We start from the raw sequence: 72,089 nt of genomic DNA, 5'->3' as shown, positions 1-72,089 counted from the left end.
GCCATCTTGAAGGTCTCCTCCATGTGCCTGCTTTTTCAAGTACTGAAGGGAAACCCGTGGAGCTGAAGTTCCAGGCAACAAAGCAGAGAGCAGCAAAAAGGGGGGTATGGGAGTATTCAAAGTCCGAGTGCTCACAGCCTTCTGGGGGAAGGCGATTTTATTCTGAGCCTAGATTCCTTTTTTGCAGCATCTTTCTCAGGTATGCCTCCCTCACCAGACCATGGGATCTATAGCACATGTGCCCCATCTGATTCCTCTTTGAGTCTCTAGTAATGAGTGAGCCTGTGGCCCGGTGCATAGTAGGCACTTAGTAAGTAATGCACAGGATTGAACCGTTCATCTGCAGTTCATTGTTTAGCACATGGTTGGGACCCTGTACTTCTGTCCTGAGTTGAATTAATCTTTGCTCCACTTCCTCTTTTCATTGGCAGAGGCAGCAAGGGAATAAAACCAAGTCCTCCCCTACTCCAGGGCACTCTTCTACCCAGAAAGATTAGAGCTGCAAGTGGTGACCGAGGAGAGGCACAGAAGCCACAGGAGACAGAAAGCATCAGGGAAGGGCACACGTGTGTGTATCCACACACACACACACACACACACACACACAGTTATGTATACACATGCAGAGAAATGTGGACAGACAGATCCACACACACACACAGATGAATCTAAATGTCAACAGACAGATCGAGAGGGGTTGGACCCACTAGAAAGGTGAAAACAGACTAACAGGCATAAATGGAGGGAAGGACAAATAGACAAAGAGAAGAATAGAAGGAGGAGGAGGAAGGGAGAAAATAAGATCAAATAATGTGCTAATTGGGAAAGTAGTGAATAAAAGCCCCTGGAGGGAGGTTTCCCACCTCTCAGGGCAGCAGGAATGGAGGCTGGGGCTGCAGCCACCGGCTCTTCATCTCCGTCACTGTTGCTGGTCCTCAGGCGGAGGTGCGTGCAGGGTTGTTGCTGTGGGGGGAGGACGAGAGGCTGCTGCGGGCCATCTGGAGCCACACGTCCCGGCACACGTCTGCTGCCATGGTCTGGTGGTGCCTCCTTTGGTGGCGAGTGGTGTGTGCTGTCTGCTGGACGTTCTTTGCGCCTTCTTTTAGGGGCTCTAATCCACAAGGAACAGCAGAGGGAGTCGGCGGCTGCCACGTGTCTGCCCTTGGCCTTGTGCTGTTGGATTTGCGGTGGCTCATGAAGGAATAATCACCCACATCAATTTTTAAAGCTGCCTAATGCTCCGCTCAGCCCAGCTGTCTAGAAGTTTGCAAAACAGGCAGCAAGGCTCCCTGGGAGAGGGCCACAGATACAACCGACTATCAGGCCTGCAGATGTCACTGTCAGTGCCCTGGACGGTTCCTGGGTGTTGTCATGGTGCTGGGGAGGGCAGAGAAGTGGTCCCACCCTTCGTCTGGGTCAGAGGGCAGGAGCTGAGAGAGCAGAACCTCCTAGTACTGAAGGTCCCACATCCTAGCAACCAGCCTGGTTCCAGGCCAGTCAGGTAGCTCACTTAGTTACCGCCTTAACAATTTTATATCAAGATAACAAGTCTTTATAATAAAATTTCTCTGTTAAAATACGGGTGTGATCTCTGTCTCCTGATGGGAACTTGGCGCATGCTCACATGGAATTCTCAGGAATTAAATCAGAGAGCATCTATTACTTGTGGGGAAAATCCAAAGTGTTCCACTAAGGAGTATTACCTTGTTTTATTGCTGCTATTTTGATCACTAAGGCTATAGCAGCAGCTGCTGCTCGGGTGATAACAATACCTCATATTCATACAGCATCTCGTGTTTCACAAAACACTGCCGGCCCCCTTTCCTCGCTTGTTTTCCACAAGAGCTCTGTTGGCTAAGTACTGTTATCTCCAGTGACTTCACGGAAGGAGAGTGACTTGCCCACAGTCATAGCTCGTCACAGATGACTGGGTTCCAAACTAATTAAAAAAAAAAATTCCAGTTCCTCTTTTTACCTTGCAGCTTTTCTTGAGTTGAATTAATTCATTTGCAGGCAAGCAGTAGTTACCTTCCTTTCCTTTTTGGCTTCCCACCCGGCCTCCCCAGCTCTCCACCCCCTAAGCTTTTGAATGTTATCTAGCGTTCCTGGATGAAATGGACCATAGGGATGCATGGACCAGGGGAACTAGGCTGTTTGGACCCTACCCATTCTTCTGGACATCTCCTTAATGCTGGCATGGCTCACATTTCCAGTCGGTTTGCATTTAAATGAAAAGCTTTCTAGAACCTTGGACTTAGACCTGGTGCACTTAAAAGGCACTTCCCAGAACACTCAATTTTATTAATACCATAAAACAATCTGCATTAAATAGCTGGATCATTTCACATTCAGAAGACATCTCCTATTTGAACTGCTTTATTTGGATGGTACTGAAGTATTCCTGTAAATGATGTTGCAGGTGGCACTGGGGAGGCTTGCCTGAAAGATGGAGGCCTTCCTTTCCTCCCTCCCTCCCTTCCTTCCTTCCTTCCTTCCTCTCTCTCTCTTTCACTCTCTGTCTCTCTCCCTCCCTCTTTCTTTCTGCTCTATTGTGGTATAATTGATTTTAAAAGACTGCACATATTTAGAGTATAAAAGTTGATAGGTTTGCACATATCATACACCTGTGATACCATTACTGCCACAATCAAAGTAACAAATATATTTAAAACGTTAGTTTTCTTGTGTTTCCTTGTGCCCCTTTGCATTTTTGTTGTTGTTTTGAGAACACTTAACATGAAATCTGCCCTCTTAACAAATTTTTAAGTCCATAGCACAGTATGTTAACTATCGCATGATGTTGACCAGCACATCTCTGGAACATATTCACCTTTATAACTGTAACTTTATATGCACTGAACAACAAATCCCCATTTCCCCCTTTTCCCATCCCCTGGCAACCACCATTCGATTTAACCACTTATATTCTTACGATTTTGTGGGTTGGCTGAGCTCTGCTGGGAGGTTCTTCTGCTCTACATAGTGTTGGCTGGGGTCACCCATGTGTCTACATTCAGCTGGGAGTTTAGTTGGGCCAGAAAGTCCAAGATGGACTCATTGATGTGTCTGGTGCCTAGGTGTCTAGAATGGCTGGCATCTGGTGAGACTTCAGTCTCTAGGTGGTCACTCAACATTTTTTCACACAGCTGCTGGGTCCTAAGAGAGTGAAAATGGAAACTGTCAGGTCTCTTCAGGCCTAGACTCCAGAGTTTGTATAACATTATCCTCGCACTCGATGTGGAAAGCAAGGTTCAGTTCAACCGTGTAGCATCTGAGGTCACTCAAGAAAACGGAAAGGGCCCCGTAGAGGGTTTGAAGGATCTACCAGCTCTCAGGGCCTTTGTTCCCACTGAAAGCCATGACATTTTTGCCAGAGAATCTGTCAGTCCCAGCTTGAGGAAGAGCAAGTAAAAGCTGCTTGCTTGGTTCTAGAGAACACATTTTATCTCTGAGAAGTAAGCTAGAAATGCAATGCCATCAGGATTTGAAAACATGTCTTTAAATTTTAGGCACTTAAATCCAAAGGCAGGTAATGAATTTTGCTGCATCACTAAAGCTTCAACCTCTTTGATGAGCATATGCAACAAAAACAGAAAACTAAATGCACAAAATTACCATGGTGATGGCTAATTGTGGTGAATCTGCATCAGTTCACAGAAACGCAAATAACACTCCAGTAAGCTAAAGTGCTAAGACACAGAAAGTATTGTTCTGTTTAAAATGTTGTGAAAATCACAGTCTGCTCTGATTAAAATAACATTAAAAATGTTAGCAAATTAAATGTTGTTTAATAATGAAGAGGAAAAGAAAATCATTTTTTCCCCAAAGCTATTTAAGAATCTGGTTTAGAATGATGGTGTGAGGGGCTGGAACGTGGTTGATTTATACTCTGCACTGGAGAGAAATTTGAAAAAGAGTATGGATCCTTGGGGTCCTCCTGTCTGCCTCTCAGCAGCTCTTTTTATGATGGCATCCTCTTTCCCAGATGCCCAGACATCTCCTCAGTAACTGACACCGTCGTGGGAACTACAGGGAAGACAAAGAGATGGACCCTGCCTGTTAGGAGAAATACCAGCCTGAACTTTACCTACTGTCGTGCCCAGGAGGCCTAGACACCTGCCACCTTTGGGCAAACATTTTCCCTCTGTGAAACTGATAAAATCTGTAACACAAATAACTCTTACTGGTAGTTACAGAAAGTATTGTTCTGTTGAAAATGTGAAAAATCACAGTCGGCTCCGTTAGACTTAATCTCCTCATTTGTAAAATGGGGAGACTATGTACCTTGAATGAGATAATGGATATCAAGCATCCAGAATGTGACAGTTGTTTAACGTCAACGATATTAGAAAAGGCCAGTGCACTTGAAGTAATGGCAGAGTCAGGGAGACCCTATAGTGATGTGCCAAACTGTGGTTTGGACTCCAAGTTCTGGAAAAATTTAGAAAAGGAGGTCAGCTTCCTGAATAAGGAGAGCCTTTAGCTGGGCTTGGCGGGGGCGGAGAGGCTGTTCTCAGAAGGTATCTTAGGAGGGAAGGTGTGGAGGCAGAACAGGGTGGGTTGGTGGACAATGGGGAGACTTAAATGATTTCCATGAACTAAATGGAGACTAGTGTTGGGATCTGGGACCATGAAACCCAGACACAGGAGTCTACTTAGCAAGAAGACTTAACTCTGAGTGCCCTTAGGAAACTGCATCTATTCCCAACTCTTTAAAATTTGTGTGATGTACCCCCCCCCCCCAAATCCATTTCAGTTTCCCTTTTTCTCTCTTTTTTCCAAATCACACTCTGATCTTCACTCTGTAGTGTGCTGTTTACTTCCAAGTGCAATTAAAGGACTGGGCCAAAAAACAAATGGAGCACATCTTGCCAACTCTACCTGCAAAACGCATTACATTTGTTTAACTGTGACTCAGATTTGGAACGACTGGAAAAGGAAAGGGCAATAGTGTTTGGATGATGACAGCACCATCCATTACCTTGCTGGGAGCCAGTGGAACTATGTGCGGAAGGATGAACTATGAAGCAAACAGTGATTCAAGATGAATACTAATTCCTCATGCCTGTATTGTGATTTACAAGTGTTTCAAATGCTCTCATAGCCAGTAACTCATAATTTTTAGGACAACCCTATGAGGTTGTTAAAGTAAATGCTGTCCTTATTTTACACATGAGGGAGCTGAAATGCATAAGGAAAAGAGGGCTTGCCCCCAGTTACACAGCAGGCAGACGGTGAAGGGAAATGGAGATTCAGGATGTTTGTTATGTCACCGATCACATGTTTGTTTGGTGTTTACTTCTGCCCCCATCCCTGTCCCGGTGGTGGACTGTTGTTTGCAGACTTTTTGATGATGGCTATTCTGACTGGTGTGAGGTGGTACCTCATTGTAGTTTTGATTTGCATCTCTCTAATAATTAGCGATGTTGAGCATCTCCTCATTATTCACGTTTTGCCTACCTCTGCAGCTTCCTCTTGCTCTATTCTCTTTGTTCTTCCCACTCTTTCTCACATCAAGGTGTCTGTACACTTTCCCCCTTTGCGTAGAATTCTGCCCTATCTCCTCACTTATTTAACTCTTCCTTGTCTTTGCACACACAGCTCGGAGGTTGCTTCACAGAGGCGCTTCCCTAAGCTACCATATGTGGCCTCCCATTCATATGCCTTCATAGCTCTGGCTTTGTTCCTCATGGGGTCCTTTGCACAGTTTGCAATTGTATATTTACGTGAATATTAGATTAATAATCGTCATCCATGGTTGACTGTGTGCTCCATGAGAGGAAGGGCTGATGACCATTTTTACTTAAGGACCTAGAGGAGTGTTTGATGTGTAATATACACTCCATAAATGTTTTTTGAGTATGAAATAGATACAGCTGATGTTGGTCATCTTCACATGAGTGAATATCTTGAAGCCATGCCTCAAACTGAACTCATTCTTTCTCCCTTAACCTTTGCCCTTCCCCTCTTACCTTGGACTCCCCTCTAAGTGAATGGCCTGGCCATCCACCAGTCACTCCACTAGAAATCTCTGTGTCATCCTTGATTCTCCATTTCCCGCCACGTGTACTCACTAGAGTCCTATAGAGTCCATCTCTTTAATATCTCTTGGATGTGTGCCCTTCTCCTGAACCCCACCTTGCCTGTCTTAGTCAAGAGATGCTTTTGTTTGAAGTATTACAGGTTTCTTATTTGAGTTCCTGACTCCACCCTTGTCTCCCTTTCACTTTCTAAAATACTAATACACATATTGTTTCCTTTTCAGAGTTTCAGTGGTCTTCTCTTTGGGTGAAAGGTCAAATCTAAACCCCTTAGCATTCCTCTCATGCTGATTGTTGCTAACAAGTCCAGTCTCCTCTTCCTCTTTTCCCTTCCTCTCCTCCATTCCTTTGTTCCTGACACAGTGACGCTCTTCCTGTGGTCTTCAAATGTTGCCAGGCTTGCTTGCACCAGTGTGTTTTTGTTCATGCTCTTCATTCTTCCTGGGATGACCTTGCACACCCCGCAAATGTTTCCCTATCCTTCTAGCTCAGCTGCCTCACATCACCTCCTTCTCCTGGGAAGCCTTTCTTGCCCCGCCCCCACCTTAGGTTCCCCTAAACACTTCTTATACACCTGTTCTAAAATAAGTACTTATTTCTGAGTTTGGATTCCCAGTAGAAGGGTACCTGCAATGCTTAGCACAGTCATGCCTGGCTGGCACTGAATCAGTGATTTTTCAAAATATGGATATGTTTTCCTCAGATGAGGCCACTGGTTGCCAGCCACAGGAACCCACCCACTTAAGGCTAATTTGTGTAAACAGGATTTGTGGAAAGGTTCCCGGGAAATCTCATGAAACCCAGTTGTAGGCAGTTCAGCTGGGCTTTACCAGCAGTATTAGAAGTTGTCAGGCAGCTGCTCTCTTTATTTCTCTTTCTCTGGGGCTTCATTCTTTGTTGTCTGCTTTTATCTGCACATCTTCTCTCGTCTCTGCAGAGCTTGCAGTCTCTGAAGCTCTGTCTTGGGTCACCCAGCTTGGATCACGAGTCTGCCCTTGACACATGCTGCAGTGCCAACATCTGACCTTCAGCAGTCCCTGTGTCTCAGTTCAAATTATCTAGAAAAGTTATTGGTTCCTGGCCAGCCAATGGGATGGCTGGCTTTGCATCAGTTCTATTCACTGTTGCTAGAGGGAAAAGTCACTTGGCCTGAAGCTATTGGTTGGAGTGGAGTCTCTGAGAAAGGATGTGGGAGGGGCAGGAAAACTGATTGATGTGCTAAAGCAGGAACAAAATCATAGTTTTGTGATTTGCTTATCAGGACCACTGCAGCTGGGAGGGATGTGAATAGCTGAAATCACGGACAGTTCTCCAAGCCTTCAGAGTCCCAGAGTCTGATGTTGACCTTGGCCCTATGCCAACCAGCTCCCTCATCCTATCTCTAGCCTTAGTGTCTTTTAACCCAGCAAAGCAGTCTTACACATAAGACATCCGATAGAAACCAACTGTTAAGTCAGCAAGGGTATGGCTGGGCTTTCAGGTGTTTGTTTGGACTGGGTTTACTCGTCCAAAAGTGATTCTGGGCAGACAGCGTGCTTTGTCCTGAACTCTCATTTCTGGAGGGAGTAGCTCTAACTACAGGTACAGGAGTGGGCTTTAGGCTCTGGCTGGGCCTTGCATTCTCCAACTCTTCCACAAGTAATTACTTTCCTGGATTTGAAAGTATCAAGAAGTGGCATGGAGTACAAAGGCCACAGTTGTGGAGTCTGTTTCATTTTTATCTACAATCTTTGCGTGCTTCTATTTTTCCTTCTCTGATTATGCAGAGTAATTTCCTAGGGAGCACATTTATAGAGCTGGGTTTTCTAGGCCCATTTTGGGCTTATGATGCAAAGAAGTCCTGGGATACCTCATCTATTGCCTCCAACCAGTAAGCAAGTATGTCTTTTAACTCAAGGCATCCTGATTCTCTAGGCCATCTGATAAAAAAAAAAAAAAAAAAAAAGGTTTGTGCTTGAGGTTCAGATGTGGTGAAATTGATGTTGCCAAGTCCTATTATCTTTTAACTCAATGCATCCTGAGTCTCTCGGCCATCAGATTAAAAAAAAAAAAAAAAGTTTGTACTTGAGGTTCAGATGTGGTGGAATTGATGTTGCCAAGTCCTATTGTCTTTTAACTCAAGGCATCCTGAGTCTCTAGGCCATCAGATTAAAAAAAAAAAAAAGGTTTGTGCTTGAGGTTCAGATGTGGTGGAATTGACGTTGCCAAGTCCTATTTGGACATTTGGCTGTAGGGCTTTAAGTCCAGTTTAAGAACTGGCTTTTTGGATATTATTTGGGCATCTAGGGGCAGGAGAATCAGGCTGAAAAGAAAACATTTCAGGGAAAATTATTGAACCTCCCAGGCTCTCAGTTTCTTTCTTTATGAATTGTGGACCATAAGGAATATAATGTATTGAACATGGTAGTTGTAATAAACAGTCAGTTGAAGAAGATGAAGGTTGCTGCTGTTCCTCCAGCTGTCTCTGGTAATAAATATGGTGCAAGCTGTGCTAATTCCCAGGACACCAGAGGGTCGGTGAACACACTGAAGGAGAAGCTTGAAATTTGGTGGTCTCCAAACTGTAGGCAAAAACTAAGCCTATTTGGGTGCTACACCTACACTCACAATGCTCTGTGGCCGTATAGGTAGACTAAACTCTGCCTAAAAAGAAGTTAAGCAGGTTTTCTTTGTAATTAAAAAAATTTACTGCAACACTGCTCAGAATTTTTAATATGCTTAATAATATATATTAAATCTGGAGGTGCATATAATATCTAGTACATCAAGCTTATTTTGTGTTACAGCCTTTTCCCCTCTTCTTTTTTAGTAGAACATCTTGTAAGGCTGTCATTATATGAAACACAGATATAACCATGTAACAACTCAGTTCAATAAATACTGTTGAGCATTGCTTATGGACACAGGGCTGTGTTAAGTATTGCAGGAGACAGACAGCATTGGTGTACCAGGCAGGACTCCTTCAGCTGTAAGAGATTGAGACCCAGTTTTAGCTAGCCTAGGTAAAAAATGGAATCTATTGACTCATGGAATTTGGAAGACCAAGGAGGGTACTAAGGAGGGTAGCATGATCAGATCAAGGTGTTCAGAGAACATAGTTGGATTTCTCTATTTCTTGTCTCTTCTTGGTATCATTATGAGACAGGCTCAATTCATGCACCAACTATCTTAAGTTGGGTTCCCAGGAAGCAGACTCTTGAATGGAGAGTTGCATAAAGATTTACTGGGCGGAGCTCTTGGGAATTATACCTAGGAAGAAGTGAGAAAGCCATGATTGGGCAGAGGAAGACGCTGACCCCTGGATTGGTTGCAGCTGCAGCCTCAGCTAATCCTACGGGAAGCTTTAGAAGCCTTCAGAGTTGTCTCCACATTGAAACAGAGTCTCTGCCATTGTATCTCTCTATTAGCAGGGCATTGGTTATAAGCCACTCTCCGGGAGGGAGCATAACTTTGATGAAGTGTTTTTTCGTGGCAGATTCCTGGTGAGAGACGCACCTCTGAGCCATCAGTAGCCAACACTTTGGCAGTTGGGGAAATGAGTGGCTTGGCTTGAAAAGGGTAGTTGGACAGAGCATCAGGGTCCACTAAACTCAACCAACATGGCCCTTCCAGCTCAAGCCTTAGCCTTCTTACTATTTCAGAGGGAGAGAGACTTTCTTTTCAGGTGATGTTTGTGAAAAGGGAATTTCATTATCCAGCCTGGGTTCTTACTGCCCCTGTGATGGAGGAGGTGAAGTTATGTGGTTGATGCACCGTATGAGGGAGGGGCAATCCCTAAAAGGAACACACACGGCATAGACAGAAAAGGGAATCAGTTATAGCCTTCAGCATCTTATTGTACCAGAGAATGAGAAAGCATATCCACAAGTGATGAGTAATAGCACAAAAGATTTTATGGCAGATACTTCTAAAAACTATGACCTGGGGTCACTTAGTCTTCATGTTTTGTTGGTTAAGATGGAGAAGGGAAATTTGTTTCTAATTTACATCTGCACTTACCACTAAGTCTTTATTATATGTTTTAATTTTGAAGATAACTCTACATATACCATAGTGTGGGCTGGTCTGCTTTGATTAAAAATGTTTTTCGAAAAGACAAGATAAAAATTATATAATTTAGAATAATTTCCAAGCTAAGGTACATAGAAGTACTCTTCTGTGAATATTGCTAACTCCATTAATTATTTATCTAAAAATTTCTATGGCTTCATTACTAATGATATACTTTCTCATAGTTTTTGAATACTTATTATTTGCCAGAAACTCAAATAAGCAATTGATAATCATCCTCAATCAATCTTTACGACAACTCTCACATAAGCACCAATAGTGTCTCCATTTTACAGATGGGGAACTGAGGTTAAATGAAGTAATTTTTCCAATGTCTTATAAGTAATAAATGGGATATGACTCTAAAAGCTGGTGCTTAAACCCCCTGCTATGTTGCCTTATTACTCAAGTTGACATTTTTGAATAGATCTTTTCAAAACTAGTTCTTACTCTAGTTGAACACTTAATTCACAGATTCTTGTATGGTAAATTAAAGAATTGAAATGGGAAGATGTAACAAAATTGTACTCTTTAACTTATTTCAAGAGTTGTTTTTATCTGTATAGCAATTGTATCTTCAATGTTTTAACATTAAAATGGGTTTTACACATAATATCAGAAGAACATGAAAAATAACAAGGCTGGAAAGTTAACGCTTGATACTACCACCCTTCAGCCATTTTTCTCTTTGTGTTTCCTCATAGGTCTAGTCCAAAGGAAGATATTTTTATCTACCTGTATCCATGGCAGAGCTATTAGGTTGAACCATGTGGAATTTTCAATATTTTACCATTTTTTCCCTACAAAAATAATAATTTCATATGGTTCAACCTAATATTTTTCAGTGTTAAATTTAACACTTTGTATTAACATTTTCCACGTTGTTATGTAGACTTCATAGTTGTCATTTCAATGACTGTCCAATATTCCATCAAGTAAAAGCTCACTTTAACTATTCCTTGTCTGTTGTCTTTAGCTTTTTAGTATTGTAAATGAATATCTTCATACAAAGACATTTATCTCTCCTTTGGGTTTTTTCCTTAGGATAAATTCTTACTGATGGAATTACTAGGTCCAAGAAAATTAATATTTTATGGCTTTTGATATGTATAGTTAAATTACTTCACAAACAGAATCTATTTAAATTGCAATCAACAGTGTATAAATGTACTAACTTCATCAGAACCTGATTAGCCTTGAGTATTATCATTATTTTCGATAATATAATAGGTGTAAAATGGTACTTAGTGAATATTTTGTTTTTCTTTGATCACAGCAAGGTGGAGCATTTATGCATGTTTGTTTACTAATTTCAATTCCTCCTGCATAGATGATCAGATCATATTTTTTGTTCTTTCATCTATTGAGCATCTTATTTGTGTATAATTGTGCATTTAATGTAATTTAGATATTTACCCTTTATCTTTCTTTAAAAAGAATTTTAATCCCTTATTTTTCTCTTAGTTTTCATTATGTTATTTTAGAAGTCACAAAATAAATATTTTATACCATTAAATCTGAATTTTTCCCATCAATTAAAGCTTAGAAAATTTTAATTCCTGTATATATTTAAACATATTTAATTTTTCTTTGCCACATCTTATATAAGATTTAAAAATATTCACTCTTTTAGTGATCTAAAATTTATTTTGATTTATGGTATAAGCTGAGGATATAAAGTAATTTTATTTTAAATTTGCTGATCAGATATCCCAAACTATTTCTTATACCAATCTCTTTTTCCCCATTGTTTAGTGATGTTTCCTACAAGAATGTAAAAATGTTTAATGTGATAGAGTCTATTTCTGAAGCATTTATGTGGTTCCACATTTTTTTTATAGTGCCAGATGTATTTTAATACCTAACAGGATGGTCTCCTCTAATGATTTTCACATCAAGAATATTTAAAATATCCCCCCCCCCCCAATTTATTTGGTCCCTATTTTTTTCTTCTTAGGGTAATTTTATAATACGTCACTATTTCATAATTTGGTCAGGTTTAAAACTAGTATATTGGTTTCCTTTTGCTGCTGTTAGAAAATAATACCACAAACTTTACGGCTTAAAACAACACAGATTGATTACCTTATGGTTCTGCAGATTAGAAGTTTTGCTTGGTTAAAATCAAGGTGTTGGTAGGACTGCATTCCTTTCTGGAGGCTCTAGGGGAGAATTAGTTTTCTTGCTCTTTCTAGCTTCTAGAGGCCACCCACATTCCTTGATTCATGGGCCCCTTCTTCTACCCTCAAAGGCAACAATGCTGCATTTCTCTGACTGTTTTTCATTCTGAGCAGAGCCAGAAAATATTCTTCAATTTAAAGGATCTATGCGATTAGGTTGGGATCTGGATAATCCAGGATAATTTCCCTCCATTGCAAAGTCTTCACCCTTAATCACATTTGTAAAGTCTACCCTGTAAGGTAACATATTCAAAGGTACTGGGATTAGGATATAGACATATTGGGGAGGGCCATAAGTTTGCCTACAACAAGTAGCGTCAGAATTTTGCTTGGGATTCTGTTAAATATATGTTAAATGACCTTGGAAGAATTGGCATTTGTGCAATATTTCATGTGCATATCCATCAGTAAGGTATAGTTCAGTCTTCATGGTGATCATCTGGTGACATTTTGAGGATTTCTTTAGTAGTTTTATAGACCTTATCTCCTTAATCATACTCCTTAAACTTCCCTTTTGTGTGTTGCTGTTGTAAACAGAACTTCCCTTTGCTCAGATTCCTCCCTAGTACATTTTTCTAACAAGTTACTGTATGATGTCCTTAATTCTTTATGAAAATTTATTCCCTAATGTAATCTTAATTTGGCATCCACTCTACAAGGAGAAACATATGCTGGCAATATGTGGTGCCATGTGAATGCAGCTCCCAGGGAATCAGCCCAGCTATGCCATATTGAGAAGTCTCCACTTTCATTATTTATTTGAAAAGATGCAAAAATGCTGAGCATTGAGATGACCTTCAGCGCTTATGAAAGGTTGCTGAATACCACGTTTGACCTAGTTTGCTCAATGTCCTGAGCAGAAGGGCACCCAGCAGTCCAGGAGCTGCCCTGGCAAAGGGAAGTGGCATATGGGCCTGGGGTAGAGAGGCAAAGCTTTGCTTAGGGACCCTGCACAGCCCCTCTTTCCAAATGATTAATTTCTACTTCAGCAGGTTGCAGTTTGTGATCCACTTCCTTCTAAGTTTGATATTCGTGTTGAAAGCATTCTCGTGATGCAAAGGAAGGAGCTTGGGATTGGGGAACAGGAGGCCTGCTTCCAGCCTCACCTGAGAAATTGGTTGAGCCCATATGGTCCTGAGGAGGTAATGTGATTCCTTAGGGAATCAGTTCTCTTATTTGTAGCAATGGGGGTTGGATCCATGAGTCTGTATATTGATGGAGATTTTGAAGATGGCAAAATGCATTTGAAGAAGGAACAAAGCACCAGTCATTTTAGTTCCCACTCTTTTTTCTCTTTACATTGATTCTAGGGTGACAGTCAGGAAGCAGAGCTCTTTTTGACCCATTTACTCTAGAAATATCTCTGACCTTGTGAGCTAATTCTCATCTCAGCCTATGAGCCCTTGCGAAGTCTCAGAATTCTCTGCTCTAAGTAGTAATGACATCCTTCCTAAATGATGGGCATGTGGGATTAAAAGCACATTGGTCTTCTGACATTGGAGCCTCCAGCCTCTGTTCCACAGAAAGCTTTTGCTGCAGAGGCCAAGAGGAGAAACCTCGTAGGCTTGTCTTCAGAACCCATGGATGGATTTGGCCTTTCCGAGGCAATCCTTCATATGGATCTTGTTGAAATTCTCCCCTCCCACTCTGTGTGAGCATTGAAATGTCTTGATATTGTGTTTCTTCATCAGCTACTGTTCCCATTCCCTGCAGATCAGGGGCCCTGATGTCTGACGAGCAGGGATTGGCCAATGGGATCCAGAGAGTAGCTTGGAGACGGGAGGAAGAGGGAAGCCCTCAGAGCTGTGCTTCAGTGGAGGAAATCCCCAGAGAGTCTTGTGGAGAAGAAAAGGGAAAAATCGGTGCTGTTCTACAACCATGGCTTTTGAAAAGACACTACAGCATAGCACGCTGGAGCAGGAAGAGCCCTCAGCCTGAGGACCGGAGGGTCAGAGGGAGGGGCCAGGGCCCCAGCTGCCAGGCCAGATTGGACTTCGAGGCACCAGATATAGCAGATGGCCATGCAGCGGGCTGCCTGCCTTCCCCCAAGCTGTGAGCACGGGTGGGATCAAGCTTTATGCTTCCTTATGTAGCTGCATTAAACTGAATGTAGGCATAGGGGTATTAGCAAAGGACTCCCTTAACAGCATTTTTAAAGAGAAGATGATATGGTGGAAATGAGGTTGGAAAGATCAGCGTGTGAAACGCAACTTTATCGAGGTGCAAGTGAGAGGTAGAGATGGCCTCTGAAGAGGGAGTTGGGAGCAGGAAACTTTCATCTTAAATTCACTTTGACATTTGTACCAATCCCCTGACATTTTGCAGATGACATTGTCTTTTCTTGGAGATTGCCTTGTTTGTTCTTCCTCTGTTTTGGAATAACCCTCCCAAGTTAGAAGGAGCTTGTCCTGGAGTTTATTCACAACCTGTCACAAACCTTGCCTGTGACCAGGAGCACAGTTTATAATCTGTTCCTGGACTTGTTGAGAATCTTCAGGCAGACTTTTCAGTAGATTTCTGTCTTAGCTCGGGCTGCTGTAACACGATACCATAGACTGGGTGGTTTAAACAGCAGAAATGTATTTCTCACAGTTCTAGAGGCTGGGAAATCTGAGATTAGGGTGCCAGCATGGACGGGTCCTGGTAAGGGCTCACTTCCTGGCTTGTAGATGGCTGCCTTCTTGCCATGTCCTCACATGGCCAAGAGAGATGGAGCTCTAGTCTCTTTCTCATCATGGGGACTCCACTCTTGTGACTTCTTCTGCGCCTGATTACCTCCCGAAGGCCTCATCTCCTAATACTATTCCATTGGGGATTAAGATTTCAATGTGAATTTTGGGGGGACACATGCATGCAGTACATAACAGCATCCAAGCCTTGGTTTAGCAGGTAGTGACACAGGCTCAGACTAATGACCACTGTGTTCACAACCTGGAATTGAGGAACTGACCCAGACCATGGGGCCACAGAACACATACTCTGCCACTCACTGCCTGAGTATTCACTGGGCATATTATTTATCCTTTCTGAGCCTCAGTTTTCCTAGCTGGACATGCTGGGATGAGATTTCCTATACTCTACAGGGTTATTGGGAGGAGTTGCTGGGGTAAATTATCCAAAGCAATTCATTTATAGTAAGTGATCAATAAATATTAATTATTCTTATTATCCATGTTCCAAATACAACATAATTTCCACCTACATTTGTATTCCTTTGCAAACAGACCAAGAAACTGTCAGAAAAGATAATTGACTTTCACAGATAGAAAACATTTGAATAACCTCTAGTTGGTTGGGTAAAATTTTCTGCTCATCTTTATTTGCAAGGTCATCATCCAAGCTGCCTGACTAGCCATCAGAGAGACATCTTGAAGTAAACATTTTCAAGGGCAGGTGGAGATAATGATACCTTGTGGAGCTGGACTGATAAAAAGCAAAAGAGATGGAGGAGGAGGGATTTATTGACGAGACACTCCCAAGAGAGAGCCGCCCGTAAAGATGAAGCCACACTGTCCATGACAGGCCCTGGCTACATACATTAAATGAGCAAAGGAAGGCCTCAGTGATCCTACAGCAAAGCACCCCAGGGAGCGGTGAGTTTGTGCATGTGTGTGTGTATGAAGCCTATGTTAATAGCGCGCCTTGTTTGGGCTGTGAAATAAACTATGGGAGAGCAGAGCAGACTTGCCATTCCGTTAGTCTGCATTTTCTCTGATGCCCAATTGGCATCGTTATGACCTGGGAGGAAGTGAGGTTCACTTCCTCTATCCAGCAAGAGAGCTCCCAGGGCAGGCTTTGAGGATAATAGCGGTGACTAAGCAGCCACCATTTACTTACTGACCAGGAGCTACTTGTCAGTTATGTACTAGTACCTTATACTCATTGTCTCCAACCCTGACAGCAGTCCTGTGAAGCACCCCCATCTATGACATCAGTCTTTGCCTGGAGACTTAGGAAACTGAGGTCCAGGGAGGTTAGATGATTTGCTCAAGCTCACAAAGCTTATAAGTGGCTGAGTTATAGGTCAGACACTTGTAGTCTGAATCCAAAATCTGTGGTCTGTCCCCCATGCTTTCTGCCCACCTCCCCGCAAAATGCTCCAAACAACAAACTGAGTGTAGAATCCGGCTGCTAGCATCTGTCTGGCTCTGCCCTGAATCCACATCGTCACTAGAGTGTGGTGGTCGGCAGCGGGATGAACCATTCTGGGAAGGGCCGTAGTGACCCTGTAGACTTGGACAGAGCCTCGCAGTGGCCCGGGCTACAGGGGAACTGGTAGCGTCCGTGGGGTTGAGAGGCTACTATTGCCAGCAGAATAGCAGCAGGCTAAAGGGTGGAGGGCACATGGCCCTGCTGGTGATTCTTTAACTCCATCGCTCTTTGCCTAGAGACCCAGAAGTGGGATTCAGATGTCTGCTGCCAGCTGTCTTCCAGACCTAACTCCTTAGTCTAAGTCTGCAAAGATAGTTGTTCTCAAAGCTTTTGGTTTGAGACAACCAAACCCCTGCAAAAATAGGATTTTTATCTTTTAGAATGTATCAGTCAGTCCTATGTGATTAATTTGTGTATTTAGGTTTTTCATATCTTACTTATATTCTTTTTCACGTTAAGTCATGGGTTGAGAGAAGTGGATTAAAGTCTCCTGTTAATGTGCTTCTGTTTATTTTTCCTTTTTTTAAAAAAATATTTGTTTATTTATTGGCTGTGTCGGGTCTTAGTTGCAGCACGTGGGCTTCTCTCTAGTTGTGGTGCAGGGGCTCATTACTTGTGGCACGTGGGCTTCAGAACGTGTGGGCTCTGTAGTTGCAGCATGCAGGCTCTGTAGTTGCGGCATGTGGGCTCTTTAGTTGCAGTGCATGGGCTTAGTTGCCCTGTGGCATGTGGGATCTTAGTTCCCTGACCAGGGATCGAACTGGCATCCCCTGCATTGCAAGACCGATTCTTAACCACTGGACCACCAGGGAAGTCCCATATTTTTCCTTGTTTTTGATGATTTATCCTATGGTCTGTTTAGTGCTTTTTGCCCTGAATTCCACCCTAAGAGTGAGATTCAGAGCTTCTATTTTCTTTCGATTCGCATTTGCTTTTTGCAAACCTTTGTGCAGCCTCTTATTTTCAACCTTTCTGAGTTAGGCTGTCTTAGATATGTCTCTTGTATACATATAGTTGGTTTTTTCTTCATGACCCAATATAAGAATTTGGTCTCTTACTCGATGTTTACATACTTTACATTTATTATTAAAACAAATGAGTTGGATGTTAGTTCTGTCATCATATTTGATGTTATATCTTCTATTTTTTCCTTTTTATAATCTATCATTATATGATGAGCTTCCTTTGTGTGTGTGGAGGTGGGGTGGTATGTGTGTGTACTTTCTGGTGATTTGAAAAGTTTGTGCTCTGTTTTAATTTCTTCTGGTGTTTACGTTGGTAATTTCACTCTTCTCTTCATTTAAACTCTATTGACTTTGCTGTAGTCAGTTTTGCTTCTACCTCTTCTCTCTCCATCTTTCCCCTGGCTGTACCCAATCTTTGTCAGTTCTTTTTTTGGGGCCTCAAATTTCTAGGGTTCACACTTATTCCTTTCAATATATTTATCTTACTCCATTGCTTTATCAGATTTAAATGATGTATTTTGACTTCAGCCTAGAAAAAAATGACAGTCAGAATCCTTATACCACCTTCCACCTTTGTCTTCCCCATCTCCTCCCAATTGTTGTTAGTAATAGCATTTCTACATTATTGTTGTGTATAACATGTATATGCTATTTATTATTTTTAGTGGTGATAAAATACATATAACACAAAATTTCCCGTTTTAATCATTTTAAAGTGCACAGTTCAGTAGTATTAAGTACATTCATGTTATTGTGCAACCAATCTTCAGAACTCTTTTTATCTTGCAAAACTGAATCTCTGTATTCACTTAACTCCCCATCCTTCCTTCCCCACAGCCTCTGGCAACCACCCTTCTTTTTTCTGTCTCTGAATTTGACTACTCTAGGTACCTCATATAAGTGGAATCATACAGTATTTTGTCCTTTTGTGACTGGGCTTATTTCACTTAGCATAATGTCCTCAAGGGTCATCCATATTGTAGTATATGTGAATCTCCTTCCTTTTTAAGGATGAATAATATTCTATTGATTGTATCTACCACATTTTGTTTATCCATTCATCAACCTTTGGTGGACACTGGGTTGCTTCTATCTTTTGGCTCTTGTGATTAATTCTGCTATGAACACGAGTGTATAAATATCTCTTTGAGACCCTGTTTTCATTTCTTTTGAGTATATACCCAGCATTGGAATTGCTGGATCATATGGTAATTCTATTTTTAATTTTTTGAGGAACCATCATCTTGTTTCCACAGCTACTTCACAATTTTACATCCTATCAGCAGTGCAGAGTGTTCTAATTTTTCCACATCTTTGCCAACCCTTGTTTTCTGTTTGTTTTTTGATAGCAGCTATCCTAATGGGTGCAAAATACTATCTCATTGTGGTTTTGAGTTGCTTTTACCTTATGACTAGTGATGTTGAGCATCTTTCATGTGCTTATTGGCCGTTTGTATATCTTCTTTGGAGAAATGTCTGTTCAAGTCCTTTACCCATTTTTAAAATTTTTGGTTGGGGTTTTTTTTTTTTTTTTTTTGATTGTTGTTGTTGAGTTGTAGAAGCTCTTTATATGTTCTGGATGTTAACACATTATCAGATATATGATTTGCAAATATTTTCTCTTATTCCATGGGTTGTCTTTTGACTGTTGTGTTCTTTGATGCACAGAAGTTTTAAATTTTGAGGTAGTCCCAACTTATGTACTTTTCCTTTGTTGCCTATGCTTTTGGTGTCATATTCAAGAAATCCTTGCCAAATCCAAAGTCATGAAGATTTCGCCTTTTGTTTTCTTCTATTTTAAGTTTAAAAAATATCTTTTAAATGCTTAGTGATATTAGTCATTTTTTTTCCTGTCCTTTGTCAACAATTTTTGTATTGTCTTCTGGTCAGTGTTCTCATTTCCTGTTTGTTTCTCTATCTCTGTCTTTCATTTTCATATGGTCTTTTTATACAAACTTGCATTGATTCTTTTTTATTAGATCATCTTTGAATGAAACACATTCTTCATGCATTCTTTTCCTTTTTCCTTTAGGTTTTTCCATTAGGTTTGGGTGAGGAAGAGCCTTAAGATACAGGGTTGGATGCACCTGGGAGTGAATGAATCATTTTAGCTTTTGGTTGTCCCCTGACAAAAGGACCAATGCATGGTTGTTTGCAATTGAGAATCTATCTCCTATTTACATCAGTCACAGTCAGCTTCCTGCAAAGTCTGTGTGATTCCTCATTGAGCTCCTTTCCCCTGCGACACTTTGTGCTAAATAGGATCGTAGAAAACCTCCTCTGACAGCTCGCTGATGCCCTCTTGTTGCTCCAAATGAGAGATTATTTCTCTCCCTAGTATGTACCATCTTGCTTGGACAACTGTGATCTGACAGTTTGCCTGAGATCTGTACCTGCTGGATTTCACTGGATTTCATAGCCCTTGTCTTTTAGCACAGTTCAGAGTTCCAACAGTCTATTTTAGTTTGTTGAAGGTGGACTTTGGGTTTCTGTTTCCCATTCTCTTTGCTGTTGGGGTGACTTCCTAGAGAAAAAGGAAGCAGGACCTTGCAGTGGGAATCCAAGTGGCTATATTCACTTCAGTTCTCTATCCCTTTTTCTTTTTTTTTTTTAATTTTCTTTTTTATTTATTTATTTATGGCTGTGTTGGGTTTTCGTTTCTGTGCGAGGGCTTTCTCTAGTTGTGGCAAGCAGGGGCCACTCTTCATCACGGTGCGCGGGCCTCTCACGATCGCGGCCTCTCTTGTTGCGGAGCACAGGCTCCAGATGCACAGGCTCAGTAGTTGTGGCTCACGGGCCCAGTTGCTCCTCAGCATGTGGGATCCTCCCAGACCAGGGCTCGAACCCATGTCCCCTGCATTGGCAGGCAGACTCTCAACCACTGCGCCACCAGGGAAGCGCCCCTTTTTCTTTTTGACCAGTTTGACAGCCTCCCAGTTTCCTAAGATACAGATTGGAGCACTGAGAGTCCAACTACACAGAAGTTATAGAACAGGATGGTTATAGACTGGACTTCTGACTCCATCACTTGCTAGCCATGTGACCCTGGGCAAAGAACTCTTCTGCGCCTTGGTTTTCTTCACAGTAGTAATAGCCAAGATTTTACTGGGCGCCCACTCTACTAGAGGCACTGTTCAAAGATTATTGATGTCTTTGTTACCCAATACAAGTCTGTGTGCCCGATGCAGAGTGAGCCCAAACAATACTGAAATGTCGGAGTTTGGAGCAGAGAAAGGTTTATTGCAGGGCTCTGCAAGGAGACGGATGGCTCATGCCTTAAAAAGCCCGAATTCTCAATTCTCGAAGGCTTTCAGCAAAGCTCTCTTATAGGAGAGGGGAGGGAGGGGCACGGTTAGTTGTTGCAGACTTGTTGGTGTCAGATCCTTTGTTCTTGCAGCTGGTCACATGTTCCTATAAACCTCCACCAAAGCAAATGTTATTCTCTATTCTGAACACTTAAACCCCAGAAGCAAAGCGACAGCATTACCCCTCATTTTACTTGTTCAAGGTCCCAAGGTTCAACTTTCGCCCTCCGAGGTCCAGGCCTCGTTAAGGGGAGGGGTCCTGCGCAGGCTGGTCACCCAGCCCGGGTCCTCCCGCCAGTGCCCAGCCCGGCTGAGGAGGCAGATCTCAGCGGGCGGCGCCCTCAGGGCAAGGTCCCCAGACCCCGCCCAGCCGTCATCGCTGAGGGAGCCAGGCGCCCAGGACCCAGCCGGCCCTCAGGCTCCTCAGGCCGCCCAACTGGGAGCCAGGTCCCGCGGACTGCGACCCAGGGTGACTGCTGCCACTGGGGCCACCATGACACTGACCCTTGGTTGAGTGGGACCGCTAACCGCTCTGCGCGCTAACGCCCCATGCTAATGTTTGGGCGCCGGCCGCCCTGCTAATAGCCACAGGCTACCGCTAGGCGCTAATGGCTGCCCTGCCCCGCCCCCACTTACGGCTGGCCCTGCGCAAGGACCACGTGCTAAGAGCTGCACGCTATTGGCCACGTGCTAAGAGCTGCACGCTATTGGTCACGTGCTAACGCCTGTGAGCCGGCCCCCCCCCCCACCCCCCATGGCCCACGTGCTAACGTCCACACGCTGCCCCGCCCCTACTACAGATGAACTCCTGTAAGCCTCACCTATTGTTATCCTCCTTTTACAGCTGAGGAAACAGAAGTAAAAGGTTAAATACATGGCAGAGCTGGGATTCACATCTAGGCCCTCTGCTTCCAGGGCTGTGCTTGTCTGCTCTCCAGTCCCTGCTCGAATGTGCAGTGGCCACCTCGCGGGGCTGCTGACGGGATTAAAACCATAATGCACGTCAAGCACTGGCGCAGTGAGCTCGGTAAGTAAGATGTTTCTCCTCTTCCTTCTACCCCTTCTCTTTACCTTGCTCATCCTTCTCCCCCTGCTTTTACCTGTGTTCATACCCTTTTGAGATAGGGTAGGGGAAAATGATGGTTTGACATCATTTTGTGTGACAAAAAGGTGCACAATTGTCCCAAGCATTGAAAACGACTTCTTTCTTCTGAAGAAAAGTTTAAAATGCTGACCTTTGTACTGGAGATAAATTAGAAAATGATAAGGAAACTCTCTTTCAGTCTTTGTGCCACTTAAAAAAAAATGTCTCAATGTCTTCAGGAGCTAAAGATGGTGGCGAAGGGAAGGAACCTGTGACGGAGGACTTTTCTTTTTAACATCTTTATTGGAGTATAATTGCTTTACAATGGTGTGTTAGTTTCTGCTTTATAACAAAGTGAATCAGCTATACATATACATAATCCCCATATCTCCTCCCTCTTGCATCTCCCTCTCTCCCTCCCTATCCCACCCCTCTAGGTGGTCACACAGCACCGAGCTGATCTCCCTGTGCTATGCGGCTGCTTCCCACTAGCTATCTATTTTACATTTTGACTGAGGACTGTTGAAGCAGCTGCTGAAACTCCATGAGGGCCTGGGTCTTGGTCATTTGGGACCAGGTTGTAAGTCAAAGGAGGAAGGTGGAGAGCCATGTGGAGTGCCACGCTGTCCTCTAGCGTGTGCTGCCTACTTACTTCATGAAGGTCTCTGGCTCTGGGTTCCAAAGATAAAATAGGTCATAAAGTGGGGAGTTAGGGACCAATCATTGTAAGTCATCCTCCCCATCTTTCATGGTTTTCTCCTTCTGTTTGCTACACTCTCACTCTGCAGCTTTCTTCTTAGAGGACGAAAGGCACAGGCTGGAAAGTGGACTCCTTGGTCTGATTTTGTACAAACTTTTCAAACCCTGAGAAAGAGAGACAGGAGAGAGGGGAGGAAGGAAGAGGGAGAGAGAGATAGGTCGAGGGAGACCCACTAGACTCTGAACCCTAATTCCACCTTTCCTGTGGGAAAGTCTGCTTGGTTTGGCTTTGGCCGGGTGTCCACATGGCTGCAATCAAAGGTGTCCAGGTTGATGACGTACCTGCAGATGGTATAGGCTCTCGGAGAAGAGGGACTTGGCAGAGGAGGACATGATTGGTGGAGAGCATGACTGGCATCTCTTGGGCACTAAATTGCCGTGTCAGTCTGCTAACTGGGACCCTGGTATGGCAGTGCATTCTGCACTCCAGACTCAGTGACTGGGGAAACCAGCACCTGTATCCCTGCCTCCAGTTCCCAGCTCAGTCCCTGAGGCCACCCACCTCCTGACCTGGATTCCTAGTTTGCTGCCAGCCACCTAGTTCCTTTTAGTTGTCTGATATGGACTGTTTGCCTTGGCAATTGGTCTTCTTGTTGGTTCCCATGTCCTCTTCAAAACAGGCTTGCCTGGCATTTCGACGTTGTCTTTTCTCTGACAGTTGATTTCTCCCTTGAGGGCCTTGCCCTAGCAGCAGGGCGCCCTGTATCACACTTCAGCCAAAGCACTCAAAAATCCTCTTCTGGAAGCAGAGGTGGGCCAGTAGTCCTCCCTGCCACTTCCATGCACCTCTCTCCAAATCATTCCAATCTGTTTTAAAGAGGGAATCAAACAATCTTGGGGGACATTTCATCCCTAAAATGTTCTCCAAGGAAAGTTCAAAGATGGGCTGTTGTTTAGAGATCACTGAAGATGAGATGGAATTTAAATATTAAGAAGAAAACTCTTGCCTTCAGGTAAAGCTTGCATTTGCATAATAATGAGGATGACTAGCCAGATGGAATTGAGAATCTGACTGGAATCTCAAGTTCTGGTGAGGGAACATTCACGTACCTGAACTGGCAATGGGAAATGTGCTAATGAGAGGTTTGCTGCTGTCCATCACGTTCCACAGATTCTGAGACAAAGAAATAGAAAGAGTTCACGAATAGGAGGTGATACAACTTGACATTAAACTTAATTAGGTTTGTTTTCCCATCAGCCCCTGACAGATGTGAAATTGTGGAAGTCTTTAAAGGGGGTGGGGGCAAATGATTCCCTTCTGTCAGAACTGCCTGACACTGTCATCACAGTGCTGTCATTGTCGTTATTGTTACTGTGTTAGAAACAATGGGAGAGAGGGAAAGGAAATCTGGAGTATGACCCAAATCATTATTGAGAACTAATGGGAACATCTAAAAAGAAAAGGGGAGAAGGAAATAAGGACTCCAAATAAACATTTTTGTGTCTTGATGGTTAAGATAGGGGAGACTTAGTATCTGGGTGATAGAATCAATAATATCAGTGTCAGTCGAAGAATCATTTGCCCCAACCCTTAAAGACTTCACAATTTCACATCTGAGGGGCATGCAAGTTATTTCTTTGTCTCAGAATCTATCTAGGGAAGTGATGGAGGAAAGCTGTGATGAGCAAATTCCAAGATGGCCTCTATCATCTTCTCCCCCTACCGTTGTGTCCCAATTTAATTCCTTCCTTGTGAGTGTGGGCAGAACTAGTGGCTTGCTTCTAATAGAATCACACTCATGATCATGTTATATGGCGAAGGTAAAAGGATTTTGACTGAGTTAATGATTGGGGAGATTGTCATGTGTGGACCTGACCTAATTGGATGAGCCCTTCAGACGAGGGCTTAGGGCTTCTTTGAAATCAGAGACTCCAAGAAACAGAGACTCTCCATTTCTGACTTTGAAGCTGCCATGAAACCCACAAGGAGATGACTTCTGTCACCAACACAAGGGAGTCTGGAAGCAGATTCTTCCCTTGTTGAGCTCCTAGATGAAACCACAGCCTTGGCCCACATCTTGACTTCAACCTTGTGAGACCTTGACCAGAGAACCCAGCTAAGCCATGCATGGACTCCTAACTCACAGAAACAATGAGATCATAAAATGGGTGTTGTTCAAAGCCATTGAGTTTGTGGTAATTTGTTACATAGCAATAGAAAACGAATACAGAAGTTTATTCTTAAATAAGTCAGTTGGAGCAATGTTATGTGCATTAGCCTTTCTGGTGGGAGGGCAGGGCAATTGGGGATTAACAACACTGGTGTCATGTACACATTTCTGCAGCTGGTTAGATGCCAGTCTCGGCTCTTCTTAACTGCTTGAGGATGTCTCCAAAGGCTGGATGGCTAGCAAGGCCTAGTCTCTGATCCCCAGATTACCATCTGTTCAAACAGGCTTCTTCATCTTTTCATTGGAACTACTAAAACAATGTGACGCACCCATGACCACACTTTCAAGGAAATGACTAAGCTTATATTATGGTTTCATTCATCTTTTATCCTTAAGTATCCTACTTCTTATTACTTAACTTTATTTCAGTTCAATTAAAAACAGCATTAGTTGAGCATTTACTGTATTACAGGCTTCCTGTTGGGGTGGGGATGGGAAGTGGGGTGTCGTGTTATGTCATAACTAATACAAAGGGTTGTGGTTCTACTATGTACATCTATATTTTCTGACTGGGTGCTCTTAGGAAAATTACCTACCTGAGCTTCATCTGAAAAATAAGATTAATGATAAGGACAACAATGACAGTGAATAAGGATAATGATAGGGATAATAATATTGATAATATGGTTTTGAAAATTAAATGAGCAAAAATACGTGCAATACTGGCAATAAAAAATAATACTGGCAATAAAAAATACGTGCAATACTGAGTAAACTCTCAATATATGTTACTGTTACAATATTATTGTTTATGAGGGAAATAAATAAGGGAAGGCTTCTTGTAGGAAGCAGCCTTTTAATGAAGCCTAAAACTATTGCTAATATTTGATGAGGGAAGATATGGGAAGATTCCAAGCAGTAGGGCCATCAATGATCACAGACCCAGAGGTAGAAAATGGATAAAAAGTTGGGCAGACAGTGGCTTCCTATAGTTTTTCTATTACACCTTCCTTCTTTCCCTCTGAAGAACTTGACAGGCTATTTCTTTCGGACTAGAGCTTGGATTTTACAGTGACCTCCAAGTTCCCATGAAGTTTATTTTTCTTTTTGACTGTAATTGGGATTTGAACCTTGATGCTCAGGAGAATAAGGGCAGTATGTGGCTGGTTCACACTTTCCTGAATGGTACAGCCTTAGCTCAGAGCATGGCCTGTTTAGATACCAAACTAAAGAGTGTGTGGGGTCTAGCTACCCCAGCCTTTGGGGAATGGGAAGGCGCACAGTCTCAGATGTGGAAAGGCCCATTAGTCATTAATTTCAGTTAGAAAAGATCTGTGGGAGCCCTGCAAAACCAGGTGTGGCAGGGTAGTTTTCTCTCCTTGTCCTCCCCTTCTTTTCTTTTTCTCTGCACTCTTGGAAGTCAAGGCAAGGAGGCCAAGACTCACTGTTGTACATACAAGTTATACTAAAGAAGGGGCCAGTGTTATCCTGAGAAAGATCTTGTAGATGCTTCACTTTGAGGGTTGCAACCTTTAAAATTCCTCTTACAAATGGCAGTAGGCACTTCCCTGTGGCCTATTAAGGTGGACCCTGGGGTGAGAATAGAGGGTCAGAGGGTAGAAATGGAAACAGGAAGGAGGAGGGAGATTAGGGAGAGGAGGGCATCTTGGGTGCTCATGTAAGGTGAATTGTGTGTGGGATGAAGGGCAAATTGATGGTAAACTAGAGCAATGCTTTGCTCATCTCCTGAATCCTGGAATTGTTTATGACTATCTACTGCCCATTGTGGGTGCTTACCTGTGTGTCCCTCCTGCAGTGTCCAGAAAGCTCTGGGGTTACTCTGGAGGGTGGGTTTGAAATTGCTTGAAACTATTGCATGTGACACAATTTTTGACTTCTTCGTAAGCATCAGAAGATTCTTGGGTGAATGGGAAATATGGCAGCTTCCTGTGGGAAAGTACTGATGAACTGGCAAGTTCATCGCGAAGTCCAAAACTTTATGGTCAGTTTGGTGCCAGCTGTGGTTGATATCGTTGCTGGTTTTGCATGTTCAACATTATGTGGTATTTGCTTCAGAAAATATACTTATGAAACTTGCTATTTGGAAACAACACACTCAAGACTCAGAGTCTTGAGGTTCAAATATCTACCTGTGATGTACAGTGGACCTGGACTAGTTAAACTCCCAATACCCAGGTTGCTTGCTGTTCTGCAGGGTTGCGTGTCAGTCTCTTCCCTCAGAGCACGTATCACAATTAAGAACTTGTTTATTGATTGTCTTCTCTAGGCTGTGAGTTTCCTGGGGACCAGGCTGTGTGTCTTCTCTACAGCTTTATCCTCAAGTCTAGCACAGTGCCTTACACTGTCGATGCATATTTGTTGAATGCATGAAAGAATTTCAATGACACTTCTCTAAGTCCATGAATATGTCTTGTTTAATGTCGAGGTACCTCTAGTATTTGTAAGGTCGCTGGTTTGTGTTCAGGACGTCTAGGACTAAGGACGACGGGCTCTTTGTGTGTTTGTTGATGCTCCTGCTCTTGCTGGACTTGGCTGCTGCTTTCTCTCTCTTCACCCTCTGCTCCCCCATCCTCTCACAAATGGTTCTACTGCCCTTCTCTGTAGCCTGCTTCATTGGGTGACCACGTTGTTGGGGAGCTAGAGGCTGGTGATTATTTTGATGTTCACACTGGTTCTGCCTCTTTGGTGGGAGCTGCAGAGTACATGGCTGTTCAGCAGAGGAGAAGAGAGGGCTTCCAGCAGCCCAAGTGGGGCAGCTGTAGAGTAAGGCGGGAACCGAGGGGATGCCCACATTTCAAAAGTGATGAGTGCTAGGGAGTTCTTCAGCTAGAGCCCCATGGTCTTGGCGCTGCTCAGATTGAACATTCTGTAGCATCTTCCAGTAAAAGAAGCACAACCCTCCTCTCTTGTGGTACTCTGGGAACTTCCACTGGAGGGTTCAGGCCTTAACTAGCATTGTCCTGGCCCTAATATATTTGGACCCATGTCAACCGGAACCATAAGTATCTCTTCCATTGGGTGTCTGAGATACATTAGGTATCATAGAATCCTCCAGAGAAACAGAACCAATATTGTATGTGTGTGTATCTATCTATCTATCTAAATATATATATCTCTATATACATAGGTATAGATATATATATAGATACACACACACATATATGTGGTGTTTTGCCAGCTATCTAGGCATCCCTTGGACCAATCAACTTCACACTTGACTATCAAAACTAAAAATTAACCATCAAACTGGGTCTTGCTACAAGTCTGGATGGAAGTAGACTAACACGTTAGTGGTCCCAGGAACCAGACCCAGTGGGAGAGCAAAGCCCTCAGACCCTGGCTCTCCTACCGCAGAGCTTCTGGATGGCTGACCACAGTGCCTGATGGGAGGGGGCGCCGGTGGTTATGGCTGTGGATACATTTGCATATCAGCTGTGCTGGAGGAGGAGTGGCACCATCCCCGTGATGTGCTGGTGGCCCGAGCTCCCTTCTTTCCTTCTGCAGTGTAATGCCACTTGTCATCTATTATTAAATATAATAATTGCATTATATCAGTCACTTCACAACTAACAAAGTCATTCTGACCAGCCAGAGACTTGGAGGAGCATGCTTCCCGGAGAACACCAAATTGGTTCTGAGCCATTTGTGATCATTGCTGTCATTGTCTTCCTGTGGTTATGATCATTATTAATAATGATGATCATGATCATTAGGCTTAGGAAGAAAATCATGATAAAATGGCTCTAATTAGGCATTCTAAATACATCATGTTCTTATCACTATGTTGTCTAGTATTAATTATAATCACTATAATCACTCTAACAATACGAACTTCTGCTTGAGTTTGTCTTCTCTGTGATCAGAGCCTTGAAAGACATGCTGTTGTTAGCTTTCTTGACATTCTGGCAAAGGGAGTGTAGGTTTCCAGTCACGGCCCCGTGTATTGGAGTAAGTATGGATCCCTTCAGGGGATGTAATAAAGAACTCCAGAAACCAAAACACAGCAAAGTCAGCCTTGGGTAAACATGTTGTGGGGAGGTATGTCTGATATGGTACAATCCAAAATGAAATAGACTTCAGGAAGTTCAATTCTACTTTCAAGTTGAATTTTGCCTCTGCCATTTCCCATCTGTGTGACCTTGAGAAATTTGCTTTGCCTCTGCTTTATTTTCCTATTGCAAGTAGAGGTAGTATATATTTTCTTGTTTCACTCTCCCTTTAGTTTAATGAAATAAGACAGTGTAGACTATAATAAGGTCCCATGCTGTGAACTCTTGGAAGAAACCAAGTGAATGTTCACTCCAGCACCTGGCACAGTGCTTGGTACATGGTTGGTTTGTACTTAATGAATATTGGTTGAATGAGTAAAGATATTGAAGGATTGATTGCATCATATAATTTATAGCCAGAAGAGATTTTAAGCAGAATTATTAATTTCTGATACTTAAATTTCTGAGTTACTTGAAATCAGAACTGATCTGCCCTTTGCCCCAGTCTACTGCTGCCCTCGGGCTCTGATGTCTCCACTCCCGTCAGCTCCCTCCAGCAGTGGGAGAAGGACACCTCTGGACTGTGGGCATTAAACAAGATGAACACATGGCCCATGAATGCGGGCCATTACAGCTGTCAGCCCACCTCCTCTCCACGGTGACTGCAGCTCTCCCTTCAGGGACTGGCTGCCCTTGGGCTCACCCCTGAGCCCAGGCCCTTTCTTTAACTTAACTCTTCTCACATACCAACATCGTCCACTGTGACTTGGACCTGTGCTTAGAGGATCATCCCGTTTGAGGAATCCTGAAGTCGGCTAAAAATAGCACCATCTCTTAGCTATTCCAGCATCCTTCTGTTCTGTATGATCTATACTCTAATTTGCATTTAGGAGATGTGCTGACAAAGGTAAGCTCAGTTTTGTCTCAATTACTAGAAATTCCTCATTAGTAGGGAACAAATTAATGAACTCTTAGTTGTCTTGTTAAAGTAGTCATCACTAAGACTTAGTACACTGCTGTCTGGCTTCGAGTGCCCTGACCTCATTTACTCTTATCAAGGCCAAAGACTGGGACTTCCCTGGTGTTCCAGTGGTTAGGACTCGGCACTTTCACTGCCGTGGCCCGAGTTCAATTCCTGGTCAGGGAACTAAGATCCCACAAGCCACACAGCGTGGCTGGAAAAAAAAAATGGCCAAAGACTTCCTAGTATTTTCCTAGTATTGTCACATCCAAAGGCCACTTCCAGGCCTGGCTGTAAGTCCTTCTGTGCAATCAGCCATGCTCTTGTTTTTCCCTAGATCAGTGTTCTCAGAGACCATGTGTGTGAGGTAAAAGAACCCTGGATCCTCTTGGGAGAGAGGAACCTAGGAACCACATGGGAATATGTCAGGAGAGAGAAATAACCCTCCATTGCGGGGTTGTTTGTTACAGCAGCTAGTGTGTTACCCTGACTACTATGGACACTGACAGAGACATTCCTGGAAAGCAGGATGTTGATGAGATGGGCATTCAAGGGGGAGAGACATTCCACACTTGGTGGGGCCATAATTCTGCTGTGCCTTTCTTATTCAGCCCTCCCTTACCGTCTTTCACAATCATCCCAAACTTCTGTCCGAGAGTTAGCAGCCTGTGTTGACTTCCTCCTGTGACTCCCACAGATGAAAAGTGTTGGAGGATGATGTCCCAGGAGGGCCAGCATTGGGCATAGCATGCCCTTCACTAGCTCTTCTGCTGCGCCCCCCTCCAGCCCATATGAGCATATGGGTAAGAAGCCGGCTGCTCCAGAAGCCGCCTCACCCTTGATCCCATCCCTGGTCTCTGCCCAGAGGGCTGGGCCGAGGGATGGAGGTGCGGACCCGCAGAGCACAGGTGTGAGCTGGCCATGGTTTCAGGCTAATGAACGCTCCGTGGGCCCTTTTGCTGGTTGCCAGCCCTGAGCTTTGTGTGCTGGAAACATCTTGAACAAAATGTCATGAAGAGCATCTCGGCAGTGTCCTGCTGACTGAGGACACAGTGCTGCCGAGCTTGCCATCTGCCCGCAGCCTCTCTGAGGTAATTATATCAGAGTCTCTCAAGTCCTGGAGCAAGGTGGATGTCAAATGCACTTTCCTTCCTCTAGGAAGGTAATTTTCATTTTCTCAGTTCATTTGGAGCTGCATATCGTTATTGTTTCCAGGTGTGAGAGAGGCGTGGGGAGAGAAGATGGGGGAGTGTGTGGAGTGAGGAAGGAGAGGGGCACGGATGCTAATTTTGGCAACTTTTAATTAAACTATAGGCTGGAAAAATTCCATTGTTATTACTGCTCAGCTTTCTGACTGGAGTGGCTTAACGTCTTCTTTATTAGTGTAATAGTCTGAAAGCATTTTCTTTTTTCTCCAATTGCTAATTTGCATTAGGCAAAGGAAACGCGTCTGATAGCTCTTAGAAGGAAAATATTTTCAAAACTTGCTGAACACAGAGTTTTATACTTTTTCCCTCTGCCCCTCCTGTAATTGCTTTTTGTTTGGGGTGGGAGGAGAGGGGGATTCAGTTCTACACATGAAGGGTGGTTAATGAGACTCTCACTTGGCAAGAGAAATGCAAAGCTGGTCCTCACTGGAAATGTGTTGTAAATGTGGGGCTCCTCCAAGTCCTGTACTAGGTCACCTTCCCTGGGTGGTGGGTCTTAGGGTTCCTCTGACCTTGGGCAGCATTCAGGACCATTCTGGATAAGGAGGGCAGGGTAGTGTCTCTTCCTCATGGAATTACTTAAAGAATTTTTATAACAAAGGCTAGTGGCCAAGACCACAAGGGCACTGGAGGGCAGGCAGCTGTCCAGGTGCCCTTGGGTCAGATAACAAAGGGCTTGTAGACATTTAAAAGTGTGCTTTCGGGGCTTCCCTGGTGGCACAGTGGTTGAGAATCTGCCTGCTAATGCAGGGGACACGGGTTCGAGCCCTGGTCTGGGAAGATCCCACATGTCGCGGAGCAACTAGGCCCATGAGCCACAACTACTGAGCCTGCGCGTCTGGAGCCTGTGCTCCGCAACAAGAGAGGCCATGATAGTGAGAGGCCCACGCACCGCGATGAAGAGTGGCCCCCGCTTGCCGCAGCTAGAGGAAGCCCTCGCACAGAAATGAAAACCCAACACAGCCAAAAAATAAATAAATAAATAAATAAATAAATAATAATTTTTTAAAAACAGTGTGCTTTGAAACATTAATTTCATTGTTTTCACAGCAAGTGGACAAATTAGGCTTTATTTTATTTTTTTAAATCATTTTACAGTCAGAGAAATTGAATTTTATAAAGGAAAAATGGTTCACCCAAGGTTGTCTAGTAAGTAGATTGATGAACAGTCCCTATTTTCTTGGGACCGAGGGAGTTCCTGGGACATGGGACTTTCAATTTTAAAATGGAGTGAGTCGTGGGCAAAATGGGGTGAGTTGGTCACCTTATTAGTAAGTTCAATTCTGGGTCTTCAAATCCAAGGACAGGGTTCTTTCTTGTTCCTCACGGCTGCCCCTGGTATATGCATTGTATTAATTGTGGTGTTACTTGGCTTTATTTAGGCTTTTATTATTTTGCACATAGATACTAACTACCTTACCAGTGAAGTAATATGGCTGACCTAGAGCTGTACAGGAGAATGAACACCCCCAATGTTAACAGTACCGACTTGTGCCTTTTGAAAAATTGCCTTTAAGAGGTTGCATATTACTCCATTGCTCGAAACGTGTTTGGAAATTCCAAATCTTGCAATTTGTCGCTAGACCCATTTTTAGGGCCATTCAAGAGACTGAGTCTTAGTATTTTGCAGTTAACGTTTTGTGGCAAAATTACCTTTTAGTAATTTGCCTCTTGTTTCACCTCTCTTGCTCCTCTAGTTTGGGCCAAAAATATTTTCTTGCCTATCTGTCTCTACTATATGTCATTATATCCTTAGACCAGCTTGTTTCTGTGGTCATGAATCTATAATAGTAGAAAATGTGGTTGATTGTAAGTGCAGTTGGTGTTTGACGACCACCAGTATGGTTTTGTGAGTAACGAGAGGAAGTAACCCATCGAATACTGAACGTACCACACGCTAGTATACGGTAGCATTTGGCACATTATTCAAATATAATGTAAAATAAGCAAGGGTCCAGAATTTGGTTAATAAAAAGTAAGCATTGTTATTGTGCTGTAAGTGAAACCCCAAGAAGGTTTTAGAAAAGATGTTTAGAAGGAAGTACTAGAGGAGAACCATAGTCACAGGACATACACTCTGGCCATAGACTAGACCTTTGTTATTTAATTAAAAAGTAAGCCAATAGGGAATATCAATTTCTCTTTAAATTTAGTAGAAATATTACAAAAGCCTATTCAAGAAAGCTAAAAAAACAAGGAGCATTAAAAAATAAGGAGTGGGCTTCCCTGGTGGCGCAGTGGTTGAGAATCTGCCTGCCAATGCAGGAGACATGGGTTCGAGCCCTGGTCTGGGAAGATCCCACATGCCGCGGAGCAACTGGGCCCGTGAGCCACAATTACTGAACCTGTGCGTCTGGAGCCTGTGCTCCACAACAAGAGAGGCCGCGATAGTGAGAGGCCTGCGCACCGCGATGAAGAGTGGCCCCCACTTGCCACAACCAGAGAAAGCCCTCGCACAGAAACGAAGATCCCACACAGCCATAAATAAATAAATTAATTAAAAAAAAAAAAAAAGCATGTCACAAGAGCTCAGTTAAAGATAGTTTCAGTTATTCAGTGGTAGATTAAATAACTTCATGTTTAAAAAAAATAAAATAAGGAGCATTAAATACTTCCCCCCCTAAGAATATTTTATATTTTATCACTTTTTAGCCTTACATTTCTATGTAGCATTAGGTCGAACCAATAGCAATTGTTTTAGGTCAGAAATGGTTGAGTATTGGCAATTTTATGTGGTTCAACCTAACATGACTATTTCTGTCTTGCTGAGGGAGAAATGGAATTTATTACCGAGACAGTGAGTTATTGGAAAAACAGGGCAGAAAGCCCTTCTGATCTCCAGTATAGAGCTCTTTCTGTTTTTCTCCTTTATAGCTCCAGCTCCAGTGGCTCTCACAGAGCAAAAACTTGATAAATGTGTGTGATGGTTTTTGAAAAATGGTCACAAATTTGTTGATACTCTTCCCATCAGGAGAGTCTATGTCCTTACCTCTTGAATCAGGCAATCTTATGATTATCTTTTTTTTTTCAAACAAACAACTTTTTATTGAAGTATAGTTGATTTACAATGTTGTGTTAATTTCAGGTGCACAGGAAAGTGATTCAGTTATGTATATATACATATATATATTCTTTTTCAGATTCTTTTCCATTATAGTTTATTACAAATTATTGAATATAGTTCCCTGTGCTATACAATAGATCCTTGTTTATCTATTTTATATATAGTAGTGTATATATGTTAATCCCAAACCTCTAAATTATTCCTACCCCCCCTTCCCCCTTTGGTAACCGTACGTTTGTTTTCTAAGTCTGTGAGTCTGTTCCTCTTTTGTAAATAAGTTCATTTGTATCATCTTTTTAGATTCCATATATAAGTGATATATGATATTTTTCTTTCTCTGTCTGACTTGCTTCACTTAGTATGATCGTCTCTAGGTCCATCCATGGTGCTGCAAGTGACATTATTTCATTCTTTTTTTATGGCTGAGTAATATTCCATTGTGTATATGTACCACATCTTCTTTATCCATTCCTCTGTCGATGAACATTTAGGTTGCTTCCACATCTTGGCTATTTTAATTTATGATTATCTGGACCAGTGGAAGTGACACTATGTGAACCCCAAGGGTAACTCACAACAGGCCATGCAGTTTTTCCCTGCTTCTCTTAGAATGGTCATTCTTGTGCCACTCACTCCCCTGTGCATGCAGTGAGAAGCCCAAGTCACATGTAGAGGCCACATGGGGGTATGACCACATGTTGGTGAACATGTGCAGCCTAGCCTTTAAGTCATGATGTCCCAGGCACCAAACATGGAGTGAAGGGGCCTCCAGTATGTCGGCCCGCAGCTGCTTGAGTCTTCTCAACTGAGACTCTGGACACCGTGGAGCAGAGACAAGCCATCCCTGCTACGTTCTGCTCAAATTCCTGACACACAGCATTTGCGAGCATAATAAAATGACCATTGTTTTAAGGCACTAAATTTGCAGTGGTATGTTATTTGTCAGTAGGTCCCTGAAACAATGTGAAAAGAACATGTACTTCTTGTCTAGGAAGTTGGGCTTCATTCTCAGTTACAAAACTGAGACAGGTGCCCCCATGTCATCTGAGTTCCAATCGGCTGCTGTGCCTGCCCATGAAAGCTCATGCTTGCCATTGACCATGCAGGAGCAAAAGCCAGGAGTGTAAAGGTGACACCAGCTCTAATTGGCTTGATGCTCTGAGAAGCCTGAGGAGGGTTTCTGTCTAGTGAGGGAATCCCAGTCTGCAGACACTCAGGTTTGTCAGAAATACTTCTTGAAGGAAGGTGCTCTCAATTGGGTTCGGATGCTGCTGGAATGCAAAAGGATTCTTCACATGTGCATATCTTTTCATTTAAAAATAACTTTAAAATGTATTTTGAAAGGAACAATGCATATTCATTATAGCATGAATTGAAAATACAGACAAGCCAAAGGAAGAAAGCGAAAGACATCTATAGTCACATCCAGAGGCAAGTGCTGTCACCACCTCCTTTCCTGGGCATAAATCATATGACCTATTTGTATATAACATGATGTAATACGTGATTATTACAATAAGACTTATGAACATTTAATATGTACATTTTAACATATGAGATTATACTATCCATATTATTCTATAGCTACTTTTTTATTTACATAGTTCCACGCCTGTATATAAAACTCTAATTTATTTATTTGTACTGATTGCATAAGACACATCACATGATTGTACTGTAATTAATTGCTTTCCCTGTTAATGGATGTTTACACTTTTCCCATACTTTTATTGTACACATCATGCCGCATCACCTTCTAAAGACAGTGCTTAAGTAATTCAGGCTGGCTGTTGGTTGAGGCTATTTCTTGTTTTTTGCACATCCCAGGCACATTTCTAATAGAAAATGCTTACCCTTATCCCCTAGGTCTTTCCTCGCCCCCCACCCCACCCCAACACATCTACACACACACACACGAATTCAGTGGGAGGACATGCACACACACACGGAAATTCCACAGATGATGGCTGTGGGATCTTGAGATTAGACATTTTCAAAAGGGAGCAGGCATTTTCGTTCTCAGACTTTGTGCAGGGTTGCAACCAACGTCTGCTCCTCCAAAGAAAGAAATATTTAAAGATGCTGTGGGAAGTAGGTTAGGCTGAACATGAAAGGTTTTTTTTTTTTTCTTCCCTCACTGTTGTATTTGTAAATATCTCCCCTATGACTTCTGCAATTGGGAAATGTCAGCATAAATGTGAAATAAAAATGGTCTGGTCAGCTAGTTGGTTTAGGTTTTCTAAAATGGAGGAAATAAAGTAGAGATTTAAAATGGCATCTACATGGATTAAGTTCTTCTTCATTTTTTTTTTCTTTGTCTTCAAGCAAAAGGTACAAAAGCACTCCCTTGCTTTTTGTTAGCTGCAAATCAGTAGGGTAAAGGCTTTTCTTAACATTCTTTGCTTGACTAAGCTGCGAACCTTTCACAGGACAATAGCAATGTTGCTCAGAGGAACACTTGGGATTTGGGATTTCACTGTAATGAGAGCAAAGGAGGCTGAGTGGAGTTTGGAGTTCTCCTGTTCCTTTGCAGTTCCTTGGTGTATTGCACAGCTTGAAGCATTAACCTTGAACTGGTTGAGTGACTGGTTTTTGCTAAGAGGGCAAGTGTGGAGAAAATTGTAGACTGGGGGTAAGCTTAGGTTTTGCTGTCAATCTGAGTTAAGTTAGACTCAGTTCCATTGCATTTGAAACATGGACATAATCAAACCTCATTGAACTTAAGTTTTCTATTTTGTATGATGTAGACCACACAGGGTTGTCTTTGTGAGGGAAATAAGGGGGTAAACATAAAGCAATTGCACATAATAAACACTCACAAATACTGGTTTCCATCTCTGCCTAAGACACCATTTTATCTGTCATAGTGTGGTGAGCTGGAGAAAATAAAATTTGCTGGAAGTCTCCTGAGAAAGTGAGAGATATCTTTGAGAGAAAGCATTATTATAAGAGCTTAGGGTGGCACTAGTTACCTGCCTCCTCGTCTGTCTCGAGGGGCCAGGGTATATTCTAAAAATATTTTGTGTGGTTAATGGAAGAGATTGTTTCGTTGGTTGCTCTAGAGGCGTTGAGAGTGAAACCAGCAGATTCTGGGAAGATGTGTGCACTGTGAGGTAATCCATCTTCCTGTGTCACCCCAAGTCTTCAGGAAACCTCCCCAAATCATGAAATACTTGATTTTGAGTGATGGTTTTCTTTTGGAAACTGGTAAAGGAAATGAGATTGCTGTGGATTTAAAGACACCTAGGGATTCAGAGGCAACAGAAGTAGGAGGAAATGAACTTTCAATTGGGCAGATGTTGTGGAGAGGACTTATGACTATTACAGGCAATGGAATTGGGAGTCAGGACAAGTTTCACTGAGTCTCCCAGTGGCAGGTTGACCTCTGGGTAATCTTTTTTTCTCTTTAAGGTTGTGCATCATTTGTGATTGTTTCTATTTACATGTCTTTCGGATATTGGAGCAAGACTGATTTAACCAAATCACAGTGAAATAAAACCTTTGCATCCGACTCTTCTGCTTTCCAAATAGTTTAAAGAATCCTTTGGCCTGCTAGCATTTTTATTGCGTTGTAAAATATTTAGTGGTTTTCCTCACAAATCTTGGTGTCTTAGTCAGAAATAACATAGCTGACATCAGGGCTAGATGTAATCTAAAATTATTGCAAGAAATGTACTTGTTTGCCCAGAGAGTAATTTCTTTCCATTCTGATCCATCCCACCCCCCAACCCCCCACCCAGATCTTGGGCTTGTGCTTATCTGCATGCCTCCATTATTATGTATTTTACACTCTACAGTCTTTCTTGTTTAAGGACACAGGCTGTAAGTCAAAAGCTAGAGTTAGATTCCAAAGCTTGGGCATAGACCATCTGGCGTCAGAGCTAGAGAACAGATTTCAGGTGGAGACAACCAGTAGGGGAACTATTCTAATAAATATAGGTGGATGGTCAAAGCCTTTGCTTCCTCTTGGGCTTAAGTGTATATATATTCAACAAACTGCAACCTTTCTCGATATTAACAACTTTATTGTAATTATTGGAGTGAAAGAGGATTAGCTTTGTGCCTGGCCTTTCATTAGATGTCTAAACATAGACTATTTGTGTAATAAATCCAAAGTGCTCTAGAAAGAATTGTAGGAAAATTTTTCATTGTTAATAACAATAAAACCCATGCATTCAGAGTTACAGCTGATAATAAGGATACAACTAATATTGGATGCAGAATGATAAACTTAGGACTTGTAATTTCAGAAAAAGCTGCTAGAATAGTAATTGGAATGACTCCTTTCAGTAAGATATTACAAGACCTGCAAGTGCTACTGAATGCTGAAGCTATTAGCCAGAAAAAATTACTTGGGGAAAAGGAAATGAATACTTCTGAGTACCCATAAAGTGCCAGATACTTATATATTGTCTCCTTGGATACTTATAGTAATTTTGAGATAAAAGTATTATTTTTACAGATAAGGACATTGAGGGTAAGAGAGGTTAAGGATTTGACTAATCTCATATGGCAAGTGAATGCAAATGGTGTGTCTAGAATTCAGCCTCTTAGATATATTCCCTTTCCATCAGGTCTCTGGAGGGTAAAATGCCTTTGATTCGGAAGGTGTTTTACTTCAAAGCCAAACATAGAGGGTAGAACAGTTATCCATAAAGTCAAGAAATGAAAAATTTCAACTTCACATTTATTGGCAGTTGGCAAATGTCCATCTTCCATTGTTACTCTAGCCTCTTAGAGAGAAAAAAATATGTTTGCAAGTATAGTGAAAAGAACGGGGCTTGTCAAAGTGTTTTCAGGCATACAACTTTGAGAGTAAAGAAATGAGTTGAGGAGATTGGCTGACTTCTTAGAGGGTTTGCAACGTCAGAACTATGGTGGGCAGTCCCAGAAACTAAACTTGTCAGTGCCCCAGATTTGACCAGGCTCAGGGAACTCAGTCATGATTAGAGGAGGCTATTTATTAATTTACAAACTAAGATTTCATTTCCTTTGACCATATAATGGTACTCAAAGAAATTTTTTTGTACTAAGATAATAGATATATAGACTTTGTACTGAAGGTTTATTAGTGAGTAGATGCAGAAGGAATGGTTTGGATGACTATGTGGGTATTTTCTTCAGGCCACACCTGAGAGTAGACTATGTTTAGTGACCAGAACTTTCTTACCGGCTAGATAACTACTACTATGACATTCTTGTTCTTTTTTTCCTGGACTCCTTATAGATCTCAGTCCTTTTTAAGATTCAGTTGTAATTCAACTGTTTAAACAAGTGTCACACAAACATATACTCTAGTCACCTTAATTGGATCCCCACAAAGCCCTGCAGTTCACTGCTCTGAAATTGGAAAACCCAAGACAAGTCTCCCCCATTAATATAAATCTCAGATGTTACACTTATTCCAAGGTTTGATGTTAACTTCCTGTAGCCACCCTATATACCAATTAAAAGCACATAAAACCCCTCTGAACAGAACTGATTTAATCTGACCTGACATTCAGCAATGAAATGGAATTCGAAAAATCATTAGCTAGAGATTAGAGTGTAGGGAAAGAAAATATAAGATGAATTTGGGGCAAGATTTCTGTAAATCATAATTGAAGAAGAAATGAAGTATATAGGAAGGGATGGACATTGCATTTTATTTGGGGCAAGAGAAAACACTAGAAGAAATATTTCCTGGGAGAGAAGCTACAGTTCTGATTATCATTTTCATTAATGATGGCAATAACATGAAAGGGTCATGTGAATTAAGCATTACTGTTTTCAAACATACTTTAAAAGTTTCTTTCAAATCATTCAAGGGTAACATAGCATGCTTAAAGTTCTGTTTATCCCAATTATGGTGTGTTTCTCTTTACATAATTGAAAGCTATCTAATGAGCCCTCACTGCATAAGAGGTGACTGCTAGGTGATATGAATAGGATGATCTTTTCCTTTAAGGAACATTTGCTTTAAATTCCATGATAAAAATTCACACAGAAAAGGGTGTTTGACAACTGAGGGCCATATATGCATTGTGCCCAGCAGATGGCACATCCTGCCATTGGGAAGGATTGTCATAACATCTTGGAGGTCAGGTCAGGAGCTGTGTAAGGTAGCGTTAACTCAGGTTAGGGGAGTTAATCAGTGCTGTTTACCTCCTAGAAAAGGTTGGATGTTCCCTTCAGGCATGAATCCTCTGTAAAGTCCTCAAGTTTTCCAAGAGGTTATTGTTCTTATTTCCAGTTTGACTACCTTTTCAGGGTAACAGTTATGCACTTAAATGGCAGCATAGATGTCTGTGTTCAAGTTCTTTCTAGGGGCACATTCTGGAATTTACAGCTGTCCAGTAGTTATTAAAATTACAGTTGAGAAAAAAAAAAACCATTAAGGATGATTGCATAAAGGATGTGCAGTTAATTCCTTCTTTTGAAATGCAAACATCTCCTTCCAGACCCAAGAGAGCTGTGATCCTGGGCTGACTAATAATGGTCCCCCAAAGATTTGCACTCTGGGTGAGTCATGAGTTTACGGTGAGGAACATTATAAGAAACAGCCTTAGGAAACACCTTGTTCAGGCTGTGGAGAGTATGTTCTTGAGAATATCTTTTCTAATTTAGTGCAAAGCATAGAGAGATATTTAAATCCATTCAGCAAATTATCCAATCAGTAGTCTAGGCTGGCTCATCAATGACACCTCCATCTTTGGCCATTTCAATGTTACTTGTCCCTCTATGGTAGTATGGGCAGGAGCAGAGAGAGTAATGGAAGCTGAGATCTGCCACTGCTATGAGCTGGTCCCTATTAGGAGAGGGGGCAAATCACCATTAATGAGAAGAGAATTGTCAAGATGGAGAAAATGACTCTAAATGAAATTATTTCCACTTACTGCATTATATGACTTAGTTAGCCCAGATCTGCCCTGGTCAATATGGTAGCCACTAGCCACATGTGGCTATTTACATTTGCATCTAAATTAATCCAAATTTAGTAAAATTAAAAATCCAATTCCAATTCCTTGGTTATACTAGTAACATTTCCAGTGCTCAATAACCACATGTGGCTACTTGGCTACTATAATGGACAACACAGATATAGAAAATTTCCTTTATTGCAGAACATTCTATTGGATAGCACTGGTCTAGAGCATAACAAGGAGAGAATGACCCAAGCAATGAAGTCAATCGTCTATTCTCCAGAGTAATGTATCAGGATGTTTTCTATCTTTTTATTGCTTTACTTACCCCGTTACATTATTAGTATGTTACATTATTATTATATTATCTTTGACTGAGTTGGTAGAAATGGATCATGCTTACTCAGTTATTTTAGAATAAGGGAGATTTTCCCCATTAGCCAAATGTATGGATTCATATTTGTGTGTATGTATATCTATCAGCCCTATCTATCTATCTATCTATCAATCATCTATCATCTAGGTAGCTAGCTATTATCTATCATCTGTATTCTTTGCTTCTTTCTCTTATTGGCTTTATAGAATATCCAAATTTAGTACATCAGCATAGATTCTGTTATGAACTGCGGAAAAATTCTGACTGGGAAAGTTGATTGAAATTAATGATTTAGAGAGTCTTTTGAATAATTTATAGATTTCAGATTTTTCTCTGTACCTGCTTCCTATTATCACAGATAAACAAGAGTTAGGTGTAGTTTTTATTAGTAAGAAAAGAGAGAGTCTGACAGACAGATGGAGAGGGACAAAGGAAGGGACAGATAGAGATGAACAGATGAATAAAGGGAGAGCATTTATTGTGTCCTGTGAGCCTGTTACTAGGTGAGGTTATTCTCTTGTTCTTATAATAACCCAGTGAAGTAGATTTCATCTTGATGTTATAGGTGAGAAAACAGGTTCAGCAAGGGATTTCACTTGCTCAGCGTTCAGAGAACTAGAAGATGGTAGTGGTGACATTGAAACTCATACTGTCTTACTTGAAGGATCCCACATTTTCCCTTCTATCAGGTGCTAAGCCATTATTTCTTTTCTGAGAGCTGACAGCTTACCCTCCATCTCTTTCTGTTGGTTTATATTTTCTTTTATCTCTTATCTTCAAAGTTTTTTATCTGAGGAATTTTTGTTCTCTTTACTTGAAAATAAAGAGCAACGTGTCTGAAAGATTTTCCCCTTGCTTTCCAGAGTAATTCTTTTTCTGAATTTTATTATACATGCTTTTTGCTCTTATAGCTCTTCCAGTTTTTACCGGAATATTAAGCATTGGCCCATGCCGCTACATTTGTAATGATTACTCATCTTTCCATGGGGGTAATTTTGTTTGGGTCTTTGATTTGCTCATTTAAAATGTGCAGGGTCGGGGAGAAGTGTGAACTAAGGCTGCGAGCTACTTAAGTTTGGTTATTTTGCATCCAAACTCCTCACTAAATCTGCTACATTCTCTGTTCTCATGGGGACATCTTTCAAATTTTGGCATTCTGCTCTTCAAACTAAGCAGAAGTTTAGCTTGATTTTTTGTGAGGCTAAATATATCACCACTCTCTCGTGATTTGATGTGAACAACATATACATGTACAGTTAAACAAATAATATAATGAAAATAAAATGCCCATTACCCAATTTAAATAATTCAGTTGTTCAAACAGCAGTTCCATGGAGTGGGGAAAGCTGAACTATTGGCCCAATCTTCAGATGGTGTTAAGATAAAGAAAAAAAGAATAAGCTGCAAGAGCAGTTGCAGCTACATTTATTGATAATATATGGACAGGTACTTTCTGGGTGTTTGCATGGAATATATCATTTACTTCTTACCCCTGGGAGCAGGTGTTGCTACATGCATTTTTCTTTTCTTCACGTTCACGAGAGAAGAATCTCTTTTTTTTGTTCTTATGCGTATATATATATATATTTTAATAGATCTTTATTGGAGTATAATTGCTTCACAATACTGTGTTAGTTTCTGTTGTACAACAAAGTGAATCAGTCATATGCATACATATATCCCCATATCCCCTCCCTCTTGAGCCTCCCTCCTACCCTCCCTATCCCACGTCTCTAGGTCATCGCAAAGCACCAAGCTGATCTCCCTGTGCTATGCTGCTGTTTCCCACTAGCTAACTATTTTACATTTGGTAGTGTATATATGTCCATGCTACTCTCACTTCGCCCCAGCTTCTCCCTCCCCCCTCCATGTCCTCAAGTCCATTCTCTATGTCTACGTCTTTATTCCTTTACTGCCACTAGGTTCATCAGTACCATTTTTTTTTAGGTTCCATATATATGTGTTAGCATATGGTATTTGTTTTTCTCTTTCTGACTTACTTCACTCTGTATGACAGTCTCTAGGTCCATCCACCTGACTAGAAACAACTCAGTTTCGTTTCTTTTTATGGCTGAGTAATATTCCATTGTATATATGTGCCACATCTTTTTTATCCATTCATCTGTCGATGGAAACTTAGGTTGCTTCCATGTCCTGGCTATTGTAAATAGTGCTGCGATGAACATTGAATTCTTTTTGAATTATGGTTTTCTCAAGGTATATGCCCAGTAGTGGGATTGCTGGGTCACATGGTAGTTCTATTTTTAGTTTTTTAAGGAACCTCCATACTGTTTTCGATAGTGGTTGTATCAATTTACATTCCCACCAATAGTGTAGGAGGGTTCCGTTTTCACCACACTCTCTCCAGCATTTATTATTTCTAGCTTTTTTCATAATGGCCATTCTGACTGGCATGAGGTGATATACCTCATTGTAGTTTTGATTTGCATTTCTCTAATAATTAGTGATGTTGAGCATCTTTTCATGTGTTTGTTGGCCATCTGTGTGTCTTCTTTGGAGAAATGTCTATTTAAGTCTTCTGCCCATTTTTGGATTGGGTTGTTTGTGTTTTTGATATTGAGCTGTATGAGCTGCTTGTATATTTTGGAGATTAATCCTTTGTCAGTTGCTTCATTTGCAAATATTTTCTCCCATTCTGAGGGCTGTCTTTTTGTCTTGTTTATGGCTTCCTTTGCTGTGCAAGGGCTTTTAAGTTTAATTAAGTCCCATTTCTTTATTTTTGTTTTTATTTCCATTACTCTAGGAGGTGGGTCAAAAAGATCTTGCTGTGGTTTATGTCAAAGAGTGTTTTTCCTCTGTTTTCCTCTAAGAGTTTTATAGTGTCTGGTCTTACATTTAAGTCTTTAATCCATTTGGAGTTTATTTTTGTGTATGGTGTTAGGGAATGTTCTAATTTCATTCTTTTACATGTAGCTGTCCAGTTTTCCCAACACCACTTATTGAAGAGGCTGTCTTTTCTCCATTGTATGTTCTTGCCTCCTTTGTCGTAAATTAGGTGACCATATGTGCGTGGGTTTATCTCTAGGCTTTCTATCCTGTACCATTGATCTATATTTTTGTTTTTGTGCCAGTACCAGACTGTCTTGATTACTGCAGCTTTGTAGTACAGTTTGAAGTTGGGGAGCCTGATTCCTCCAGCTCCGTTTTTCTTTCTCAAGATTGCTTTGGCTATTTGGGGTCTTTTGTGTTTTGCTACGAATTGTAAAATTTTTTGTTCTAATTCTGTGAAGAATGCCATTGGTAGTTTGATAGGGATTGCCTTGAATCTGTAGATTGCTTTGGGTAGTATAGTCATTTTGACAATATTTATTCTTCCAATCCAAGAACATGGTATATTTCTCCACCTGTTTGTCATCTTTGATTTCTTTCATCAGTGTTTTATAGTTTTCTGAGTACAAGTCTTTTGCCTCCTTAGGTAGGTTTATTCCTCAGTATTTTATTCTTTTTCTTGCGATGGTAAATGGGATTGTTTCCTTAATTTCTCTTTCTAATTTTTCGTTGTTAGTGTATAGGAATGCCAGAGATTTCTGTGCATTAATTTTGTATCCTGCAACCTTACCAAATTCATTGATTAGCTCTAGTAGTTTTCTGGTGGCATCTTTAGGATTTTCTATGTATAGTATCATGTCATCTGTAAGCAGTGACAGTTTTACTTCTTCTTTTCCAATTAGTATTCCCTTTATTTCTTTTTCTTGTCCAATTGCCGTGGCTAGGACTTCCAAAACTATGTTGAATAAGAGTGGCGAGAGTGGACATCCTTGTCTTATTCCTGATCCTTGTGGAAATGCTTTCAGTTTTTCACCATTGAGTATGATGCTTGCTGTGGGTTTGTCGTATATGGCCTTTATTTTGTTGAGGTAGCTTCCCTCTATGCCCATTTTCTGGAGAGTTTTTATCATAAATGGGTGTTGAATTTTGTCAGAAGCTTTTTCTGCATCTATTGAGATGATCATATGGTTTTTATCCTTCAGTCTGTTAATATGGTGTATCACATTGATTGATTTGCGTGTATTGAAGAATCCTTGCATTCCTGGGATAAATCCCACTTGATCACGGTGTATGATCCTTTTAGTATGTTCTTGGATTCTGTTTGCTAGTATTTTGTTCAGGATTTTTGCATCTATGTTCATCAGTGATATTGATCTATAATTTTCTTTTTTTGGAGATATCTTTTTCTGGTTTTGGTATCATGGTGATGATGGCTTCGTAGAATGAATTTGGGAGTGTTCCTCCCTCTGCAATATTTTGGAAGAGTTTGAGAAGGATAGGTGTTAGCTCTTCTCTAAATGTTTGATAGAATTCACTTGTGAAGCCATCTGGTCCTGAACTTCTGTTTGTTGGAAGATTTTTAATTACAGTTTCAATTTCATTACTTGTGATAGGTCTGTTTATATTTTCTAATACTTCCTGGTTCAGTCTTGGAAAATTGTGCCTTTCCAAGACTTAGTCCATTTCTTGGTGGTTGTCCATTTTATTGGCATATAGTTGTTTGTAGTTGTCTCTTATAATCCTTTGTATTTCTTGAGTGTCAGTTGTGATTTCTCCATTTTTGTTTCTAATTTTATTGATTTGCTTCCTCTCTCTTTTTTTCTTGTTGAGTCTGGCTAAGGGTTTGTTAATTTTGTTTATCTTCTCACAGAACTAGCTTTTAGTTTTATTGATCTTTGCTATTGTTTTCTTCGTGTCTATTTCGTTTATTTCTGCTCTGACCTTTATGATTTGTTTCCGTCTACTGACTTCAGGTTTTCTTTGTTCTTCTGTCTCTAGTTGCTTTAGATGTAGGGTTAGATTGTTTATTTGAGATTTTTCTTGTTTCTTGAGATGAGATTGAATTGATTTAAACTTCTCTCTTAGAACTGCTTTTGCTGTGTCCCATAGGTTTTGTGTTGTTGTGTTTTCATTGTCATTTGTTTCTATGCATTTTTTAATTTCTTCTTTGATTTCTTCAGTGATCTCTTGGTTATTTAGTTGCACCCTGTTTAGCCTCCATGTATTTGTGGTTTTTACAGTTCTTTTCCCTGTCATTGATTTCCAACCTCATAGCGTTTTGGTCAGAAAAGATGCTTGATACGATTTCAGTTTTCTTAAATTTTCCAAGGCTTGATTTGTGACCCAAGATGTGATCTATCCTGGAGAATGTTCCATGTGCACTTGAGAAGAAAGTGTATTCTGCCACTTTTGGTTGGAATGTTCTATAAATATCAATTGAATCTATCTGGTCTATTGTGTCATTTAAAGCTGTGTTTCCATATTTATGTTCTGTTTGGATGATCTGTCCATTGGTGTAAGTGGGGTGTTAAAGTCCCCTACTATGATTGTGTTACTCTCAGTTTCCCCTCTCATGGTTGTTAGCATTTGCCTTAGGTATTGAGTTGCTCCTATGTTGGGTGTGTAAACATTTATAATTGTTATATCTTCTTCTTGGATTGATCCCTTGATCATTATGTAGTGTCCTTCCTTATCTCTTTTAACAGTCTTTATTTTAAAGTGTATTTTATCTGATACAAGTATTGCTACCCCAGCTTTCTTTTGATTTCCATTTGCATGGAATATCTTTTTCCATCCCTTCACTTTCAGTCTGTATGTGTCCCTGGGTCTGAAGTGGATCTCTGGTAGACAGCATATATATGGGTCTTGTTTTTGTATCCATTCAGCCAGTCTGTGTCTTTTGGTTGGGGCATTTAATCCATTTACATGCAAGGTTATTATCGATATGTATGTTCCTATTACCATTTTCTTAATTGTTTTGGGTTTGTTTTTGTGGGTCTTTTTCTTCTCTTGTGTTTCCCACCTAGAGAAGTTTCTTTAGCATTTGTTGTAAAGCTGGTTTGGTGGTGCTGAATTGTCTTAGCTTTTGCTTGTCTAAAAAGCTTTTGATTTCTCTGTCAAATCTGAATGAGATCCTTGCTGGGTAGAGTAATTTTAGTTATAGGTTTTCCTCTTTCATCACTTTAAGTATATCCTGCTACTACCTTCTGGCCTGCAGAGTTTCTGCTGAGAAATCAGCTGATAACGTTATGGGGATTCCTTATTATGTTATTTATTGTTTTTTCCTTGCTGCTTTTAATATTTTTTTCTTTGAATTTAATTTTTGTTTGTTTGATTTATATGTGTCTTGGTGTGTTTCTCCTAGGGTTTATCTCATATGGAACTCTCTGTGCTTCCTGGACTTGGGTAAGTATTTCCTTTCCCATGTTAGGGAAATTTTCCACTATCATCTCTTCAAATATTTTCTCAGACCCTTTCTTTTTCTCTTCTTCTTCTGGGACCCCTATAATTCGAATGTTGGTGCATTTAGTGTTGTCCCAGAGGTCTCTGAGATTGTCTTCAATTCTTTTCATTCTTTTTTTCTGTATTCTGCTCCTTGGCAGATATTTCCACCATTTTGTCTCTTAGCTCACTTATTTGTTCTTAAGCCTCCGTTATTCTGTTATTGATTCCTTCTAGTGTATTTTACATTTCAGTTATTGTGTTGTTCATCCCTGTTTGTTTGTTCTTTAGTTTTTCTAGATCTTTGTTAAACATTTCTTGTATTTTCTCAATCCATGCCTCCATTATATTTCCGAGATTCTCGATCATCTTTACTATCATTACTCTGAATTCTTTTTTCAGTAGATTGCCTACTTCATCTTCATTCATTTGGTCTTGCAGGTTTTTACCTTGCTCCTTCATCTGTGACATATTTTTTTGCCGTTTCATTTTTTTTATGAGTGGGATTGTGTTCCTGTCTTACTGGTTGTTTGGCCTGAGGCTTCCAACACTGCAGTTTGTAGGCTGTTGGGTAGAGCTGGGTCTTGGTGCTGAGGTGAAGACCTCTGGGAGATCTCACTCTGATGAATATTCCTTGGGGTCTGAGGTTCTCTGTTAGTCCAGTGGTTTGTACTTGGAGCTCCCACCGCAGGAGCTTCAGCCCGGCCCCTGGCTCATGAACCAAGATCCTGCAAGCCGTGCGGGGCAGCAAAAAAAAAAAAGAAAAAAGAAACGGAGAACAATATAACAAAGTAAAAAATAAAATTAGACTAGGAAACTAACAGCTATGTTAGAAAAAAAATAAAAATACAGATGAAACAACAACTGGAAGGTAAAACAGCACCATGATAGTAAAAAAGAGGAGGAGAAAAAAAAAAAAGTGGAAAAGGCTTTGGCTGTGGAGGGCGGGGCCTATGCAGGGGTGAGGTTTGGGCAGTGGGTGGGGCCTATGCTTAGTACCCACAGGGCTGGAACAGGTGGGGGGTGGGGCTTTGTGGGAGTGGGGCTTAGGCTCAACAGAAAAGAAGAGGCCCAGGTGCGCCTCCTGCCTCTGGTCTCAGAGGGCAGGGGACCCCACCTGGGAGCCCAGCAGGCTTCCTGGGCTCGAGTGGGTGGGGCAAACGCCCTCCTCTCCTGCTCTTCCCGTCCTGGAGGGCCCCTCCCGCCTGCCTCTCCTGATCTCCCTGGCCTTGCTCCTATGTCCCGGGGACCCATGCAGCCTGAAGTGGGCTTTGGAGGGCAGGGGATCAGCCTGGGAGCTTAGCAGGCTCCCTGGGCCCCAGTGGGTGGAGCAAACGCCCTCTGCTCCTCCCACCTGCCTCTCCTGATCTCCTCAGCCTCCCTCCTATGTCCCCAGGACTAACTCAGCCCGGAGGGGACTTCTGAGGGCGTAGGACCCAGCCTGAGAGCTGGGCTGACTTCCCCAGCGGATTGGGCAGGGGAAACGCTGAGCCTGATCCTGGCTGATCTGAGCCCCCAAGGGTCCCTCCAGGCGTGGAAACCCCTCCCCGCTCTCAGCCACCCCTCAGGGGCACTGGTCCTGTCCGGCCTCCACTTCTCCTTTCCTCCTCAGTCCCCCCACATCCTACTGGTTCGCTTGGGGGCTCTTCCCGTCTCCTTGGGCATCAGGGTCCTCCACCAGCATCCATCAGGTGCCCTAGTTGTGGGGAGATGTGAACTCTGAGTCTTCCTACACCGCCATCTTGACTCCTCTGAAGAATCTCTTTTGTTCACTACATGCATTTAACAGTTGAGGAAATTGAGGTTCAGAGACATTAAATAACTTGTCCAAGGTCATTTAGCAAGTAGGTGGCGGAGCTAGAACTTGATTCTGGTTTTTCATTTATGTTAGTGAGGGGTTTGGGAAGAGAACTTCACTCATTAGAATCTCACTCTGTTATTACAACAGTTTATAAATGCTGGATCAGGAGTGCTGTGGAAATTATGCAAATATTACAGAGTAGGAATAATTAGATGATAACAGAGAAAGGCTCTGGCTAAAAACATTGAGCATAAGAACAGTGTTGCATTTCCTAAATAAAAACGCTTCTCTTGAGGCAGGGGACCTGGATAGAGGGGTTAGGTGTTCTCATGATTGAAAGGGATGTCCTTGGTGGGAGCTGGGGGCTCTCAGTCCTGACTATACCCAACTGAGTGATTAAATACCGCAGGTATCTCTGTGGATCGCTTTCATCCTCAAGTTCTGTGAGATCCCTCATTACCCACTAGACTGCCCATGAGATGTTCAGACTGTCCCACAACCACAGAGACTTCTACTTTTAAGGCAGTGGTTTGAAACTGGTTGAGATGTCCTCTGGGGGAAATCTGACAATATCTAGAGATACTTTTAATGGTCACAACTGGAGAGGGTGCTACTGGCATGTAGTGGGTAGGTGCCAAGGATGCTGCTAAACATGCTACAATGCACAGGACAGCTCCCTACAGCAAAGAATTATCAGCCTCAAATCGTCAGTAGTGACAAGGCTGAGAAATCTTGCTTTAAGGTAAACAAGCGAACAGACAGCAGACCTTTAGTTCTCCAGGTCTTGAAGGCAACAGTGTGTATAAGAGGGTGAGGTTTGGCCAGAGGGAGGAGCAATGAAGACACTAGGAAAGCTTCAATATCTGAGTTCACTTAGGTTGGCTCCTAAAGGGAAGTTAAGGAATTTACATTAAGGGTTTGAAATTCAAGCTCATATTTTCTGATTCCAAATCCAATGATTTCCATAGTTCCCTCATCCTAATTTAGCAAGTGTCCAGTACAGTATCATAAAAGATTTCTCTTGCAAAGAATATTTTGTTAGAAAATAACTAAAATGGAGTTTAAAAATATAAACAAGTTTGTTAGTGATGAACATTTTTAAAAATGAAGAGTTTTCAGTGAAGATGCATTAAGGTTAAAGTTCCAAATCTCAACTTTTTATAATTTTTGAAAAAAATTACCTTTGGCAAAATGGTGCATATGTGTGAATGTCTATATAAAAGTCTCAAATATAATTTACTTCAGTCAGTTGCTGGGAAAATTGCTCTTTGTTAGAACAAATATTGGTCTTGATGTGATGCATTAAAGGAAGAAAGTAAGATAACATTGATTTACAAAATGTTTGGGAAATTGTTAGAGGGATCTGGGACTTCAAGTATACAGTCCAATTTTGTTAATTAGTTTTATTTTTTTATGACCCAAGTTTATTTTTATTTATTTAAAATATTTTTGTTTATTAAAAACAATAAAGAAGGTAAAGAGTAAAAATTTCTCCTTAATTTCTCTTTCCATTTTCCCAGTTCCTCACCTTTTTCCTCAAAGAAACTATTAGTTTCTTCTGTTCTCTTCCAGAATTTCCTTGTACATATTTAAGCAAATAAAAACATGCCTTGCCTTTTTTTACATGTAGACTTGTCCTACTTACAATGTTCTTTATCTTATTTTCTCATTTAACAATGTATCTGGGTGATGTTTCTATATTAGTACATAGAGAGCTTTCTCTTTTTTTGTGTGTTTTCACTACTACAGGATTTTCCATTGTTAGAATGAGTCATAATCTACTTAACTAATTGCCATTGAAGGGCATTTGTTGTTCCCAAACCTTGATTACCAACTTTACACATATGCCAATTCAAACGTTGTTCAGGTATGTCTGTGAGATAGTTTTTGAGAAGAGGAATATGAGGGGTAAAGTGTATATGTATTTTTATTTTTATTTATTTATTTATTTATTTGGCTGCGTTGGGTTTTTGTTGCTGCGTGCGGGCTTTCTCTAGTTGCGGTGAGCGGGGTCTACTCTTCATTGCGGTGCGAGGGCTTCTCATTTCAGTGGCTTCTCTTGTTGTGGAGCACAGGCTCTAGGTGCACGGGCTTCAGTAGTTGCAGCACACGGTCTCAGTAGTTGCGGCATGTGGGCTCAGTAGTTGTGGCACGTGGGCTCAGTAGTTGTGTGGCTCGCAGGCTCTAGAGCTCAGGCTCAGTAGTTGTGGTGCATGGGCTTAGTTGCTCTGCGGCATGTGGGAATCTTCCCGGACCAGGGATTGAACCCGTGTCCCGTGCATTGGCAGGTGGATTCTTAACCACCACACCACCAGGGAAATCCCTGTCTTTATTTTTGAAATACAGTGTGTCATTGTTCAACAAAGGGGTTACATTCCCACCAGTGATAGACAAGAGAGGTTGTTCCCATATAAACACATTAATAAGCATATGCTATTAAAATTCTGGGTTTTTGCTAATAGAAATGAGTTCATGTTTGGATGCTTAGAACTATTTGTATTTCCATTTTTGTGAACTGCCTGTTCATGTTATTTGCCCATTTTTCCACTGGGTTGTGATCTTTTTCACGATTATATATAGGAGCTTCTTATTATGCCAAGAATTCATAACAATGAAATATGTTGCATATATATATTTCCCGGGTTTTCAGTTGTTTTTGCAGTCATATGATGTATCTTGCCATTCAGAAGGTTTAAAAATAACTTTATGGACAAATTTATTAATCTTGTTTTATGGTTTTCGGATTTTGAACATAATTAGGAAGATCTTTCACTCACTGAGATTATAAGGGAATTCTCCTTTGTTTTATTTTAGCACTTTTCTGTTTTCCTTTTTAGATTTAGATGTCTGCTCCATTTGGAATTTAACTGGTATGATGTGGGTTATAGCTCCAATTTCATTTTTTCCTTCCAAAAGGCTACTAAGTTGACTATTGAGTAGTCTATCTTTCTCCCACTGATATGATTTGGCAGTTTTGTCAGATGCTGTTTTCGTTTCTGTTTTGTGTAATTTTTGAGGTTTTCGTACCAATGTTATATTTACTTCATAATTTATATGTTTTCCTTTCTTTTCTATGTTCTGAAACATTTTATGTTGGATTTCTACTGTTCAAAGTTTTAGTATATTTCCACTGTGAAACTGTTAGGGACTGGTGCTTTGTTAAAAGGTAACTCTTTGGTAACTTTTCTGTTTCTTCTATGGAAATCAATGTGTTTAAATTTTATATTTTTTTTTCCTGGGATCAGTTTTTTTAAATTCTATTTCCCTAGAAAATTATTTATCTTATCTAGATTTTCAAGTTTATTTGTATGGAATTTGGCAAAGCACCCTCTATGATTCTTTAGTTTTCTGTGCATCTTGTCATTTTTTTCTTTTTTGTATTTGGCCTCCTTTTTAAAAAGCATAAGATAGAGGGAATTCCCTGGCAGTCCGGTGGTTAGGACTCTGCACTTTCACTGCTGAGGGCCCGGATTCAATCCCTGCCCAGAGAACTAAGATCTCACAAGCCACGCTGTGTGGCCAAACAAACACACAAAAACATAAGATAGAGAATTATATATATTTTAACTATTCCTCCCTACACCCTGCAAAAATCATATTTTACTTTATTGGTTCAATTATTTTCCTAGTTTTTAATTCATTAATTTCTGTTATTACCTTTATTAATTTCTTTCCTTTGGTTTATTTTGCTGTCATATAAAAATGGAATGTATAATTATTTTACTCTTATCTTAGTTGAATAGGTGATTATGTTTATTAATTATTCTCTGAAAACTGTTTTAGCTGACTTTTATAAGTTCTATGTTTTTTGTCATCCATGCTTTCTAGAAATTCTGTAATTTCAGTTTAATTCTCTTTGATTCAAGAGTTGTTTAAGAGAAAAAATTTTAACTTTTAGGAGTAGAAGAACCCTTTTGTTTTCTCCTTTTGTAATTAGATTCTAGTTTTAGTCCATCATGATTGGAAAACCTCCCTGTCCTATTTCTACATTTTGGAATCTATTGAAGTTTTATTTGTGGCCTAATACACGGTCAAACTTCATGACTATTCCATGGGAACTGATATAAAATGCATTTGTTATTTTAGGGTAATGAATTTGATATATATCAATCAGGACTATAGGCAGACCTCATTTTATTGCACTTTGCTTTATTGCACTTCATAGATGCTGCATTTTTTCCCCCCAAATTGAAGGTTGTGGCAACCCTGTGTCAAGTGAGTCTGTTGGTGCCATTTTTCCAATAGCATTTGCTCACTTCTTGTCTCTGCGTCATATTTTGGTAATTCTCACAATATTTCAGATTTTTCATTATTATTTTGTTTTTTTATGGTAATCTGTGATCAGTGATCTTTGATGTTACTATTGCCATTGTTTTAGGATGCCATGAACCATTCCCATATAAGGTGATGAACTTAATCGATAAATGTTGTGTGTGTTCTGACTGCTCTACTGACCAGCCATTCCCCATCGCTCTCCCTCTCCTCAGGCCTCCCTATTCCCTGAGACAACAATGTTGAGATTAGGCCAGTTAATAACCCTACAGTGGCCTCTAAGTGTTCAAGTGAAAGGAAGAGTCATATGTCTCTCAGTTTAAATCAAAAGCTAGAAATGATTAAGCTTAGTGAGGAAGGCATGTTGAAAGCCCAGACAAACAAAAAGCTAGGCCTCTTGCACCAAACAGTTAGCCAGGTTGTGAATGCAAAGGAAAAGTTCTTGAAAGAAATTAAAAATGCTACTCCAGTGAACACATGAGTAATAAAGCAAAACAGCCTTATTGCTGATATGGAGGAAGTTTTAGGGGTTTGGATAGAAGATCAAACTAGCCACAGCATTCCCTTAGGCCAAAGCCTAATCCAGAGCCAGGCCCTAACTCTCCTTAGTTCAGTGAAGGCTGAGAAAGGTGAGGAAGACACAGAAGAAAAGTTTGAAGCTGACAGAGGTTGGTTCATGAGGTTTAAGGAAAGATGCCATGTCCATAACATAAAAGTACGAGGTGAAGCAGCTGATGTGGAAGCTGCAGCAAATTACTCAGAAGGTCTAGCTAAGATAATTCGTGAAGATGGCTGTACTAAACAACAAAATTTTAGTGTAGACAAAACAGCCTTTTGAAGAAGGCTAGAAGAAGATGCCATCTAGGACTTTCATAGCTAGAGAGGAGAAGTCAATGCCTGGCTTCAAAGCTTCCAAGGACAGGCTGATTTCTCTTGATAGGGGCTAATGCAGCTGGTGATGTGAAGTTGAAGCCAATGCTCATTGACTATTCCAAAAATCCTAGGGCCCTTAAAAATTGTACTTAATCTACCCTGCCTGTGCTCTCTAAATGGAACAACAAAACCTGGATGAGAGCACATCTGTTTACAACATGATTTACTGAATAGTTTAAGCCCACTGTTGAGACCTACTACTCAGAAAAAAAATATTCCTTTCAAAATATTACTGCTCCTTGACAATGCATCTGGTCACACAAGAGTGCTGGTGGAGATGTACAACGAGATTAATGTTTTCATGCCTGCTAACATAATATCCATTCTGCAGCCCATGGATCAAGGAGTCATTTTGAATTTCAAAGCTTATTATTTAAGAAATACATTTCATGAGGCTATAGCTGTCATAGATAGTGATTCCTCTGATTGATCTGGGCAAAGAAAATTGAAAACCTTTTGGAAAGGCTTCACCATTCTAGCTGCCATGAAGAACATTTGTGAGAAGACGTCAAAATATCAACATTAACAGGAGTTTAGAAGAAGTTGATTCCAACCCTCATGGATGACCTTGAGGGGTTCAAGACTTCAGTGGAGAAAGTCACTGCAGATGTGGTGGAAATAGCAAGAGAGCTAGAATTAAAAGTGGAGCCTGAAGATGGGACTGAATTGCTGCATCTCATGATAAATCTTGAACAGAAGAGAGGTCACTTCTCATGGATGAGCAAAGACAGTGGTTCCTTGAGATGGAGTCTGCTCCTGGTGAAGATGCTGTGAAGATTGTTGAAATGACAACAAAGGATTTAGAATATTACATAAACTTAGTTGATAAGGCAGCAGCAGGGTTTGAGAGGATTGACTCCAATTTTGAAAGAAGTTCTATTGTGGGTCAAATGCTATCAAACAGCACTGCAGAGAAATCGTTCATGAAAGGCAGAGTCAATCGATGCAGCAAACTTCATTGTTTTCTCATTTTAAGAAACTGCCACAGCCTCCCTGACCTCTAGCAACCACCACTCTGATCAGTCAGCACCCATCGACTTTGAGGCAAGACCCTCCACCAGCAAAAAGATCACAATTTGCTGAAGACTCAGATGATGGTTAGCATTTTTAAGAAATAAAGTATTTTTAAATTAAGGTATGTACTTTTTTTAGACATAATGCTATTGCATACTTAATAGACTACAGAATAGTGTAAATATAACTTTTATATGCACTGGGCAGTCAAAAAATTCTTGTGACTTGCTTTATTGCAATATTCATTTCATTGCAGTGGTCTGGAACTGAACCCACAATATCTCCAAGGTATGCCTGTACTTCATCAGCTTTGTTATTTAGATTTTCTATATCTTTGCCTCTTGTTATACTTTTTTGGTCTACTTAACTGTCAAGAGCTGACAGAAATGACTTAGCTTCCTGTTACTAGGGCATCTCTTTATTTCTCCTCATAGTTACTGAGATTTCTGATTCATAAATATTGCTGCTAAATTGTTTGGTGCATAGGTGTTCGTAACTTGAAAATCTTCAATTTGAACAGCAAATATTACCAAGTGCCCTTCTTTGTTTCAGTTAATGCTTAGCTTTGGAGCCATACTTCTACCTTGTGTAGTGTTAGTATTGTGATTGCTGCTTTGTGTATTGCTTGGTGTTGCATGATATAACTACTTAGCTCTCTTTTCTGTTTCTCTGAATCACTTTTTAAAGATGTGTCTAAAAAACAAACAACCCAATCAAAAAAGGGGCAGATCTAAATAGACATTTCTCCAAAGAAGACATGCAGATGGCCAAAAAGCACATGAAAAGATGCTCAACATTGCTAATTATTAGAGAGATGCAAATCAAAACTATAATAAGGTATCACTTCACACCAGTCAGAATGGCCATCATCAAAAAATCTACAAATAATAAATGCTGGAGAGTGTGTGGGGAAAAGGGAACCCTCGTATACTGTTGGTGGGAATGTAAATTGGTACAGCCACTATGGAGAACAGCATGGAGGTTCCTCAAAAAAGTAAAAATAAGGCTACCATATGATCCAGCAACCCCACTGCTGGGCATATCCGGAGAAAACCATAGTTTGAAAAGATACAGGCACCCATATGTTTATTGCAGCACTATTTACGATAGCCAAGACATGGAAGCAACCTAAATGTCCATCGACAGATGAATGGATAAAGAAGATGTGGTACATATACACAATAGGATATACTCAGCCATAAAAAATAATGAAATAATGCCAGTTTTCAGCAACATGGATGGACCTAGAGATGATCATACTAAGTGAAGTATTAATAAATCAGAGAAAGACAAATGTCATATGTTATCACTTATATGTGGAATCTAAAAAAATGATACAAATGAACTTTACAAAACATCAACAGACTCATAGTCTTAGAAAACAGACTTAAGGTTACCAAAGGGGAAAGGTGGGGGGGAGGGATAAATTAGGAGATTGGGATTAACATATATGCACTACTCTATATAAAATAGGTAATCAACAAGGACCTACGGTATAGTACGGGGAACTCTACTCAGTACTCTGTAATAGCCTATGTGGGAAAAGAATCTGAAAAACAATAGATATATGTATATGTATAGCTGAATTACTTTGCTATACACCTGAAACTGACACAACATTGTATATCAACTATACTCCAAAAAATAAATAAATAAATAAATCCTCCTCTTGGGAGAAATCTCATCAAAAAAAAAAAAAGATGTGTCTCTTTGATTTTGGCACAGACTTTTTGTTTTGTGAGCCATTCTGAACATCTCTTTCTTTTAATACATAAGTGAAACACATTTATTTATTTTAACATCTTTATTGGAGTATAATTGCTTTGCAATGGTGTGTTAGTTTCTGCTTTATAAGAAAGTGAATCAGTTATACATATATATATATCCCCATATCTCTTCCCTCTTGCGGCTCCCTCCCTCCCACCCTCCCTATCCCACCCTTCTAGGTGGTCACAAAGCACAGAGCTGATCTCCCTGTGCTATGCGGCTGCTTCCCACTAGCTATCTGTTTTACATTTGGTAGTGTATATGTCCATGCCACTCTCTCACTTTGTCCCAGCGTACCCTTCCCCCTCCCCATATCCTCAAGTCCATTCTCTAGTAGGTCTGCGTCTTTATTCCCGTCTTGCCCCTAGGTTCTTCACGACCATTTTTTTTCCTTAGATTCCATATATATGTGTTAGCATATGGTATTTGTTTTTCTCTTTCTGACTTACTTCACTCTGTATAACAGACTCTAGGTCCATCCACGTCACTACAAATAACTCAATTTCGAGTGAAACACATTTATATTTTTTGATATAACAGATACATTTGATTTGCATTATGTTAAATTATTTTATGTTTTTTTTCTCTCCCTTTTTTTTTTTAAAGTCTTCCACTATGTGGTTTGCTTTTGGCTTTCTTTTTGTTTGTTGGTTTGTAGTTCTGTAATGTTTTTTAAACTTTTTTTTTTTTTTTTTGCCATCCCACGCAGCTTGCGGGATTTTAGTTCCCTGACCAGGGATTGAACCCAGGCCCCCTGCAGTGGAAACGCAGAGTCTTAACCACTGGACCTCCAGGAAAGTCCCTGTAGTTCTGTAATTTATAAAGGTTTGAATTTTTGTTTTAGTGTTTACTTCCATAATTGTAGTTTTCCATGGCCGCCTACTTTTCTAGGCATATATTAGTTCCCAATCATGAGCTAAATATAAATTAGTATCATCTGTTTCCTAAAACTTCCTCTTCTTTTCTCTATTACCTGATGTTACCCAATGGATTGAAGAAAGTGCTTCTTCTGTTGTGTTAAATGTGTCTCTACTTAGCAATGTCCTTAAGAAAAACTTCACCATCTTTTCCTTGAATTTCTGCATTTCTGCATTGTGGTCCTTATTCAATGAGGTATTTATTTCATTAATATTGCATATAAATTCTGGTAAAAGCGTGGTCACAGTTTTGATCTGCTCCCTGGCACCGTTTTTCTGGTAAAGGTTTTTGTCTGTTGGTAAGTTTTGCTACTCTCTGCTGTTTTTCGTATAGTAAGTTTGTATCGATATCTTACCTATATCTCTTTATTATTCATATTTTAATCAGTTTATTTTCCTGGATGAGCTCCTTATGGCTGCTCCTTGGTGATGGTGGGAGAGGGTTAACGGATGGCCAGACTAGCCTTCCAGACTTCACTCCAAGGGTTTTCTTTGTTTTGCTGCCACAGAGACAGACTGCTTCCTGAAAATATAGCTCAGCTGTGCTTTTTTTTTTTTTTTTTTCTTTTTCTTTTCTGAGTATAGCCTCATTTCCTCTGTCTTTCCAAATCAAATTGAGTCCTGGAATGCTTTTTCCTCCAGCCTTTTTACCCCAGTTTCTGCACTCTTTGTGACAAACGAGAGTTACAGTTTACTTCAGGAGGAGTCCTCGTCTTCAGGAAGCATATTTTTTTACTGGAACTCTCTGAAATCTACCTCTGCTGGGCTTTTTCACCCCATTCTTCTTGTTACTTCTTCTTGTGCAGCCTCTGCGTCATTTCAGCTGCTTTTGAGGGCTCTTACACAAATTTTGGTGTCTCTAGATTATAGGTGTCCTGGTTTTACCAGAAATGGAACTTTTAACTTAATTCTCATTTTTGCTTTTGTAAGATTTTCAGTGGGAGAAGTATTTATCTTGGAATTCTGATCCAATTTTAAAATATGGTGGGTACACTGCTCTTTCAGAAGCACAGGTCAGGGGCAAAGTGAAGTGCTTCTGCAATTTGTTAGATATACAACTTCACCCACACACTTCTCAGCCATGGTAAACCTGGGGGGAGGAATGGGAAACCTTCTGTAATCGTTACCTTTAGTTTTATGTTTTTAACTCTGGCTCCTTTCTCTCATCCTCAAAGTCTGGGTATCTCTGTCAGACAGCTAGGGATGTGTTTCTGAGTTTCTTAAATACAGTGACGTCTCTCGGATTATGTGGTCATGTGAGAGACAACGAGGCAGTGCTGTGACATCCTATGTGGCCTGGTGTTTGTGCGTAGTTCTGTCCCCCACAGTTTTCACACCATCTCCATGCTCCCACCTGCTTATACACAGACACAGCTGTAGAGGATGGATAAGAGAATAACTGTGGATAATAGACTAGCCTTTTTAAAAACCACCAGTCGTAATATAGAATCAGTGAGCATTGCAGAGAATGGCTAGGTCACTATATGGAGAGCAGTCTCTGTTTCTGGGTAACCTGGAAGGTGTAAGCATTCCATGAGATTTGATATGTTTACTCACGTGACATCATACCATTCCTATTGCCACCTTTGAAGGTCAAGGACAAGGTTATCTATGTATTCCTTTTATTATTAACTTTCAGAGTCACTTAGCTGCTTAGCAACACTGTAGTACATTTTGTGGGTTATGGTCAGTCACGTTGAAGGCAGAAATGGTTGGGGGATGGGTTGAGTAGTGATAGCAATAAATATGAAAAAGATTTTGCACAGCAAAGGAAACCATAAACAAGACAAAAAGACAACCCTCAGAATGGGAGAAAATATTTGCAAATGAAGCAACTGACAAAGGATTAATTTCCAAAATTTACAAGCAGCTCATGCAGCTCAATATCAAAAAAACAAACAACCCAATCCAAAAATAGGCAGAAGACCTAAATAGACATTTCTCCAAAGAAGATACACAGATTGCCAATAAACACATGAAAGAATGCTCAACATCACTAATCGTTAGAGAAATGCAAATCAAAACTGCAATGAGGTGTCACCTCACACCAGTCAGAGTGACCATCATCAAAAAATCTACAAACAATAAATGCTGGAGAGGGTGTGGAGAAAAGGGAACCCTGTTGCACTGTTGGTGGGAATGTAAATTGATACAGCCACTGTGGAGAACAGTATGGAGGTTCCTTAAAAAACTAAAAATAGAACTGCCATATGACCCAGCAATCCCACTACTGGGAATATATCTTGAGAAAACCATAATTCAAAAAGAGTCATGTACCACAATATTCACTGCAGCTCTATTTACAATAGCCAGGAGATGGAAGCAACCTAAGTGTCCATCGACAGATGAATGGATAAAGATGTGGCACATATATACAATGGAATATTACTCAGCCATAAAAAGGAACGAAATTCAGTTATTTGTAGTGAGGTGGATGGACCTAGAGTCTGTCATACAGAGTGAAGTAAGTCAGAAAGAGAAGAACAAATACCATATGCTAACACATATATATGGAATCCAAAAAAAAAAAAGTTATGAAGAACCTAGGGGCAGGACAGGAATAAAGACACAGACGTAGAGAATGGACTTGACCTGGGGAGGGGGAAGGGTAAGCTGGGATGAAGTGAGAGAGTGGCATGGACTTATATATACTACCAAATGTGGGAAGCAGCTTCATAGCACAGGGAGATCAGCTCGGTACTTTGTGACCACCTAGGGGGTTGGGATAGGGAGGGTGGGAGGGAGATGCAAGAGGGAAGAGATATGGGGATATATGTATATGTATAGCTGATTCACTTTGTTATAAAGCAGAAACTAACACACCATTGTAAAGCAATTATACTCCAATAAAGATGTTAAAAAAAATAAAAATCAAGAGCCAATATATTAAGTTCTGTGCTGTTGGTGATACAAAGATGAATAATCTTATGCCTCATATGCAAATGGAAGGCTGCAGGCTAGCATTTATTAAACACCTATTATGTGGCAAATATTGGGCTAGGCATTTTACTTAGTTCTTTTAACAACTGTAATGTGTGGGCACTACTAGCCGTATCTTAAGGAGGAGACATCTGGAGCTCAGAGAGAAGGGTTAGAGCCCAGACTCAGATCAGTGCCTCAAAGCTCACCCTCCTGCTGCTGCACCACAGTGGTTCCATTTCCATAGAGGGAACAGGCATGGGTACCATTCCCTGATATGCAAGTGATTTGCTGAGACTGGAAATGAAACCAGGCAGCCTGAGGGTTCCCGATTTAAGTACCTGTGTTAAGGTACCCTGGAAACCTGGGTCCTAAGATGCTATTTGAAATTCTGTCTGTGTCTGAGGCTGGAGAGTGGCTAGAAGGGAAGTACGGGTTGAGGGATTAAACACTTTGGGGGGCACTTAATGCCAGGAAGATTAAAAACTAATAAGAAAACATAAATATTATCCAGAATGCATTGTTTCTCACTCCGAAAAATATGTAAACCAGCAAGTCTCTTACTTTTTCTTTAAGAGAAAGACTATAAAAGTGTGTCTCATGCTTCTCACTCCTCAGGGGTTGGTCTCACACTTCTTGGCTTGGCATAGGTGTGGGAAATCCGATGCTCCCCGATGCCACTCTGGTGGAGAATTCAGCACTTGTTCCTGGGTTGGCTCTTCCCAACCACCTCCATTCTCATGGCCTCACCAAGTCAAAGTTATCTTCCCACTTGAACATCATGGGTCTTTGTGTTGAGTCCACTGTATTCCCTTCCTCACATGCATTTGCTCTCCGTGCAGGAATTTGAAGTAGAACTTTGCCATGTGCCATTTCCCATGTCACGTGAAGATGACATGGCTGTGTAATTAAAAAGTTTAGCAACACTGACATTTCTGTGTTTGTGCTAGAATTATCTCGATATTACCAGGGGCTGAAGGATGCTGCCACCTGCTAGGAACATATACTTATGTTTGAGCAAAGGTTAATGAGTCTATTCAGAAAAAGGATTCAGGTGTGGCCTCAAGAGTGACTTGGTACATTCTAAGTTAACCAAGCTGTGTGTTCTGAGAACTAGGTCACTTTGGGGTGAGATAATTTGAAAGTTCCTTTCAGGGAGGTGCTGGGTAGAATAGTGGTTTGATTGATGATTTCAATCTTACATGTAAGACAAATGTTCTCTGGCTTGACTAGGTGCTCAGTATTACAGGTCTGTGGGCAGATATTAATTCTGTGTCAAATTGTACATTTGTAGGGGTGCAAATGTCCCTTTTTCTTAATCTCTGTATTTGTCTTTGTGTAGCTCAATGCTCTGCACAAATGTGGCAGCCATTGATAGGGTATATACACAGTGACTTAAATTGTATTTATTGAGTATAAACATAGGTTGATAAATTTGATACCATTTAGTCACACTCACCCTGAATATCAATTCTCCATTCTCTGAAGGTCTTATTTAGTTAAGTAGGATGGCCAAGCTTTTGAGAATCTTCTAAATCCATGAGCCTTTGGGGAAAAATGTTATTTTCAGTTACTTATTTCTTGAGGTGTTTTTCTCTTAGATTTACAAAGAGCAGTAGCATGCCATTGAAAATTACTCTTTGGACAAACAAGACATCCTTCTCAAATCAGGATGGTGGCTTGACCTGGAGGAGCCTCTTCACCTCCCAGAAAAGCAGAACAGTGAAGCTTGTCTCTTACTCAACTTGCCTTACTTTAAGAAAGGACTTGTTAGTTTAAAAATAGTCATCTTTTATTCCCTGCCTGTCAGAGCCTCTCTGCCTTCTCTCAAAAGCCAGCATTTACTGATGTTCTTTGATTGACACCCTCCTCAATACTAAAAGGGAACAGAATGGGAGAATATTTCATTTTATTGACAGGCGCTGAGACCTTGTCAGGGACAATTGCTTAGCAACCTCTATGGTGCCACTTTGGGGAAAAGGGGAAGAAAAGGACAGAATTACATATAACTAAGAGGAAAACATATGTGACAAAGGCCAACTATCATAAAACACTGAGTATTTTTTTTTTAAGTGGGTCTTTAAGTTAGCAATGTCAGTTGTAAAATCTGCACAAATTATCTTTTTCTTCCCTTGGGTTGTTGGATTACTGCAGAGTTGAGATAATGTTACATTTTTGCAAAATGCACATTGATGTAGGGAAGTGAAAGGGAGCTGTGTTCAGAGAAAGGCAACCTGGGTTCCTATCTTGACTGTCCTTCTGGCCGATTGACTCAGTGGAGGCAACTTGACATTTCTGAGCTTCATGGATAAAATTGGGAAAACAACCCTTATGAAGATTAAACAGGTTTATATTTAGAATTACAGGTTTATATGCATGTGGAAGGGTCTTGAAAATTGTCAAGCACTTATAAGGAGTTCTTACAATTGTGCTATATTGGGACACAGTCTGTGTATCACTATATGGTGCATTTGTAAGTTGGACATAAATATTTTATTGGTATGGAAAGAACACTGGCTTATGGTTATAAGTATTTTTCAAAGTGCCTTTGAAAACATTATACCATCTGATCCTTATAGTTCAGTGATACAGAATAATTATCATTTCCTTTTTTCAGTTAATCATTTTTAACCCCATTTCTAGGTATGGAATTTGCCCACAGCTACTCTGGGGGCTGGGCAGGGACTTGATCAAGTCAGCTGGTCCCAAACATGTAGCATTTCTACTCTTTTTTCAATTTCTGTTGCTACCTTCAGTTACTTTTGTAATAAGATTATGTAAACGAGCTTTTTCCAAATTATCTGTGGTGAATAACCAGTTTTAAAAAATTCTAATGTGCCACACATGGATATTTTTGCAAAATACAGTGAAAATGAGATATTAGAGTCAGTTTCCTGGTTTGGACAATGTACGAGGGCTAAGATAATGCCATTGGGGGAAGCTGGGCAAAGGGTACATGGGAACGCTCTGTACTATTTTTGTAACTTTTGTGAGTCAACTTACATCACAAAAGTTATTGAGAATAACTTATTAGAAAATAAAAATAAATACAAAATACAATTCTTATATTTTAATCATTGGAGTCAAACAGACATAAAATTACTCTGTCAAATTTCTATAAAAGTTTCTAAATGCACACTCTCGATTTCTACACTTGTTTTGTGGTGGACCAATAACAGAGAGGTCCACCGACCACATGAGTGTGAACATTAATGGAAATAAATTCCTCTTCTGTTCAAGTAAGTAGTTCCTGCAGGAACTGTGACTACAACTTCCAGGTCCACGGAAGAGAATCTGATTGTCCCACGCCTTGTCCTGTCCAGTCAACTATGGCAGGGTGGAAGGTAGGATCATGCTGCGGCCCAACTTATAAGTGAGCATTAGTTTTCAAGAGCAGCAGGGATGAAGAGAAAAGCTCAGAAAGTGACCAATAAATGACTCAATATGTGACCAGTTCTAGGGAGGCAAAGGCGAGCCCTTGGTGGAAATAACTGTAGATCACTGTCCAAAACTACCAATTATTAAAATACTACAAGGTGGGGAAGAGGAACTATGGGAATTCAGAGAAGAGAAAACGTCTCCTTGGGGAGATGACAGAAAGTTTCTTGGAGTGGGTGGCATCTGAGCGACTGAAATAATCCCTGAAGAAAGTGTGAGGTCTGACTAGAGATAAAAGGGGAAAGTCATTGTTGGCTTTTGTACAGATTGTTATTTTAGGAAAGTCAATCATTTAATGTGGGGAGGATGGACTAGAGGTAGGGGGTGATGAAGCCAAGTTCAAGAAGGCAACCATGAGGCTGGTGCCTGGGAAGGAATACAAATCCTTGAAACAGTGTTGTGGAATCGGAAGGAAATGGACACAAGAGAGATTTCAGATGGAAAACAGAGGACAGCAACCGATTCGATGCAGGACATTAATAGTAAGAGATCCAGGAAGAGAAACACATTTGGGAGGAATAAGAATGAGTTCAGTTTCAGTTATACTTCTTTCCAGGGTCTGGTGATGGTTTAGACGGTGGTTTCCTCAGACAGTCAGAAATATGAGTGTCCAAAAAAATCAGGAGGATGCATTCACTGACTCAGTACCTTGAATACTGTCCTTCAAAAAGATGCATTCAAGTCCTATCTAAATGCGACCTTCTTTGGAAACAGGTTCTTTGAAGATGGAATGAAGTTAAAGTTTCCAGATGAAATCATCCTGGATTTAGAGTGACTAAGTCCTGATAAGTATCTTTGTAAGAGGAAAGAGAGGGAGATTGACACACAGAGATACACAGAGAAGGCCTGGTGGAGACAGGCAGAGATTGGAGTTATGCTGCCACAGGCCAGGGAACTCTGGGAGCCACCAGACACTGGCTGGAGTGGGGGTGGGGGGGAAGAAGGACTCCCCACTGGAGCAGGGAGTGGGAGTGAGGCCCTGCTGACACTGTGAGTCAGACTTCTGGCCTCCTAAAGTGTGAGAGAATAAACTTCTGTTGTTTTAAGCCATCAGTGTGTGTAATTTGTTATGGCAGCTCTAGGAAACTAATACATACCTCTTTGAGAGCTCAGTATATCATGCTGTTCTTGTGTTGTGAAGTAGAGGGAAAATGAAGTTCTTTATTCATCTTTATTAGCATCTTGTTTCTGGGTGTTTTCAAAGGTGGCTTTTCTTGCAAGTCAGCAGAGGTGGAAATGATGTCGTTCAGAAGAATGAAGTTTCAGACGCCTTAGCAAGTGTGAAAGTGATTGACTTACAGATTGATCCACCCCCTCCCCCCATTGCACTGCTTTAAATATTTCCTTCCTTTTTTCCCTTCCTTCCTTTTTTCCTTCCTTCCTCCCTCCCTCCGTTCTTCCTTCTCTTCTTTCTTCTTTTTTACAGAATCTACAGAATCTCTCTACATTAGATTTCCTGCCATAAAAAGAAAACACAATTCATTAGCTTCAAATTCGTTTTTCCATTTCTAACTTCCAGTCAGAACTTATGACCGTGAAATAACCAGTGTTTCCACATTCAAAAATAGCCAGAGTCCTGTACACAGTTAGCAGGTCCAGTCTTATTCTGGTTAAAGATGTGATTATTTTCCTCTTGGGCCTTTTGGAGTATTGAAAAATAACTTGCAGGCTCTTCTAACCTAATTGCTACTGTTAGTATTTTGTTAGATGTTACTGCCTGGAGAGCCGGTGTTCTGTTGGATGCACGGCCTAACACAGGTTATGGAACAGAGTAGGTTTCCAAGTATGTTTGTTGACCTAAACTGTTGGCTGAAGGATTGGATTTGCTGGCCTAATACTGCATAATTCTTAAAGTGAATTTTCCTCATGAGACTGGAAGCGTTTAAATGTGTCCTCAGGCTTTCATGAACTTAGGAAACCACCGTATGTTTGCATATCAGTAAGAGTGCCCTCCATTGCAAGTATCAAAGAACACAAGTCAGTCTGGTTTCAACAAAGGGAGTGTATTGGCTTTTGGAATAGAAATCCCAGAAGTGTTGACTTTAGGTGATCAAGCAGCTCAATGATGCCCAGAAGGAACCAGTTTCTTCCTGTTTTCCTGTTATCCTGTCCAAGGTGTCAACTTTATCCTAAGGTGGGGTCCCCTTTTGGCTCTAGGAAGGCAGATGATATGAAAGACAACTACTTGCCTGTTTGTTAATGTCCCTGGGGAAGAATATCTCTACCTAAGCTGTCGAACAAAAATCCTGAACATTCTTCTGATGGGACCAATTAGGGCACATGTCTATCTTCGAACCAATCTCTGTAGCCATGAGTTATAATTACACTACAAGAAGAACCTCATAGCTGGTTTAAGGGTGTCTTGGCCTGACTTGAAAGGAAAGGGTGGCTGAGCTCTGCTTTTGTTTGGCAGGCCTAAGTTCAGAGGATCACTAAACCAGGCTATGTTAGCCCAGGAAGGCTAAGAATGATAAATAGGGTTATATTTGTGTCCAAGTATATTGCACTGGACCATATCCTTTAGTTATATTGTATATTATATAAACTCAAAAGTGATGCTGTACAACTGACCCAAACAGGGGAGCCCCAAGACTTACTCAGACTAGCTAAACTGCAGAGCAGTCCCCGCCTTTATGTGACCTTATTGATGTGACTTTACTCTCTCCAATTTACCATCTGTAACTGGGGGTCTATGGTTTAGAAGTTTGTAATTCCTTTGGAGAATACTGTCGACCTCTCTGCTGTATATGTTTTTACTACCCTGCCTTCCTTCTGTATCCTTCAATTAGTAAACCTTATTTGATTTGCCCAAGCCAAGGTCAATGTTTGTTCTTACTCAGTGGATCTGAGTCTACTCTTGACGTTTGCCGCTTTGGTGGCAGAGCTAAGTGTCTTGGGCCAATTCTGAACCACTCCTGGAGCTGAGACTGGGGTTAGTCCCACGTAAAGCACAAAGCCTTCTACAGTGGGTCAGGGCTAAAACTGATGCTGGGAGAGGCTGTCACAGTGCCTACTCATTTGCATTGTCTGCTCAACTTATAATGGATATTTTACTAGCTGTCACAGGGCCCATTAATGTCTTCCTTTTGCAGATGAGAAGACTGTGAGATTTCAGTTTCTAATTTGAATTATTTATCAGTCTAATATGGATTGTTTATATAAAGAATATTTGGAGGTGCAAGAAATGTTACTGGAGCCAGCATGCCATAGGAAGATGGTTTGGATTTGTGCTTTCTGGAGACTCAGGGCTTCCCCCAGATGTCTCATAGCTGAGCTGGACCAGGAGCAGTGAAGCTTTGGAGGCCAGCCCTGCTTCAGTCACGGTGCTGTTGCTTAAATGTTTCATGCATATTGTAGTGATCGTGCGGGATTCCATTTAAGATCCAGCGCTGCTAACAAGCAGGTTGAAAACCGCTACTCCCTTCTAGCTCTGTGACCAGGAAAAAAAAAATCCCTTCTCCCTCTCTGGTCCTCCATTTCCTTTACTTGTAAAATGAAGGTGCTGGATGAGAAGTTCTCAATAGCCCCTTCTATCTTCCACAGTCTGTGATTTTGTAGCTTTTGCCTTTGGCCAAGTTGCATGAAAACTGATTGACTACCTTTGAAGTTATTAATTCGGCACAGCTTCCCCATCTTAGTGAGTTTTCAGCTGGCTAACGCATGACAGTCATAAAATGCCAGCGTTGCCTGCGTGGGATGGAGTTAACAGTATGAGGTTTGCTAAGTGTTTCTGTGCGATCAGTATGAAAGCAATCACATCTCCAGAGCGAGGAAGGTCAGTGCCCTGTCGCTTCCAAGCCTCGCCACACTAAGGGGACATGAAGGGGACTGCCACCTGCCAAACACAAATCAGGCTAAGAAATGAATGCCCTCTGCAGTTGCAGTCTGCTAGCTCCGAATGTCAAATGATATTACTTTGGGAGCCTGTTAAGCCCCCTGCTCAGAGCACAGCAGTGTCTAAATCCCCTCATCTCATTTGATTAATCTGAGAGACTATAGAATATGTTATTAGGCACAGAAAACATGACTGCAATATGATAGTCTGCAGTATTACCAAGCATGGAAATTCTTTGAAGTCCTGATGATTTTTCCTGGTTCCAGGTTGCTTGAAAGTGGGGGTGGGGAACCTCGTTGATCTTAGTGAATTAGTGTCCTATGTGAAATAATGTTAGTGAATATATACATAAACTTAAAAAAAAAAAAGGATTATAGAGTGAATCACAACCCTTATAGCCTCAGGACTCTTCTGTCCAGAAGAGGGGACTCTTTCTTTCTCTGTCTTTCCCTACGCACACTTTAAGCCCTGGAACACACACCTGTACTTAACAGGAAGGAGACTGTATATTTAACAGTGGTATTTCTCATTGGTAAGATTACAAATGATTTTTTTTTATTCTTTATGTTTTTGTATGTTATACATTTTTTATCATGGACACATATTGTAATAAGAAAATATGTTTGAAATGGTGTTTTATTTCAAAATACATTTTCCTTTGTTCGTTGTAAGGTGATTCTTTTCTCCAGAAAGGCCCCTGAATACTGTCTTTTTTCCCATTCTGCTGAAATGGAGGAAGGTACCTGAAATGCTGTGTGAAACAGATTAACTGAGCCCTGCCTGGGAAGCATCCCGCGTCTTCCTTTTCAAGACCTGGAGCCACTGTGGCCTGACAAGCAGTGAGAAATGTGATAATAAAGACGATGAGCCACTCCAGGGCTGGATTTCATTTCCAGCTTAATTAAATCCTAGAAACACACCTGACCTCCAGCTTTGAAGAGCTGACACAAAAGCCAGGTGCCCTCATCAGCTTGGGCTCACCCTGCGGTGATTGTAGGATGGCAGCCTGAAAGGAGAGGGCAGAGGGAGACAGGAGCCATCGGAGATGAAACAGTGGAGTCAGGAGGCAATATTTCAGAGGAAGCTGTTTTATCCTGTGGGCGATCTCTTTGCCCCTCTGCTTAAAAGCTGAATAGCAACGCTAACCTACAAATGTCCTGGATTGAAAACTTTTCCAATGGCACTGCTGCCCCTGCCACTTGGCCTCCCCCCAGGTCCTTGACCAGCTCCTGCCCCCACCTGTCGTGGTAAATGGGGTACAAAATGCACTTGGTTGGCACAAGTCCTGACTTGCCTTTCAGTCCATGCAGGTTGACTGGCTCCTGGTTGACAAATGCGTGGCTACTTGTGGTCCTTCAGGCCCTGTGGCCACCTGATGCTGCTGCCTGGGGTCTCTTGTGTTCGATATCTCAGAGACCAGAAATCCTCTTGAAATGCAAGTAAAAGGGGAAAAAAATGCCATGATTAATTGAGCCCAGGAATTGTACAAGGAACTTGAATGACATCATCTCAGCTAGTTTTCATGACCACTTGTGACACATGATTGGAATTTCACAGGTGAGGAAACAGGGCTCTGAAAGGGTAGGTGATTGTTGTAGCTCTAAGAAGCAGAGCCTGAGACAAGGATTTGGGTACCTGGGTTTTATGAAGGGGCTGCTATTAGGAGAAACCTGGAGGGAGGCAGGGGGGCAGGGGAGAAGAGGGAAAGGGTAAGCAAGGATATAGTCTCAGGACACTCAGCCTTGGGCCTGAACCACAGGGAACCCTGGAGTGTAAACTTCACCATGGAGTGGTCCCCACCCCGAGGCCAGGAGGTTGACTGACCCCTATCCATCATTGCTGTGGGTCATCCCTGGTGGTGGGGACACAGCTCCTGAGGCCAGGAGGCTCACGTCAGCTGAGGACAATTCGCTGAAGGAAGGGGCCAGTTGGAGCTCATGATGGTCAATACTCATAATATCTGGGGGGTGATGCCAACCTGTAAAGGGGCTCTGGCAGGGCACCACCAGCACCCACTCATCCACAACGAATTCATGCTGCTTCCCTTCAGAACCTAGAGATGACTTTGGGGGTTGGGTAACACAGGTGGGTGGCTCTCATTCTTGTAGAGTGTGAAGATTGTCGAAAATGTGCATGAAACATGCAAAGCATGGGAGATGCCCAATAATCACTGAAAAGAGGAAGAGTCCCTTGACCCTAAGTTGTGAATATTTCTTCCTCCCCTTTGATTTCTGAACATATTGTACCTTCATGAGAGCTGCTGTTATATTCAGAAAGTAAAAACATATCTATCTTTGACTCAAGTGGGAAATTCTCAAGGGAAGAAATCTTGCCTTATTTCATGGGTAACACACCAGCTTGTACATATGTCTTGTCCATAGTAGGCTAATCAACACTGATTGAATTGGGTACTCCTTGTTGGCAGGGGGAGGCTTCCTGGTGCTATTATTTCAGCCAATCAACCACTCAACGTTCATTCAATGTCTATTAGTTGTGACTAGCTCAAAAGGCATTGTGTTGTTGGCTGCCTGTTTTATTTCCTAACTATCTGTCCAAGGGTCTCAGAGTCCACGAAACAGCAACAGGAGGGTTATTCTAGGTTACCTGACCAGGATGAAAGGCAGTTCCATAGGAGGTCATGTAAGAAAGAGTGGGTCTTTTGGAGTCAGGAGACTTGGAACACCGCTCATTAGTTGGTTTTTGCATCTGTGAAATGAGTCAAAGATGCTGCCTTGTTGAACTTGCAGGGCTGTTGTGGAGGGTCATAGGAGACAATACAGGTGAAGTCCACAGACTGTGCAGAGAAAATTGATGCATGTTTAAGGACCAATGATGGTTCAAGGGCAAGGATGACAGGCAGAGGACTTGGAAGCCATCTCTGAAGTTCAGGTGGCACATTCTACCTTTACCTCCTGTGTCCTTAGAATTCACTGCCTCCGGGAAACAAAAGAGGAAAAGGAAAAATCATCATTCTTCTCTCTTCCCCTCCTGACTTTAGGTAACTGCATATGCTATTATTAGCACCTCAGCTTACACCTCCAATTTCTGAAAGTTTCCCATTTAATTTTACAAGGACATATATACTTTACAATGCCTGACACCTGCTCAAGCAAGCAAATAATTGTTTTGACACTGTGACAGTTATAGAGAGTATATTTTTAAAATTTCTGCAATCTGCCAATGGGATAATTAGAGTCTAACTCTCATTTGCCAGGGCAATGAGGTCTTGAGGCCAAATGACTCCCTGATGGCATGCCAGCCACGTTTTCCTGGTCCTTATTGGCTGGTAGAGATTTAGTTCCACATAATTGTTTCAGTCCTCACTGATGACTGATTTTTGACCTTTAATGATAATACACGTTATGTACTGAGTGCGTCACTTGCTGGTTTCTTTGGATGGGCATCTTACTACAATTCTCATTGCTTGAAAAATAGCTTTAATTTAAGTTGGTCTATTTAGGACTTCATTTTTCTTGTAGAGTGACCCCATAGCTGGCCCAAGGCAGTGGGTCATGGGACAAAAGATAACCAGCACTCCTGTTCTGGGCGAAGGTGACCAGGGAAGGAGGGATGGCCTGAGAAACAGAGTGCAAGGAAGCGGATAAAGAGAAAGTGTGAACATGAGGTAAAGACTAGTGAGAGCTGGCCAGAAGCACTGTCTTACATTTTAGTGTCAGATTTAGGAAGGATCTTGGAGATGCTGAGAATGGGGGAGGGGGTATGATTTCTTTCCTGGACCACTGGGGGTGTATTGCTGGACGATGAACCTGGGGTCTGTGAGGATGCTGAGTCAG

Source organism: Balaenoptera borealis (assembly GCF_965194805.1).
Source record: "Balaenoptera borealis genome assembly, chromosome: 12".
NCBI lineage: Eukaryota > Metazoa > Chordata > Mammalia > Artiodactyla > Balaenopteridae > Balaenoptera > Balaenoptera borealis.
The sequence above is the reverse complement of the archived record's forward strand: the minus strand, read 5'-3'. Positions refer to the sequence as shown.